The sequence below is a fragment of the Dasypus novemcinctus genome, chromosome 31 (assembly GCF_030445035.2).
Source record: "Dasypus novemcinctus isolate mDasNov1 chromosome 31, mDasNov1.1.hap2, whole genome shotgun sequence".
NCBI lineage: Eukaryota > Metazoa > Chordata > Mammalia > Cingulata > Dasypodidae > Dasypus > Dasypus novemcinctus.
In genome coordinates, this window is record NC_080703.1 from 12,688,067 (window position 1) to 12,760,155 (window position 72,089).

Sequence of the window (72,089 nt, forward strand, 5' to 3'; positions counted from 1 at the left end):
TTACCTTCTCCCAATGTGGGACATGCCTCCCAGAGATGAGACTCCATGGCACAAAGGGATCACTACCAAGCACCAGCTAGTGATGCAGTTAGAAAAAAAAACGTTGAATAAAAGGGAGAGATGGTAAATTAAAATGAGTTTGTATGGCTAAGAGACTTCAAAATGAGACAGGAACTCATCAGAGGGATCACTCTTATGCACACATCAGCAGGGTCTCAGAGACTGTCAAAGTAGATACAACTCCAGGTAGTGGTGCTCCTGAGGGCTAAGGAGACACCCAGGCCCTACATTCAGGACAGATTGCTCTGGCATCCAGTGCCTTGCCAGTGGGCTCTACTTTGGAATTAGTACTCTTGATTGTGATGAAGTGGGACTAAGTGACCTCTCTATGCATACCTCTTCTGGAACTTTTACTGAACCTGTGTTTGGCAGTGTGGTTGGTGTATGCTCAGGAAACTTTGGACTATCTATGTGCCAACAGGGCTCTAAGCCTCAGGAGAGTTGCAACACCTACTCTCCAGATCATTGGAATTACTCAGGTCAGATAACAGGGAGGTGAGGATGGTCAACCACCTCACCAGGGAACTGAGAGAGTCTACAGCTGCAAGCAGGAGAATTCCATCTATCAGCCATTTGACATCTAAACCCCTTCTTGATTTAGAGGTGGAGTGGACATCACCATCCCAGTTTCTTCAGGATGGAGGAATAAAATATGGATTAGAGTGGACTTACTCTTATTCTACAATAGAAATATTGTGATTTTTGCAATGTCAGAAATTATATCATTGATGTGGAGACAGTAGCCATGGGAGTTGCTGAAGGCAGGGAGAGGGAAAGAGAGGTGTGATGTTAGGGTATTTTCTGGAATACAAGTTGTCCTCAATGGTATTGCAGATACAGATGGAGGACACTATATATCCTACTATAACACACTTAATGGACTGGGAGAGAGGGTAAACTACAACATAAGCTATTATCCATGCTGTGTAGCAATGCTCCAAAAGTAACTCATCAAATGCCATGAATGTATCACACTAATGAAAGAAGTTGTTGATGTGGAAGGAGTGGGGGTAGTGGGGAGTTGAGTATATGGGAACCTCATATTTTTTAATGTATCATTTTGTGCCATCCATGTATCTTTAAAAAAAGATAATAAAAATTTTCAAATTAAAAAAAATGTTGTATTTATTCAAATGCCTTTCTGCATCAATTTAGAGGATCATATCATTTTTTTCATCAATTTATTAATGTGGTTTAGCATACTGATTTTCTTGTGTTGCATACTTGGTTTAAAACTCACCTGTCTGTGGTGTATCATTTTCATATTGCTTTTGGATTCTGTTTGCAAATATTTTATTGAGGATTTTTGCATCTATATTCATTAGAGTTATTTGTCTGGAAATTCTTTTTTTTTGTAGTATCTTTATCTGGTTTTAGTATTAGGGTGACTTTGGCTTCATAAAATGAGGGTTTGTTTTTGTTATTTCCCCTTGAATTTTTTAAAATAGTCCTGAACAAGATTTGCATTAGGTCTTCTTTGAATGATTGGTAGAATTCAACTGTGAAACCATCTGTTTCTGTGCCTTTAATCTTTGCAAGGTTTCTGATGACTGGTTCACTCTCTTCACTTGTGATTGGTTTGTTGAGATCTCTTATTATAGGGTCCAGTTAATTTGTTCGTGTTTTTAAGTAATTTGCTCATCTTGTTAACAATATCTATTTTTGTGTATGTATAAATTTGTTCAGAGTATCATCATATGATTGCTTTTATCTCTTTGGGGTCAGTGGTGATGCTCCCCTACCATTTATAATTTTATTTGTATTTTCTCTCTTTTCTGTCATTCTATTTCGTTGATCTCTATGTTCCAACTATTGTTTTCATTGATTCTTTCCATTGATTTTTGGTTGCAATTTCATTTATTTCTGCTCTGATCTTTAATATTTCTGTCCTTCAGCTTTGTGTGGGATTAGTTTGCTATTTTTTTTAAGTTCCTCCAGCAGTACACCTAGATCTTCAATTTTAGCTCCTCTTTTTTTATGTAAAAATAGAGGGCTATAAACTTCACCCTCAGCACTGCTCTTGCAGTTTCCCATGTGTTTTGATATGTTGTATTCTCATTTTCATTCATCTTTAGATATTTATGGAATTCTCTTGTAATTTCTTCTTCGACCCACAGATTATTTAAAAATGTTTTGTTTAATCTCCATACATTTTTGCATTTTCCATTTTTCCTTCCATTAATGATTTCCAGCTTCATTCTGTTATGATCAGATAAAGTGTTTTGTATAATTTCAATTTTTAAAACTGTCTACCCTGGAGAAAGTTCTATGCCTACACCGCTATTTTGGGGTGTAATGTGCTGTAATTATCTGTTAGATCTATTTCATTTACATATTATTCAAGCTCTCTGTTTATTTATCATCTGTCCATATGTTCCATTCAATATTGATAGTGTTTTATTTAAGTTTCCAACTATTATTTCAGACATATCTATTTCTCCTTTCACTTTTGTGAATGTGTACATCATGTATCATGGGGCACCCAGGTTAGGTACATAAGTATATATTATTGTTTTTTCTTGAGGAATTGCCCCACTTATTAATATATAATGACCGTCTTCATCCCTTATAATAGTTTTGCATTTAAAATTGATTTTGTCTGATATTAGCATTGCTACTCCAACACTTTTTAAGTTACTATTTGCATGGAATTTTTTTCTGATCCTTCCTTATGTCTGAGGTGAGTCTCTTGTAGATAAAATATGGATGGCTCATATTTAGTTATCCATTCTATTAGTCTACAAATTTTTGATTGGCAAGTTTAAGCCATTAATATTCAATGTTATTACCTTAAAAGCTTTACTTACTTCCTCCAGTTTTTTCCCTTTGGTTTTCCACTGTCATTACTTACATTCTTTCCAACCTTTAATTTACCCTTTCTAATAAACTCCAATTATACTTTCTTCTCCAAATCTCTCTCCCTTGTTTTTTCCTTTCATTTAAGGCTGAAGCAATCCTTTTAGAATCTCTTGTAATTACCATCTTTGGTAACATACTCTCAGTTTTTGTTTCTCTGTAAAGACTTTAAACTCAACCTCATTTTTGAAGGACAGTTCTTCCAGATACAGAATTCTTGGCTAGCAGTTTTTCACTTTCAGTACCTTAAATACATCATATCACTTTCTTCTTGCTTACATGGTTTCTGATGATGTCCACACTTAAACTTACTGATTTCACCTTTATGTGATGCTTTACTTTTGTCTTGCTTCTTTCAGAATCCTCTCTTTATCCATGATAGTTGTCATTCTATATAGTAGGAATCCTTCAGTAGGTTTAGTGGGACTTACTGTGTTTGTGGAACATTGTCCTTCTTGGATATTGATATTTATGTCTTCCTTAAAGTTTGACAAGTTTTCAGTCACTATTTCCTCAAATATTCTTTCTGCCTCTTATCCATTCTATTCTCCTTCTGCAACACTTATAACAAATATGTTTGTGCATTTCACATTGTCACTCATTCCCCGGAGACCCTTTCCCATTTTTTTTCCCATTCTTTTCTCTTTCTGTTCTCCTATTTTACCCAGTTCAGATGCTCTTTCTTCAAAATCACCAATTCTGTCCTCCATAGTTTCAATTATGCTGTGTGCCCCTACATTATTTTTAATCTCTTCTATACTGTCTTTTATTCCCATAATGTCTGTTACTTTTCTTTGCAGGCATTCAAATTGTTCTTTATACTAACCCAATGTCTTCTTAATATCTTTTAACTCTTTAATCATATTTTCCTTCAATTCTTTGAATTGCTTTAGGAGATTTATATTATTGTCATTGATTAGAGGTGTGTCAAATCTTTTATCTCTTCAGGATATTTGGTTTATTTCTTTGGATGGGCCATCTCTTTCTATTTCCTCCTGTGGCTTGAAATATTTTGCTGATGTCTAGGCATTTATATTTTGATGAATTTACTCTGATGGTCAAATTACCTTCCTTGCCTAGTGTATTTTTCACAATTCTTTTTGAGTTTTTGTTCATCTTATTCTGTTTTGAAAACTGCCCAACTTAAGTTATCAAAATTGAGCCATTAATCACTAATGTTAAATAGATTGTTTGTTCAGTGGTGGCACTAAAGAAAGAACTAAAAGCAGCTTTTCTTCTTTCAATTTCCTGGTGGACTAGCAGATGGTGGTCATCACCAAGTCTTTCTACAGAGGTCTTTCTTTCTACTTCTTCTTTCAGGCCAAAATTCATAGCCATCTCTGCTACATGAAATCACTGAAGAGAAGCCCTCTGACCCTTCCTTTCTCTTCTCTTGTAACAGTTGATAGGAAGGAAAAAGTTTCTTCCCCTCTCAGCTACAGTGAGCCAGAAAATTTCCCAGGATTTATGTCTTGAGGTTGGACAATGGGAATATGTCCCTGTGGTGTGGGGATTTAGTAACTAATGTTTTTTGTTTCAGGTTCCTCACCGCTCTGACCCTCTCCCTCCTATGAGTTGCACTGAACTCTCATTGTCTGCTGATTCTCAAAGCAGGTCCCTTGGACAGCTTTTGGCACTGTTGTTTTTGTGTGAGAGTTGAGCCCAGTATGCCTACTCCAAAGTCATCTTCCCAGAACACCTCCCCAGGTACCCAATGTAATTTTTAATAGATTTAATGGTATCATCAATTACTGAAAATTGAAAATAAAAGGATATATTTCAGGGAATGGAGGAATATAGATACATTTCATACTTTTACTAGGATTATTTATTTTTTAACTTTTTTATTTTGAAATACTTTCAAAGTTGCAGGACAGTTAACATAAATAATATCAAACCCATGCAAAGAACTCCAACTGCCCATCCCTATAAATACACACATCTACTAATATTAACATTTAACTATTTTTATCATGCCACATTTGCCATATCATTTTATGTATCCATCAGTCTATAAATTTCTCTATCTCTAGTAACTGTCTATCCATCTAAAAATCCATTTTATTCACATATGAGTTTAGGTTGTATACCTCATACTCATTAAAATGTATACAGTCATGGGCATTTCCTAAGAACCAGGATACTCACTTATGTAACCACAATATGAATAGTTAATTATTTCAATGTATTTATCATTGATAGAAAGATTGCAAACTATATCTAAAATTTTTTCATATTATCTGGAATGTCCTTTTTTGGCCCTGTCTTCTTCCTTATTATATCCTATCAGTAATCATAAATTATGGTTAATTATCATTGTTTCTTTATGTGCTCAGACTTTGTAAAAATTTCTGTGAATATATATATATAAATATATACACACACACACATACACACACACAGACACACAAAATAAACTTTCCCGTATCAACCACTCCTAAGCACAGTGAGATGTCCAATATTTATTGTTTTTTACCTTTACCACCTTCCATTACCAAAACTTTACAATTCCCATAACAGAATTTTCAGAGCCACTATTTATTAATTATCCACACACTTAACCTCCTCCAGTTTGCTGGCTGTATTCTAACATCTATTCCTGTAAACTTGCATATTCTCTCTTATGTTCTGTGTAGTTAAGTTGGAGGTTAAATTTAGCATCCTAAGTCTATAACAATCTTGTTTGCTTAGATGCCAAATTAATTTCAATGACATACATAAACCATATTCGTGTATCCCTGTGCCCCCACCTATATGTAGTTCTTTTCAACAATTACTTATTACATATTATGAATCAAAAACACTGCTTTAATCATTGTATCTTGTGAATTTTCCTTTTCAATCATTCAGGAAGCAAAAAGTGGAGTTACATAACAAAAGAAAATGGTACTAATATTTATAGTGACCCATGTTGTTATCCTTGCTGGTGATCCTTTTTTCTTCATGTTGCATCACTGTATTTTCTAGCATCATTTTTCTCATTCTGAGAAACTTTCTTTACCACTGCTTACAGGGCAGGTCTAGTAGTTACAAGCTCCCTTAGATATTGTGTATTTGGGAATGTATTATCAACCTCTCCTCAGTTATGAATGATGGCCTCACCAGATATAATATTCTTAGTAGGTAATTATTGTCTTTCAGCATTTTAAGTATTTCCTCCCAGGGCCTTAGAACCCCCATGGTTTCTGTTGAAAAATTGACAATTAAGAATATTGAGGTTCACTTTTATATGATGTGTTGATTCTCTACTGTGGCTTTAAAGTTATCTCTTTATCTTTAGCATTCAAAAGTTTGATTATAAAATTCTGTAGTTTGGGTCTATTTGGGATTTTCCCACTTGTTGTTTGTTAGACCTCTTTCATGTGTACATCATTTCTTTCATTAAGTTTCAGAAGTTTTCACCCATTGTTTCATTGACAATTATCTTTTTCCTTTCTCAGTTTCTTCTCCTTCTGTAACTACAATAATGCATATATTGTTTTGCTTAACCATGCATCACAGGTTCCTCAAGTTTTCTTAGTTTTAGTTTTTTGGTTTCCTATATCTCCTTCTGACTGTAGACAGAATGATGTCAATTGCCCCATCATCAAGTTGCTTGATTCTTTCTTCCTCCATCTCCAATCTTCTGCTTAACATCTCTAAGGAATTTTTAATTTATTTTATGATGTTCTTTTACTCTTTTCAAAATTTTCATCTCTCCATTGATATTCTTTTTGAATTCATGTGTATTTTCCTGTTTTCCTTTACTTTTTTTTTTCATTTCCCTTTAACTGAGCATATCTAGGACCAGTTTTTCAAGAATTTCCCTGATGTGTTAAGGAAGGGTAATGTTAAATGAAAATAAGCTATCAAAGGCTGAAACTTTTCTAGATAATGATGCTAAAGTAAAAAAACAGTCTTTATGAGATTTAATACTGTGGTATAAAGAGATTAATTACTTTATTATCAGGAGGCTGGCTTGTTCTGAGGATCAGAAAATTAAAACATTTTATTTATTTATTTATTTTTAAAACAGAATGCACTTCCATTTATTTAAGTCTCTTTGGTTTCTTTCAGCAGGGTTTTATAGTTTTCTTTTTAAAATATTTTTAAAATTTTTCTTAATGTTACATTCAAAAGATATGAGGTCCTCACATACCTGCCACCCCTGTCCCCTCCCCTCCTCCCCCCATAACGAAAACCTCCTCCATCATCATGAGACCTTCATTGCATTTGGTGAATACATCTCTGAGCACTGCTGCACCTCATGGTCAATGGTCCACACCATAGCCCAAACTCTCCCACAGTCCACCCAGTGAGCCACGGGAGGACATACAATGTCCGGTAACTGTCCCTGCAGCACCACCCAGGACAACTCCAAGTGCCAAAAATGCACCCACATTACATCTTTTCCTCCCACTCCCTACACCCAACAGCCACCATGGCCACTTTCTCCACAACAATGCCACATTTTCTTCGATTACTAATCACAATAGTTCATGAATAGAATATCAGTAAGTCCACCCTAATCCATACTCTATTCCTCCATCCTGTCTACAATTTTTGATATTTGTTTTGGTGGGGATAATTCATCATATACTATAAGAAATACGATATTGTGCAAGCAAAATACAGTTCTACTTGCTGCTACAGCTCACATCACTTTGTAATACTTTTTCTTCACCATGCAGAAAGATTAAATGAATCAGCAACTCAGCTAGATTGGAGGAAGGAAGAAATATCTTCTAAAAGATAAGCTCTGTTGAGGGACATGTTCTTATAGTCTACATTTTAATGAGGGAAGGAACTATAATGATATCCTTGTGCTATATCCTTACTTTGCCTTTAATTCTGAAGTCTCTCACTACTAATTATTACAATATTTCATCCAGACAGTTGTAGAAAGGTAAATACAAAGAGAGCAATTTAAATTGAATTCTCTAATGTAAAACTTTCAATATTGACTTCTAGGTTAACAGTATCCTGTACCTTGAATTTCCGTCACATGCATAGGCACCTGTTTTGGTACTCATTCAGTGGCTTCAACAAATGGTATCATTCTTTGTTTTTAGTGTAAATCATCCTAGCATCATTCAAAGTAATTTTTAAAATGTGAGAAATATTTTCCTGGTAAATCATTGACTTACAAAAAGAATGGAGTTGAAAAATTCGGATGCTAACGTATAGGTCACTGCCACATATGCTAACAACAAAATAACATATAGTGAAAAAAAACTCTTGATATATAATAGGGAGAGATTCAAATTTAAGAACATATATGAAATAAAACATTGTTAGGCATTTCAAAATATCTGTGGATCATTCTGCGTAGAGCAATCTTAATTTCTCTGTTCCGCAGGCTATAGAGGATGGGATTTATGAATGGAGGCACTATGGTGTAGAACAGAGCCATGAGGAGATTACTAAGAGATGTGTCATTTGCAGTGGAACCAAAGACAGAAATCAACCCAGAAACTACAAACAAAATCAAAATTGCCAACTGTGGGGTACAGGTGGATAGGGCTTTGTTGCGGGCTTCCACAGAATGCATCCTAAGGACCATTGAAAATATGTAAATATAAGACTTAAACATAAAAGCTGAACATACTAATAAAATACAAGAACTTAGAACTAAGGCCATAGACTCATGAAACTGAACACTTGAAGAGGAGATCCTCAGAATTTGTGGCACATCACAGAAATATTGATGGATCACATTGGACTTTGTGAAGGGAAGCCTGAACATGATACCTGTGTGGATAGAAGAATAGACCAACCCACATGCCCATGAAGCACCAGCTGCCTGTGTGCACAGGCGTGGGGTGACAGTCAGTCCATAGTGCAGAGGGTGGCAAATGGCTACATAGCAATCATAGGACATCACAACCAGGAAGAAAAACTCTGCGGATCCAAACATGATAAACAGGAAAATTTGAGTAGCACATGCTGGGAGGGAAATTAGTTTATGGTTTGACAGTGAATTCACAATCACTTTTGGAACAATAACTGAAATGCCGCAAAGGTCTATGAGGGACAAATTGCCTAGAAAGAAGTACATTGGAGTGTGCAGGTGTGGGTCATTTATAATTACAATAACAGTTAGAAAATTCCCAATCACAGCCCCCAAATACATAATTAAGAACATCACACCTTGGAGGACTTGCAGGTCTCGGGTAGTTGTAATATCCTTAAGGAGGAATTCTGTGAAAATAGTAAGATTGTCCATTTTTCCTAATATACTGCTGTTTCCCTGTAGTCAAAATAGAAAATAAGAATATACTAAAGACAAAATGGAGATAATCCAATCAATTTACAAATATAATACCATGATTATTAACCTCACAAAGAATTAAACTTAGTGGAAATGGACAAAATGCAGTACTCTGTAGATAACGCTTTTATATATTTCCCTTTTTACTCTCTTTGTTAACTCTGTTCTATTTTTTAAATTTTGATATTAATAAGATCCCAAATGCTAAAATATCAAATGATATAATATTAAATCAAAGTCATTAACCCTTCATTTGTTTAGTCATATTTACATTATTTCAGTAAAATATCATTTCAAACTCTTCTAGGAAACACTAAACAGCAATTTTCTCATGTACCAGCTGATTTAGATGTTGCTAAAATAGTCTAATGTTTGGTCACCTGAATAAATATTGGTTTCTGTATCACAATTAATGAAAAATTTTGAGATTTTTCTTAAAAAATTTTTAATCCAAAGGAGACCAGATGGATTATGCCTCATTACACATTCATTTCATTTGTTCTAAAAGATATGCATGGGAGCCTTTTCTTTCCTCCTTTGCAGCACTTTCCAAAGAAAACAAAATAATTATCATCAGATTCCGATGGCCTACAATTTTCTGTTGCAGGTATACAAGTTTCCCTTTTTGTTTGTTTAGCTTACTCTCTCACTTTCAAACATTATCTAAGAAAATTGTCCCACCTGACATTTCTCCTCCTCAAAGCATCCTTCCTTCTATCATGCATGAGATCCAATATTTGGTGAAGGACTAATTCTCTGTCCAGATATATTGCTCATGTTCTTTTCTAGATTTTGCTAGATCCTCTTATTCAAAATAGCCATTGAAATCAAAACTCTCTTACTTCTGGTTGTCTTGATCATGCCAAACCTTAAAGAAATCATGTTTTAGTCTTAAATATATTCAAATTCAAAAATATTATAAACCATGAGGGATATAATTTCAGAACTACATATTTCTATATGTGGAGAAATAATGGGGGAGTAATTACTGAAAATGTTAGAATTTGTAATTTCATTATTGATAATTGTATGTATAATCTATTTATAATTACAAATTAGTATACAATTTGACTAGTATTTTACATGACAATGAGCTAATAAAACTGTTTATTTTATTGATTATATTCATATGATTATTTTTGCGTTTCTGAAGAATTATTTTACAAATTATTTTTCTATGATTTCTATTATGCATATTTTTTATTTCACCCCCAATTTTATGAGGAAGAAAAAGTCCCTTAGCATTTTATTAAACATCCAAAAAAATACTCTTTTGATATTACTTATCTAAGTGTTTATTGTTGGGCAGAACTAAAACTCCAAGTGATTTTTAAATTTCCTTTTTCAAATCACACAATTTTGCTTATCTGAATAACTCTCATTCCTATCCTCCATCACTTAAGATTGCATTTTTGCAATCAGTATGCTGAATTCTCAAGTTTCTCTGGGCTGAATATACTATATATGTTCTAATTCAGAGTGCATCATTATATTTAAATGCAAGCCTTTAGTGATACAGGGAGAAAGAGAGAGTTCATGATTTGTCCCTGCTCCTTATTAGTTTAGGGATATTTAGCAATTACTTCACAATTTTACAAAAAGGAAAAAAACCAGAGTGGGCTACCAATTCCTCATCAATTGTTAGATATATGACGTACAAATGCATATTATCAATCTTTATAGAGAGTAGTTATTTCCTAACACCTTGCAAATAAATATAAGAGATTGTTCATGGTAAAAAATCCATTGGATATCTTGACCTATATGTTCATATTTTAAGGGCTATTTTTGCTTATAAGGATTGGTTTCCATGAAATTCTTTGGTCACTCACAGTTGCCTTTGAATTTCTTATTTGTCCTTTACAATCTTCAAGTAATATTTAATTCATCGTGCTTATGCTACCTCAATTTCTTGGTAATTTCTTTATCATTATATTTTCAAAATTGGAATATAGTCAATGGATTGCATTCATAACATCAAGTACCATTTTTAAAACTAATCACCTATAATAAAATCAAAACTTTCAGACTCTCTATAATTATCAGTTTATAATATGGCATAGAAACAGTTAAATGTACTAAAAGTCTTCAGAACTATAACTGTTATGTCAGTGATTTTTCATTAGTACTTTTTAAGAAACACAATTCAAAGTATAAAAAAGTACCTGAAATATTAGTAAACATGTATATCTGCTGAAAGTATTTCTTTTGCATAATTATAAACATTTTACAAAATCTATGCTTCTGCTTCACACTTCAAGGAGTCACTTTTCCAGGAAATGTATGTTTACTCATAATCATAGCTACAATTGTGATTCCATATTCTTTATAAATATTGTTATTCTTTAGAGGGAGCATGTACGGTCATACTTCTCAGGAGCCCCAGGGAAAAAGTAATTACTTTTGAGAGGCTAGTTTTCTTCCAACTCCTGAACGATAAGGATTCTTTGAGTGTACTCTTGAGATTAGTTAAATTTGTAATAGTGTTATTAGCAATAAGATTACCAAAGGAGTTTTTGTTGAACCTAAAAAAAGAGAAGTATTCAAAATATTACATAGTCACTGTTTATTCAATATATTTTCAATTTTATGTCTAATTATAAATATAATTTATTCACATTAGAGTAAATCCATAAAATCAGGCAACCCACACAAAATTTTATTTTTAAGAGTTTAGAGTAAAAGTATGATATGAAGGAAAATCATGTAATATAAAATGTTAGCAAGAAAAATAAACAAATTGGCTGGTAGTTACTAAATTCAATAAAAAATAGGATTCATTTTAGAATGTATTATAGAGCAAAAGCAAGGAAAAACAAAAGTGTGGTATATAGTAGGACTCGTACCCAAAGAGCGTTGAAGTGATCTTGAATGTGGTAGAGAACAATGATTTAAGTAAATCTTGGATTGTGAATTACTACCCTTACAAGCAGGTCAGAGGAAAGTTACCTATTTATCATTATTCATAAAATATTTATTAACTATTGCCAGTCAACAGAGTATCAGAACTTGGCAGAGGCTAAGAAGAAATAAATAACCTTGATTCTACACTTTGGATAGATTATATGGTATGTGACTATATCTTAATAAAATGCTTAAAGAATAAACAATTGTGCAAGAATAACCAGAAATAGCAGCTATGTACAGCAGAGAAAGCATAGAGAGGTTGACAGGTGAAGAATTTTCTTGCTTGTCTGTTTTATTGCTATTATTATTGAAATAATGAAAATTCTCTAATGATGATTGAAGTGATGAATGCACAACTACGTGATTTTACCAAATACTATTGATTGCACATTTTGGATGAATTGTCTGTTTTATTAAAATGTATCAATAAAATGGATTTGCTTAAAAAAGAATGTCTTAGAAATGAATGCTCAAAAATACAAGTCTGGGGAGTGGATGTGACTCAAGCAGTTGTGCACCTGCTTCCCACATTGGAGGTCCCCAGTTTGGTTCCAGTGCCTCCTAAAAGCAAAGACAAACAACTAGCAAACAAATGGAAAAATCAATGAAGGTGAAATGTGGCTCAGTGTTTGAACTCTATCTTCCCACTTACAAGGTCTATGTTTCTTTACCCAACTCTGTTATCTCAAAAAAACAAAAAAAAAGTCTCCACATACAGCTACAGGTTATCATTACAGTTACAAAAATTGGTAGAGGAAGTTTGGTGAGTAGAGGTAAAATGCCAAATCTGTGAAAGCAAAAATCTCCCTTGACAGTATAGGAATTTTTTTCCTTCATCAGAAACACTCAGAAAAGGTTTCAAAAGCCACAAGCACATTTTGACCAGCTTTCATAATCACTCCATGTTCTCAGTCTTTATATGTGAATTTTTGGCAAAAAAACAAATTTATGAACGATTGCTCAGCTTAACAGAGGCTACAGAAAATGTCCTGATATGGCAAAGATATTCAATGTGAAACAAAATGAAGCAAAACAGATGTTTTGCTTTCTGGAGATCACTGAGGAAAAGTGATAACTGGCATCAAATTAAGCAATAGTACTATTTTCATGAAATATAGCACTCAAAAAAGAGTTATTATAGAAAAATACACACAAAAGTATATTATCTGAGCTTACTTGAAATTTATCAGAATGTAATTTAATTAAATTTACATAATCATCTGGTCTTATGTTTTTTGTTTTGTTTTTTGTTTCAGGGAGGCTTTGTACTATAAAAATTATTAAAAACCTAAATAATTTTAAAGTATGTAACATATATCCATGGAGAATTTCCATCTTAGGAATTAAAATATGCATACATAGATATATTGAAATTATTTTTAAAATAAATAATAAATATTTTAATGCTATAATACAATTCAAATATATGCTAATTTGCAAATGAAATGATTTTTTTTGAGATGGAAGAGATTATTTCATCCTTTTGAAAATCTATTTTATTTGGGCTTACTGTGAAATAGCTGAATTCTCACATCTGCTTTTTCATTCATTCTTTTGCTATATGCTGGCTTGATTGCAGAATATAAAGAAAGTATGGTTTCACACAGATATATGGTTTGAAAAGAGAAAGTATTTAATAAAAGCTTTAAGATAAGCATTAATATTCTTCTTTAATAATAATATTCTGCAGTAAAAATCCACAAATTCTGGTTTCTTAAAAAACAGGTTAAATTTGGAATCTAAAAACTTATTAAGAAACATTTTCTTATCTGCTGGATTTGGATCCATTATTTATTTTGCAATGGAAATGTGTTTTGCCCTTGCATAATGTTTTAACATCAAAAGGTGTTTATCTGGAAAATATAGGTTCATGGAATTATGCAAATACAACATAATTCATGCTACATTTCCAAAATAAATAAAGTGTATTAAATCACCAACAATCCTACCAAATACATGTTGGGAAACTCAAACTCATTTTTTAAATTAAAAATTTTAAAGTACTTTTTAAAACTATTTGTTACTTGGAATGCAAATTTTAATATTAGCAACTAATTTTAGTAGTTGTTTACATTATATTCATGTTATTATTAGGGCAGTTGTTGGTTTACATATAGTAAATAGTTCTCATATACCCCAATATGCCATTCTCCCTACTGTTAGAATTTTACATTAGTTTATTATTTGTCCTCTATTTCTCTAGTGACCTCAGTCTTGAAGTTCTATCAATTACTGAAAATGTCTTGTTAATGTCTCCTACTATTACTGTATAACCATCTATCTGTCCCTTCAATTCTGCCAATATCTGCTTCTCAGATATTGAGAATACTCAGATACTCTGCTGTCAGATACACATATAATTATAATTTCTGTATTCTTATTTAATTGACTATTTAGCAGTGTATATTGTTGTTATTAGTCACAGTGACCAGTTTTACTTTTAATTAGAGCAGTTATGGTTTACAGAAAAATCATTCAGGAATAAGAGTTCCCTTATAATCACTTCACCCATAATAATTTACTCAGTATTAATGTTATGAATAAGCAGAGTAAATTTGTTGAAATTTTGACAATGTTATAAATATAGTTTTGCAATGTTTTTATTTTTAAAAGTCTTTAGATTACATAAATGTTAGATAAAAAAAATATATAGCTGGTTCCCATATCCTTTACCCCTTCTATTTCTACACTTTCCACATTAAAATCATTCATTAGTGTGGTACATTTGTTACAATTGATGAACATATATTGAAGCAATGCTACTAATCATGGACTACTGTTTATAGTTTACATTCTGCCCTGTACAATTTTATAGGTTATGACAAAATGTATAATGGCCTGTATTTGCTATTGTTATGTCATGCAGGACAATTCCAAAGTTCCAGAAATGACCCATGTTGCACATATTATTCCCTCTCCCTCCCCTCAGAACCTCTGGTGGCCACTGCTTTTATATCACTGATAAAAGCTCTTCCATTGCTAGAATAATACATCTATAATGGAATAACAGTAAGCCTACTTTTGTCCATTGTTCATTCCCCAATCTTGAGGATTTGGGAATGGCGATGCTCACTGTGTTTCTAATTGAGAAGGGCTTAGATCCCATGGAGCAGGTGGAGGGAACTATCTTGCCTACAGTTGAAGATTCCTTCCGTTCCTTGGGATGGGCTTTGTCCATCATCATCTCCTTGTTTGCTGACATGAGTGGGTCCAATAAACAGGAGAGTAGGTGTTGCAACTCGGCTGAGAATCAGGGCTTAACCAGCACATGAATAAACCAAAGATTTAAGTCTTTGGAACATATATTTAATAAGTAGAGTATAAATTATAGGTTCAAATAGAAGGGTCATAAGAGCCATATGTTGGAAATTATAAAAGAGTCTAACTCTGTTACACTTGGAAGCATAAATTCCAAAGTATGGCCCACTGATAGGGTGCTGAATTCCTTAACTCATCTGCCCTCTATAGTGTCTAGATGCCTCTAATGCCCTCAGAAGCCTAGCTGTTTGAGGCACTGTTTACTGTGGCAGGCAATGATATCCTGCTGAGAGGTGCATAAGCCTAACCTCTGGAATGACTTCCACTCACTTGGCAATCTCTTAGCCATAAAAACTGAAGTGTATTTAATATTTCTCAATTATACAAGCGCTGTCCTTATACATTTCACCTGCATTTGTGTCATACTTGCTACATATTGTGTCTTCATACATTGAATATCCAAAACAATAGATTTGTCATTACTTTTTATTTACTCAAATTTTAGACTTGTAAGTTGTAAAAAGTGGAGTTAAATACCAAGAATACCATATAATTTTACTGGTATTTACAATTACACAAAGAGTTACTCTTACTGGAAAACTTAATATTTCGTATGCCAATTTGAACCACTGTACTTTCCTCGCAGTCTAAAGAACTCACTTTACAATTGTATGGCAAGTTTTGTACTGACCAACTCCTCCCTTAGCATTAAAAAAACAAACACACCTGGGAATGTCATATTAATCTTTCCGTTCTTTTTGAAAGACTCTTACCAGGCACATTATTAGTAGTGTTATGATTCTTAATAACGAGGGTTATCTTTTAGCACTGTAAATAGTTCATGCCTGTTTTTTCACTTCCATGATTTCTGATGAGTGTCACTTTTTTCTTATTTGAACTTGCTTGTATGAAACATGGCTTTAATCTTGCAGCTTTCAGAACTCATTCCTTATCTTTGCCATTTGATGGTATGATCACCATGTGTCTGGTCACATTCCTGTATGATTTTAACTTGAATTGGGTTCTTTGAGCTCCTTGAAGGTGTATATACATATTGTTGATTAATTTTGGGAGTTTCCTTGCCATTATTTCTTTGAATATTCCTCCTGCCCATTTCTCTTAATTTTCCCTCTGTAAACACTGTGTGTTTTTTGATATGCTTGCTATCAGTGTGTTTGTAACTCTCATGGACTCTCTTCAGTTCTTTTTCATTAATTTTTTCCTGCTCTTTAGCCTAAACATTTCATTTGTCTTACATTCCAGCTCATTCGTTCTTTATTCTGTCAGTTCTAATCTGCTGTTGATACAGTCTGGAGATGTTTTATTTCTGTTATTTTGGTATTCAACTACAGTTTTCTATTTGCATCCTTCTCATTTGGTTCATCATATTGTGAAAACTTGTAGTTTTTTTTTCCCTCAATATTTTAAATATTTTGAAGCCTACTTTTTCTTTTTTGAAGTCTTTGCATGGTACTTTCAAAGATTAGTTTTCTTTGTTGCTTTGTTGATTATTTTCTAAGTTTTATCTTTTTCTTTGGATGGAATATTTCCTTTTAAGCATAATTTGAGCTTTTATTGTATACTGGACATTTTCTTATTTCATCTTGTTACTTCTTGGATGCATTCCTTCAGAGTCTATCTATCCTCCTTACCAAGAAGGTCAGCCTTAGATAAAGCATTGGCACCTCTCAGTCTTTCTGAGTCTGTTTCTCATCCTTGGCATATGCTCATGGCCTTAAGAATTTCCTGTACACTGAAAACTCTCATTAACTTCATTTTTGACAGAATGTCTGTCAAGCATGTAAATTTCAGTAGCATTACTCTTTTTGTCAGTAAAAATTTTTAAATTCTTGATATTGCAAAATTTTTTTGAATCATTTTTTAAGATTTATTTTATTTATTTATCTCACCCCTTGCCATTTGATTGCTATCTGATCCCTGTGTCCATTCACTGTGTGTTCTTCTGTGTCTGCTTGTCTTCCTTTGTTGCATCATCTTGCTGTACCAGCTCTCTGCAGGCATGAGCCATCAGCACTCTGCAAGTGTGGGTTGTGAGCTCTCCACGGGCACAAGCTATCAGCTCTCTGAAGTCATGGGCCATCAGCTCTCTTGGGTACAAGCCAGCTTGCCTTCACAAGGCAGCCCTGGGAAGCAGACCCAGTACCTTCCACGTGGTAGATGGGAGCTCAATGGTTGAGCCACATCTGCTTCCCTGATATTGGAAATTTTAAATTATCCTCTATTATTGATAAAAATAGGTTGGAGTTAACATTTTGATATTCTAAGAAAACTTTGCTTCATCACTTTATTCCTTTTGCTTTTCTATTTTCTCTATCTCCATTTTCTGCTCTTTATTATTGACTTATTTTATATAGCTGGGCATTGCTTTGCTCTTATTTTCCTGACTCCTTCTGTTGGAAATCTAAGAATGTAGGTCATTTTTCTTTACAGTTTTCTTATTTTCAATATAAACACTTACTGTCTTAAACTTCTCTCAATGCTATACTTTATTCTAATCCATCATAGTCATTCACTATCATGCAAATCAAATATTTTTAAATTGTCTGTCAAATTCTTTTTCATTCTGATTGTTTAAAAAAGCATTGTTTAATTTCAAAAATTTGTTGTTGCTGGTATCTCATTTATTTACATTGTGGTTAGAGAACATGCATTAAATATTTTCTAAATTATGGAGCCTAGATTCACATTTTAGTATACCACCCCTGTTGGAATATTCTCAAGGAAAATGACAACTAAAACTACAATGCTTGCTACTATATGCCTCCAGAATTTTAAAATGAACAATTCTGAGATTTTTGATCAACCTAAGCTCTCATATATTTTGTTATTAGTGTGATATTTTAAGTGTTTTGCAAATGATAAGCTTTTTCTCATAAGAAAAAAAAAACACCTATCCTGTGTTCAAATCATCAATTTCAGCCTTCATTATTTATCCAGAAATTAGAGCTTATGTCCAAAAGAATATGTACCAGATTGTTCATAGCAGTTTTATTCTTAAAAACTAAAATGTGGATAAATCACAGGTATCCATCAAAGGAAAATTTATAAACAAGTAGTGAAATATTTAAAATACCTTACTCACAATTTACAATAAAATAACCTTACTCACAATTTAAAACAAAAACAAAAACAAAATACTTGTAGATTCAGTAACATTGATAACAAGAAACATTTCATGTTTGAAAAAAGAACCTTGTTCAGAAGATTGACCATTTCATTACATAAATCATATAAAGGCTTAGAGCAGGAAAATTAAACCTACCTTAAAATAAATGAATAAATGGATATATTAGTAGGAGTTTATTAGAAAGGGAGTACAGTGGCAATTTATTAAGAATACTCTGTTGTTATAGAGATATGCGATATATTATAAAATTTGCATTATAGGAGTTTAATACTTGAAAAATTTGTTGAATAGAATTAATTAAATTTTATGTTTCTTACATTAAATGTAAAAAAAATAAAAGAACCATACTAAAATAATTTATTCATCAGCCTGAAGTAGTTAGAGATGTATTTTTTTTCCCAAATTACATCAAAATGTAAAGTTTAGAAAGGAAAAGAAAATATTTTTGGATTGATGTAAAGAAGGATGGATGTTGAATATATATACAATAGAATGGATAGAATAAAATGTACATAGCACATGAGCTAAATTCATTTGTATATGTGTGTTCATTATAATTCTTTCATCTTTAATATGTGCAAATATTTCTTCTTGAAGTTAGCTCTCAAATAGGAAAAAATTAACTTTCTACACAAATATGAGAAGAGCACAAATATTTTTTAGAAGTTTTTTATTAATTTTCAAAGTTATGAACAGCACATTGTTTTTATGCCATATTGAGGTATCAACAATACTAATTCTATCTAAAACACAATTGAGAAATATATTGAATTTCTCTTTGGAAGACTGTAACATTTTAAAATTACAGACATACAAAAATATATGTAGAGAAAGAAAAGCATGCAATGAGAAGAAAATAAAGAGAAAAAATACTCAGATTTACAAATATGATATTTGAAATATATCAAATGCAGGAGAGGAAATTATTGTGTGCGGTCACCCCTCGGGCTGAAGTGTGGTTTGCTGGCCTGGTGAGGGGCAGCGGCCGCGGTAGGCCTATTCCAAACCACTGCCCCCATAATAGGGTGGCTGGTCGGGCCCACCGCCACCCCTGAAAGAAGCTCTGCATGGGCACAGAGTGCCCTCGGGTCTCCCCTTCTCGGCAGCCATGCTTCCGCATCCGCCCCTTCTCCTGGATGGCGCCAAATGATGCCTTGTGGGATGGCACCCTTCTTCTTCTTTCTCCCTGCGCAGGCGCAGGGCAGAAAAATCCAGTCTGCCCTTTTCCCACCCCCCGACAGCAGCAACAGCCAGGCGTGGGCGGGAAACTCAAGTCTGCCCTCTATCCCAGCAACAGCAGCCACCAATCACTAAACCCTGCCCCTTCCCCCAGCAACAGCGACAGCCAATCCCTAATCACCACCCCTCCCCCATCCAGTACCTCCCACTGACCTTTCTCCGGCAACCAATCAGAACAGGGCGTGGCTTCGACCAATCAGCCTTCCCCAGCCCCTATAAAACTGTTGCCTCTCCCTCAATAAAGTTGGACTTGCGTGTTTACCTTGTCTCCGCAGTAGTTCTTCTGCCGTGCGCCCTCCAGTCCTGAGAGCCCCCGACAAGGGCCTTGCCTCCCTTGTCCCCAGGTCGTCGCCTGCTTCTCCGGGCGACCCCATCAGCTGAACCACGCAACCCCTGTGAGACCGACCCTTCGTCTGCTGCCGGACCGACCCCTCGTCCCAAGTGGGACCGACCCCTCGTCCTAAGCTGGACCGACCCCTCATCCACAGCCAGACCCCACCTCTACCGACTGAGCAAGCCACCGCAATTGTGGAAAATATTTGCAGAATTAAAGATAATAAAAGGTAACCAGTAGGAAAATGGAAGAGAGCAGTGATTTACTATAACACTGAAATAGGATTGCCAGTATCTGAAAACAGGAAGAAAATGGAGAAAATGGGGAGAATATTGCAAATAAATATCAAAATAGTATATTTATAAGAAAGACATATTCTTCCATTTGAATTCACATACAGAAAAAAACAATGAAGTATAATTACCTACACAAGTAATTATTATAATACATGCAGGAAAAGATTAAAATATGTTAAAGGGTAGATCTCAGATAGGAAATAGATACGAGGACCTACAGTTTCCAAAATGTCAAGTATTCAGCTCCCTAATTCCCACTTACATGTCCTTTCTATATTATATGAGTGAAGTAACTAGGAAGGTCTATTTTAAATGAATATTTAGGGAAAGAATTAGCCTGATAGATATACATAAATGATATAATGTAACAATTCTATCCTCCTAGAAGAGGAGGATAGAAAAGTTTGGGAGGCAATTTGGTAGAAAAATGGAACTTAATACAAAAGAAGAGGATATGTGAAAGAAATTAGCTATTTCAACAATATATAGGCATGTTTGTAAGCATTCTATAAAAATACCTGAGTGATGAAAAATACAATATATCATGACCAAGGTATATTTATCTCATTAATATAAGTAGTTTAACATTAGAAAATTAAACATATTAATTTCTCAAGATTGAGGCATGAACAAACATAAATGAGGAGTGTAACCATAGACCAAAGTAATTTATTGTAATTGTAGTTATTATCTTGTGTTAGCAGTGTAACAGATATTATTGACAGAAAGACACTGGTTTCCAGAGGTTCAGAGGTGAGAAGAAAGGATGTAAAGGTGGAACACAGTATTTAGGGCAGTGAATGTATTCTGTATCATACTGTAATGAAGGATCCATAACATTATACATTTGTCAAAACCTATAAAACTGCACAGCCAAAGCCTACAACATAGTAAAAAATTATAGACTTTTTGGTTAGTTAAAAAGAAAGAAAATTAAACATGCCAATTCAAAACAACAAGAGAGCTTTAAATTTAAATATTGCATGACAATTCCTCTTTGCAAATTGATTTCTATTTCAATAAAACATTTATTCATTATGAAGTCTATTATCAAAGATTTGGAAGGAAAATTCTTACTTTGAAAAAGGTAATTATTGAAAACTCATTCAAACATCATAGAACTTAAAACATTCATAATGATTTCATCCTTTTATAGACAACAAAAGAAATACAATTTCAGAAAGGAAATTATGTGTATAAGAATCAGAAAAGATGCATCATTTGCATTAGCACTGGATTACTTCTGAATGTGAAGGTTAACGAGAACCAAGGATAACATTTGTATATGATGTCAGAAGGCAATTGGGTGAAAAAATTCAATAAAGAGAGATCAATCACCTATAAAATAGTAACAAAATGTAAAATGGATTCTAAATGAAATATAGGAAATATGTAACATGGATATACAAGAAAATTTTAATTTAGAGAAATTAAATAAAAAGAAAAATAATGGAGAAATTGACCACATTTATTGTTTGGAAGGCATGATATTATAAATTTGTTAAATGATAGCCATTCATAAAATAACACCAGAATTTTAAAAAAGACATATTAAATTTTCTTAAGAATTTGACAAATTGGCCCTGAAATTCCTGTTATTATCAATTCCAAATATTGTATTTATTCATAATGAAAAAAATACCATAGTATTTAAACATTGTGACTTAGGAAGAGAGCAGACAAGTAATCAGTGCAACAGTATAAAGGATACATATAGAAGACTCAACAAATTACAGATGCAAATTTACTGTGGGGAAATTTTATGTCTATTTCAATAAATGGTGCCAGGAATAAGGCAAAATATTTGACAAATGAAATTGCATTTATATTTCTGAACATATACAAATCAATTATAAGTGGTATAAGAAAAATTAGGAAGAACTATATCATCATATTATGAACATATCTTCACAACTATAAATAGAAAAATGATTTTTATGAGGAGAGGGAAGATAAAAAGATATAAAAATAAACAAAATGAAAATATGTTTGTGAAATTGATTACAATTAAATGAAGAATTCTTGTGTCTAGCCCTGGCACAAGAGCACAAATATGCCGACCATGAAGTGAGCAAATTAAATGTAACACATAATACTTAAAAAAGAGTTTCTAAAAAGGAGAAGCATAAACATTTCACTTATACATGACAGCTTATACTGCACCATTAGAACTAAAAAAAATTAAAAAAAAAAAAACAGTATATCCAAAATGAGATATTGGCACAAATTCAGTAGATTAAAGAAAATAAATCTGGAAGCATCAGTTATTGGAGTGGATGTGAAGAAAAGAATATGTTTTTATGTTACTGCTATGTGTGCTTAAGTCATACAGTTGCTTTGAAAAAGTATTTGATTTCCTAGCTCACTTGCTCATAAATGAATGTAATTTTGTTTAAAGTTAGTAAGGGAGAATGTACTCTTAAGGAAATCAAGTTTTATCCTCTACCACATCAGAGTTCCCTTACAGCAGTTACCAACAAGACAGCAATGGCCGAGAATGAAGAGCAATGGCTGCAGCAGAGGTGACCCCATATGAGTGTAGCCAGGTCCTGCAGTCCATACAGATGTGCACTCTAAGCACTGTACTATATGAGGTGGGGATGTTGAATTTCTTTGGGTTTAGACACCCAAAGTTACCAGAAACCCCTGCCTCCAAGATTAAAGAGCACAGAGAGAGATGAGCTGCCTAAAACTGACTCCATCTGATTAAGAAACTCTCCAGGAAGGAGAGGTGACCATGCCACCTGGTTGCAGCTTTGTAGAAGCCTATGTCTCCATCTAGAGGAGAGTAGAACGCACCTCGGGAGCCTGAGCTGGAAAACAGCTGTTCTGCCTTCACACAAACTGGTGTGGTCCTCACCATGTTGGCTCCTGTGACTGACATGAGGGTGGTGTTTCCCTGTGACCCTTCATATAAACCTTGGGATGGGTCAGAAGGCACAACAGTATTTTTACCTGGACTTCCTCTCCAGAGGTCTCTCTATCTCCAGGGGTGCAAAGGCACTATGTTAAGGTTACAGGTCAATGGGAGAGTGGGGGGAAATTTTTCATTCTTAGATACCTGTGTACTGTAGATCTAACTCCTGACAGCAAGATAAGGATAAAATAGATAATGCTCTTTGATTTTAGTATGAGAACACCATCACTGAGTCCGTTGCCAAGCCCAATTATGGAGGGTCCCTGATGGCCCCAGCAAACATCCACTGTTATGATACCAATTACTGATTTACTAAATTCACTCTTGGTATTGATCTATTCCATGTGCACCCTAGCTAAACTTCACACCCAAACTCAGATGGGAATTGAAGTAGTTAAGGACATTCTGGTGGGGGCAGAGAATAACTATTAAATTCACTGACTCATTGACTTGGCCATTATGTCTGGTCACTGGAAAGCCTCGGACAAGCATAAAATATAGGGTTCCCTATGGGGATGTTACATTCAGATAAGAGTCAGCTCTTCTTCTAATACACTTCTAGCTACTCATGTGAGAGTCCCCCAGGAAGGCCCCTTATTGAATAGGGTTACCACAACCTCAAGCAAATCTTGAATGTCAGTTGTGGAAACTAAGTAGTTCAGAGCAAGCAGATTTTTGGCCAAATACCTCATGGATATAAAATAACACAGTATGTGGAAATTCAGACACCGTTCTAGACTGAATTGTCATGGTCATCAGAAAACAACTGAACAAAATGAAAAAGCTCTCCCACCTGCCAAAACTTAATGATATAAAACTTAAGGATATAAAACTAAGGATATAAAAACTGCCTGGAAAATTTCCTGAGCCAAAAAGCCAGGAGGATCTGAGCAGGTAGATATTTAGGTCTGTCATCCTATCCAGAGTGTACCGTGGGATCCTGGCCATAGAGGATGCTTTCTCCAGGTTGGGTGTAGCCATTTCCATTTGTTCTTCTGACTCAGGACACACTGTTCATGCTCATCATTAGCACTTTTGTTTCCTGTTTGATTTTCCTAGCTATATCACATCTGATAATGGCCCAGATTTGACACAAGCTGCTCATTGGTGACCTAAACATGGAACATCCAATGGACATTCTATTCTCTATATCACCTTCAAGCCACAGGGTGATTGAACAATTTCATGAACACTTAAATGATTGGCTTAAGTAATTGACAGATGGGGACAATTTAACACAAGTCTGAATTACACATTGCAGGTGATCAGTCTGGGATTTCAATGCAGCAATTCCCCAAATGTTGCATTTTTCATTTGCATTATATGTTTGTTCAGACTTTCAGATCCTTCCTTCAATTGTACACTTTTCTTTCTGGTTTTTGAAAATTATTTCCTGTGAGGTGCCCTAAAAAGGACTTCCATCCCATCTAAATCATACAAAAGAATTAGATTGGAGATTCAATAAATATTAAATGGCAAGGGGAGGACATTTTAAAATCTATTGAATATTTTTTAAAACAGGGTTTTGCATTTCTGGGAAGATGGCATCTTATCATCTGATTAGGTAGTCAAGGTTCAGTTCTTCCACAAAAATGATAGAGTAATGGCAAAAAGCTGTCTGAAGGAGCTATTTTGGGGAGCTGTAGACCAGGAGAGTGCTACACACATCCAGTGGGAGAGGGGCAGAGAGACCAAGAGGCCAGATGAAAACTGGGAGTTACCCCGGTGCCTGGGAACATCATATATACCCCATGCCCAAGGTGAAGAGCCTTAGCAGAGCCCTTGGCTCACTGTAGTCAACTGAGTAGGGGGAAGAACATTCCTGGTGGAAGAGGGGTCTGGTGGAGAGCAGAGAATGGTTTCTCTTCAATGCATTGGCCAGCTGAGCCACCTTGCAATCTTACAAAGCCCAAATCCATCATTGAAGAGGCCCCAGGGAGGGGGGGATGGTGATCTGATCAGGCAGGCTTTCAAACTCAACCACCTTGGGAGAGAGAAACAGGACCTAGGTGAGTGAGGGGTAGGCAGAGATAATTACCTACCCAGCCTGGGAAAGAAGGAAGCCAGGAGAGATAGAAGCCCAACTTGCCTGAGGGAAGCTGCTGGATAAAGTTTCAATAGCTTACCTAACCAACAGAGTGGTCATAGCTCAATGTGGGAACACGTGTCCTGCATAAACTAGTTCTCTGGCTCAATTCCTGGTACCTCCAAAGATAAAGGAACCAGAGAGGGAGCCACCAGTTTGTCAGGCACCCAGCTGGCACCTTGTGAAAGGGAACTTAGAAAATGAAGTGTTCATTTTGTTTTGTTTTGTTTTTTATAGGTTTTTCAATCTGCTACTTTGTGTTTTAGTATAATTTAATTTTTAATTTTTATTCTTTATTTCCTAAAACTGTGGAAGAAAGGCTCCAGGGTGATTGATTGAAGAACCCCACAGTTTGAGACAATTCAAAGGGGCCAAAAAGGGGAGTCTTTTTATCTTGGGTTGTTTTTTGTTTATTGTTTGTTGTTTTTTCTCTTTATTTCCTTTCTTATTTTCCTCATTTTTTAGAATCAGTTTATTTCTTTTTTTTCTATTTTTCCCTCTTTTATTACTTTCCTTTCTTTCTACCTTCTCTAGTTTGGCCTTCATTTTTTTGTTTGTTTTGTTTTTTTCTTATTCTTTCCTCATTTTTCTGGTCTTTTATTTTATTCTATTTTTGTTCTTGTTTCATTTTTTTATTCTTATTCCTATGTATTTTTTAATGATTCTTCACTGTTACTACTAATTTTTTCCTGACTTTTTTATAGTTCCTTTTCTACAGTCTTCATTATTATTACTATTATGCATTTTCTCTTCTTCTGTCTTTCTTTTTCTATGGTCTTAATATTTTTTAAGGGGACATAGACAACTACAAGGATAAAAAATAAATGAAACCACGTGATAAAGAGGAACTTTAACAAAAAATCCAAACAAAATAATTCCCTAGAAAAAGAAGAGAAGCTAACCATCTGAATAAGCCCATCAAGATAAACAGATGTTTGGGAAGCTGATGTGGCTAAAGTGATTGGAATTCTGCCTACCATATTTGAGCACTTAGGTTGATCCCTAGGGCATCCTGGGAAAGGTGTGCCTGCATGGTGAGCCAGTGCCTGCATGACAAGACAAGTTTCTGCATGGTAAGCCAGTGCCCATTCAGTGAGCCAGTGCCTGTGCAAGTGAGTCATGCAGCAAGATGAAGCTACAACAAATGAGAGACAAAGTAGAGAGTCAAGGTGAGTTGTAACAGAAATCAGGAACTGAGGAGATGCAAGTGACAGGGAACCTTTCTCCATATCAGAGGTCCCCAGGATAGAATCCCAGTGAATCACAGAGAAAAAAAAAAAAAGAGAAGTCAAAAAAAGAAATAGACACAGAAGATCACACAGTAAGTGGACACAGACAAAACAACATCAGGAAGGAGGGAAAAAGATAAACAGATGCCTTGAAACTGATAAAATTACAAGCCATACTAAGAAACAAGAAGACAGGACCTAGTCTAATGAACAAAAACAGGAGGAAATGCAGAAAGTAGAATACCTAATCAAGAATGTCCAGAGAAATATCATAAATCAACTTAATGAAGTGAAGGTGGAGATAAAGGATATTAAGAAGACACTGTTGAAACATACAGAATAAATTGTAAACATATATAAAAGATAATGTATATAATGGTGATGAATGGCACAATTAAAGAAGCAAAAAATATGCTGGCAATACATAACAACAGATTTGAACAAGCAGAGGAAACAATTAGCTCTTTCTTGTTTTTAATGTAGGCATTTATGGTTATAAATTTCCCTCTTAAGTCTGCTTTGCTGCATCCATAAGCTTCGATATTTTGTCTTCTGATTTTCATTTGTTTCAAGGGTATTATATTAATATCTTTTGCAATTTTCTCCTTGACCTACTGATTACCTAAGTGTGTGTTGTTTAACTTAGGGTTCATTGTTTGTGTAGTATAGTTTCATAGATATTTTTATTTTTTTTTTAAATTTATTACCCTATAAACAAATTAAAATGTATTTTAATCCACATTTGCATATTTAAGTCAGTGTTGTTAATGATATTGACAATGTGCTACAATCACCACTATCCATTAACAAACTTTACAATCAATCAAATAGAAACTCTGTACAACTTAAGTATTATATCTCATTCCTTTTCTCCTAGTCCTTGGTAACTTATATTTTAGTTTCTGATTCTATGAGTTTCCTTCTAATTTTTTCATATCAATGCGGTTATACAATATTGGTCTTTTGTGCCTATATTACTTCACTCAAGATATCTTCAAGGTTCATCCATGTTTTTGCATGGATCCGAATTTCATTCATTTTTATTGCTGAATAATTATCCATTCTCTGCATATAACATATTTTGTTCATCCATTCATTGATTCATAGATACTAGAGTTGTTTCATATTTTTGTAAATGCAAATAATGTTGCTGTGAATATTGGTAGGCAAAAATCTGTTCAAGTCCCTGCTTTCTAATCTTTGAGTATATAACTTGAAGTGAGAATGTAGGGTCATATGTTAATTTTATATTTAGATTTGGAGGAACTGCCAAACTGTCTTCCACAGTGATTGCATCATATTATATTCCTACCAACAGGAATAAATATTCCTATTTCTCCACATCCTCTCTAATATTTCTTAATTTTTCCAAACTGCCTGGGCAAATGTGGGAGAAGAATCTTTAAGTCAGTAACCTTTCCCCAAACTATGAAGAAGAGTTAAAAGGGGAAGCAGACTTGGCCCAATGGATAGGGCAGCCACCTACCACATGGGAGGTCTGTGGTTCAAACACCGGGGCTCCTTGACCCATGTGGAGCTGGCCCATGCACAGCGCTGATGCATACAAGGAGTGCCATGCCATGCAGGGGTGTCCCCCGCATAGGGGAGCCCCACATGCAAGGAGTATGCCCCATAAGGAGAGCCATCCAGCATGAAAGAAAATACAGCCTGCCCAAGAATGGCGCTGCACACACGGAGAGCTGACACAGGATGACGCAAAGAAAGAAACACAGATTGCCGGTGCCGCTGATAAGGATAGAAAGCAATTACGAAGAACACACAGGGAATGGGCACAGAGAGCAGAAAACTAGGGGGGAGGGTAAGGGGAGAAAAAGAAATAAATCTTAAAAAAGAGTAAAGGAATGTGTAAATGGCAAATTCTGAAATGAGATAACAAAGCTTAAAAATTCCTTATCTTTTAATGCAACATTTATTTAATCTAAAGTCTTCCTTAAAAATTAAAAAAACTAATTATAAAATGAAACAAAACAGCCTTAGAATTCTCCCTGGTACCCTTGCTGCTCATCCTCCACCCCTTTACAAGAAAGGCTGTAATGTGCTGTGCTGAGTCCAGCTCAGCAGTAGGTTTGCATGAAGGGAAGGCAACACAGAACTGAAGAAATAAAAGGCCAGAAAGAAAGACACAAGAGAGGAAATAAAGATGGGACCAGGGGACTCACAGCTTCTGAAACTGAGAGCCTCAAACCTAGTTTCCACATTGTATTTATTTAGGAACTAACAGGCAGCTGTTTTTTATTTACTGTACTAAAGGACAGGTACAACATATACAATAATAAGTTACAGGTCATACAAAGCTCAAATGCCTCCTCATGCAAACATTTTTTCATGCTGACTAGATGGTGTTCCATCTAGTCAAGGCCAGGTGTTCCTAAGCTCACACTTTTTGTCTGTGTTATGGAAATATTTCAACTTCAAACCATGTTCCTTACTATTTTCCCACAACAATTTCCCCTCTTTGTTTTTGCAAAGCAGTGATGACAAATTTGGTGAATTCTGGCTGCTTCATACCCTGGTGGGTTTGTTGCATGCATCTGAGGAGGTTGCTCTCACTATGGTGAGCATAGCTACCAGCAAATTAGGAGAAGTAACTGGAAATTTCTCCTTTCCCAACTGTTATTCAGCTCCTTGACTCAGATATTTAATTTGCCCTTGTCGGGGGGTGAAGCTGCTCTGGTCTTCAGAATGGGACCCAGCCATGTAGTTTCCAGCATCAATCTCTCCATCTTTCATTATCTTTTGGCATTCATGATCTGGTTTTATTTGATGAGCTGCTACCCATACAGGATGGTTCTCCATCTCCTGGGGAAACATAAACATACCTTCATCCCCAAGTTAACAGCTTCTCTGTTGACCATTCATTAGTCAGTGGATCATTCCACCAAATTAAAGGTTTTTCAAACAGAGTTTGGGTTTGAGTTTTCAAATTACTTTGGAAATGCCTTTCAGATGTTGTCCTTTCCTGGGTGGTTCCACAGTTAAGAATATTAAGAGTGAATAGTGCTTTATGTAACTGCATCTGTGGTGTCTCCTTGTTTCCCCATTTTTGTTTTTGTAACATGAGTTTAAGGGTTTGATTTGCCCACTCCACAATAGCTTGCCCTTAGGAGTTATACAGAAGTCCTGTAATATGTGAAATACTCCAAGTATCTAGAAATCTTTTAAGGGAAACACTGGTATAAACAGGAGCATTATCTGTTTTGAGAGACTGGGGAAGTCCCATTACAGCAAAGCAAGCTATGAACTACAAAATTTTGACATATGGTGGGGCTATTAAGTATTCCTTGAAGAAGATATTTCCACTGAAACCATTTCATATATTCTTTGCTATTGAAAGAAGGCACTGAGAATGCAAATTTCTCACAGTCTTGGGAGCCAAATGTATTGTAAAGAAAAAATCCATAGCAACAAGCGGCCAGCTATGAGGGATCAGAGCTGGTGTGGGCAAACCTGGCTGCAGTCCACCCATAGGTTGAATGACTGCATTTACTGCTCAGAGGTCTGTTAAAAGCCTCCACTTGCCTGATTTTTTTCTGAATAGGAAACACTGGAGAGTTCCAAGGACTAAAAAATTATTCAGTATGTGCCTTATCTAACTTTTCCTTAACTAATTTATAGAGTGCCTCCATTTTTTCTTAGGTTAATGGCCACAGTTCAACCCAAACTGGAGAGGTCATAGTCCATTTAAGAGGAATGGGTTTGGGTGGTTCAGGAAGCTAGACAGATCAGTGGCCCTTATGGAAAAGATGAATATCCTAATCCTTTATGATTACCATGAGCTGTGGGATCTATTGGTTTAACAGTTCCCTGGTGGTGCTTACCCAATCCTAGCCCTGGAACATGCCCCTGTTTCCTTATTAATTTTTTACTTTGCTTAATCTATTGGATAACCTGGGGAATATAAATTTCAGCCTGCCATTGATCTAATAGAGCATGCCCCCAGAGATTAAAAAGCAAGTCTGCAACATCAGCTGCAGGGTGGCATATTGTCCATCAGGCCCCAGACAATGAAAAATTTGCACACTGTTTTAAACCTGTGAGAGCGCCAAGTCCCACAACAGAAATAGATGCATCTTGTAATGGCCAAGCAGAGGGCCAATGGTTAGAACTAATGTTAGAAACATCAGCTCCAGTATCAATAAGTCCTTTAAACCATTCGTTCAGAATGGTTACTTCACAAATGGGATGAGGTTCTAAAATTTTTTTCAGTTAAGAATACTCCTGTTATTCCTGTACTTCCAAAACCATTTTTCCCTTGGACTTTCTCACTAGCTCCTACTGGAACATAAGGGAGCAACAACAATTGTGCTATGTGCTCTCCAATATCAGCTTTTAGGTAGACAGAATAACCTGAATCTCTCCTTGATAGTCACAATGTGACTCACATACAGTTACTCCTGTATGCACCCTAACTCCCTGGGAGGTGAGACTGCTCCTCCTGAGGAGAATTCTGACCATACCAATTGGTAAATGTTCCCTTATTCCCATTTTTACACAGGTGGGGGTATCCCCTGGAAGCAAGATAACAGCTTTCACTGTAGGGATATCTATGGCTGCGCTTCCTGCCTTGGTGGGGGATAAGTCAAGGGCACTGTGGAGTGTGAGGATTGCTAGGCTGAACTGGGAAAGCTCCCTTTTGGAATAGGGCAAGGAGCAGGCCCCACTGGAAGTTTCCCAACAAGAGAGTGCCTTTCTTATGATAATATGATAATTAGACTGACATTGGCTAACCCAATGATTTCCTTTACCACAATGGGGGCATGGCTCAAATGGTTTCTGAGCAGAAAAATTCTGTTTGGGCAGCATTGCTTTTCACTCACACTTTTTCCAACAATCTTCTCATGTGACCAATTTGTCCACAATTGAAACATTTTCCAGAGAACCTCTTATTGATTTCAATAGTCATATTGCCATAGTCTGAGCCAGCATAATAGCACGGTGGCCCTCTCTCCTTACATCCTGGCACAATTTAATATATCCAGTCAAATCCACTTTACATTTCATAATCCCAATAGCTTTCTGACAATCCTGATTAACATTTTCATAAGCCATTTGCTGCAAAATAGCATCAGCAGCTTCTAAATTATTGACCTGTTTTTTGATAGTCTCCTGCAACCAAATGGTAAAGGCAGGGTAAAGTGCTTTAGGTCCTTGTAATCTTTTTTGAAATGACACTGAAGGTTGGCCTTTGACCTCATTTTTTTCCCAGGCCCTTAAACAACAGCAACGGGCCTCTGTGATGGCTTGAGCATTCATTGTTAATTGCTGAGCTACTCCCACCCAATTCCCCACCCCTACTAACTAATCCAAGGAATTGGGGATATTATGGGCTTTACTGTGAGTGGCCTGAGTATCTCCATGATCTCTCCACCAGGTTTTGAATGGTGAAAACTCTCCAGACCCCAGGGTGATGCATGCTAATGCAGACCAATCAGCTGGGATCAGCCAAGAGCCTTCAGTGAGCCCCTGCACTGTACCATAGGTAAAAGGAGAATTTGGACCATATTGTTGCACTGCTACTGTTAACTCTTTCAAATTTTTAAATGGGAAGCCTTCATGAGTGAACTCATAAACTCTATTTGGATTTTGAGGATCCACTCCAGGAACTACTCTTTCTCACATGGTAATCAGAAAGGCCACTTGAAGTGCCTCTGAGTCACCCTCCCTTCTAGCCTATAAAATGCCTTGTTATAAAGCTGACAACTTTGGCTGAGTGTTTCTGGGCATAGGAGGGGGAGGAGGTGTCAGTAGAGGGGAAAGTGGCACTACAGTCAGTTAATGAAGACAAAATAACTCAAAAAATTCAGTGGGAGGAACTTCCTCACTTCTCTATTTTCATTTTCCTCTTCCTCATCTTCTGTTTGCCAAGGTTCCAAAACAGATTTAATAATTATACAAGTAGACCAAATAGTAACAGGGACTGGAACACCTTGTACATGTAGTTTTTCTAACTCTTTTCCTGCTCTTTCCCAGTCTTCTAATTCTACACATTCTACTGCTGGGAACAATGAGCAATATTTTTCTAAAATCCATAAAATTTCTAAAATATGAGACTTGCTGGCCTCAGCTCCTCCTGCCTTGAGTTGTTTGAGGAGACAGACACATGGGTGATATTGTGCTGAACGGTCTCTGTTTCCCACTGTATCCCTGCTAGAATACTCTAGAGTATTACTCAATGAGGACTTGGAAGGCCTCCTAAACCACTCAGAGGTCTATGCCATGACAACACCTTTAGTTTCAATTGAAGTGATTCTTCTTCCCTTCATGCCCAATGTTGGGCACCAGTTGCTGAAACCAGCTCAGCAACAGGTTTGCATGAAGGGAAGGTGATGCAAAACTAAAGAAATAAAAGGACAGAAAGAAAGACATGAGAGAGGAAATAAAAATGAGACCAGGGGACACACAGCTTCTGAAACTGGGAGCCTCAACCATAGTTTCCACATCATATTTATTTAGGAACTAACAAGCAGCTATTTGTTATTTACTATAATAAGGGACTGGAGCAACATTTATGATAATAAGTTACAGCATCCAGGTGGAATCTGAGCCTCCTCTTGACATAGAGGTGCAATGGACACAACCAATCCAATGTCCACATAGAAGAGGTGGCATTGGATTGGGAAAAGTGGACATAATGGACAAAGGGTATGGGGAAAGGCAGGAAGAGATGAGAGGTGGAGGCGTCTTCGGGACATGGAGCTGCCCTGGATGGTGCTTCAGAGGTAATCACCGGACATTGTAAATCCTCACAGGGCCCACTTGATGGAATAGAGGAGAATATGGGCCATGATGTGAACCAATGTATATGAGGTGCAGAGGTGCCCAAAGATGTACTTACCAAATCCAATGGATGTGTCATGATGATGGGAATGAGTGTTGTTGGGGGGGGGGGAGAGGGGGGTTGGGGGGGTGGGGTTGAATGGGACCTCACATATATATTTTTAATGTAATATTATTACAAAGTCAATAAAAAAAAAAGTTCAAATGGCTCCTCACACAAAGATTTTTTCATGCTGACCAGATTGTGTTCCATCTAGTCAAGGCCAGGTGATCCTAAGCCTGCACTTTTTGTCTGTGTTATGGAAATGTTTCAACTTCAAACTCTGTTCTTACTATTTTCCCACAACAGTGCTGGGTTTCTCATGTGGGTTCTTTTGGTCCAGAGGCAGCAATGTGGCCCCTGTGAGCATGCTGGGGTGCTTGTAGGACAGTGCCAAACTATCATTCAGAAGTCCAAGAGACTGAGCAGGGGAACATTATCTCATATCTCAGGTTCACCTTCACATACTCCCTGAGAGCAGGGAAACTGCTTGCAGACAACTACAGACTAGGGTACTGTGGGAGACAATTAAAGTAAGATAAATTAGATTCTTGGGTAGAGGCTTTGCAAACAACTTTGGTGTCATAGCATAGCTATAGCTAACACAAAGAATATTAATGACTTAAAACTTAGCCTTCACAGGACATGATTGCTCACTCAAGCATAACATACACTAAATATGATGCAATCCCACAGTATTTTCAAGGTAGGTTGCATCATTTAATACTCATATGAGCAATATGTGAGAATTGTCTTTGTTCACATTACACATTAACATTTTACATTGTTAGGTATTTAAATATTTTCTGGTGTGTTGAGTGCATAGATTCATACATGTATATATATATATACACACACACACATATCCAGTTGATAGTGATTTTATGCTTTACTATAGCGGTACTATGGATATACTCTTCTGTTAAATTCCTGTCTACATTATATATGACAGGTACATTCGTTCAGTTTGTTACACAGAAATTTGTTCCTTCTATATCCTTTGAAAAAGAGAAATTTACAATTCTAAGATAATGAAATCTATCAACTTCTGTGTATTAGTCAGCCAAAGGGGCTGTGAGGCAAAATATCAGAAATTGGTTGGTTTTATTTAAAGGATATTTAATTGAGGCAGAAGCTTACAGTCACCAGGCCATAAAGAATGAGTTACTTCCCTCACCAAAGTCTGTCACCACATTTTGGAGCAAGATGGCTGCTGAAGTCTGTAAGGGTCAGGCTTCCTGGGTGCCTCTCTCCACAGTGCTTCTTTCTCTCTGCGCTCAGCTGTTCTGCTTTATCCGCAAGGCTAGCTGTAGACTATCAGGCAAATAGTTCATCTCTCTTCCTGGGACCTCTCCTGTGCCTCATCCTGCCTTCTCTCTGCTCCTCTGTGTCCTTACTTCCTAAGCTCCAGCATCCAAAACTCTAAACTTCCTTCTCTGATGTGTGGTTTCTCTGTGAGGCCCTGCCCACCAAGGCAGTGGGAGCTCAAGATCCTACTGACATGGACCAATCAAAACCTCAGTCATTATTTAATCAAGTAAAATTGAAACCTTTGAATCCAATACATTTAATATGCCCAGGGGAAGGAAAAAAACAAAACAAAACAGTTTACCAACATAATCCAATATTTCATTTTGGAATTCATCAATAATATAAAACTGCTAAGATCTGACACATTCTGAAGCCTTTTTATGTCTTTTAAAATAACTATACCTTTGAGTTTCCTTTCTGTTCACTTAGTCTACATCAATTATGTATGGGGTTAGGTAGGTGTGAAACTTTGTTTTATCCAATATTACCCAATTGCAGAAGTGTGATTTTCTGAAAAGTACATAATACTGTTAATCTATTTTCACACATTACCTCTGCCATATATCAAATGCCTGCAGCCATGCCCTTTATTCCATTGCTGTGTCTCCTTGTTTATTTCTACAGTCACAACACATCAATTCAAATGAATTAAAATTGTTTTTTAATTTAGGGAAATTTTATTTTTGAGAGTTTTAAGAGCTGAGCTGAGCTGTGGTGCCAGGTGTCAAGGCAGCTAATCAAAACAAAGCAAAAAAGTGAGTAAATAGGGAAGACTTTATATCTTTACTGTGATAATTTATGCAAGATTTTATCTCAGGAAACATGCTGATTCACCCCTGTTTAATTTCTTCATGAAATGACACTACCATATGAGGGTCATATAAATCAGACTTGGGGATCATCTCACTATTGAGGGTCTGTCTCCAAACAAAGAATTCCTGTAGTTTTATAGACCCAAAGTCTAGGACAGATGGGGTATCTAAATGAGCAAAACTACTTAGTCTTTATGGAAGAAGTATTCTCAAAGTCTGCAGCTCCCATCCTTCCAAATAAGGCATTGTCTAGTAAATCACCAAGGAAGGCCTTGTTATGAGCCCTTGATAGAGAGGTCTCCCAATGGAGGCATCTGTCCTAGGAATGCAGCTATGAACATCAACATGACTAGCCAAGGGGGTCTAAGTTTTTTACTACACTTTTGTTCAAAGATTTCAGTTCACTGACTGTGAAACAAGTCTGTGTGGTATAGTATGGGGGCATTTGGGAGATACTAGAATTGTCCTAAATGAAGTTGCAATGACAGATAGAGGCCATTATACAACATGTCATAACTTAAAATTTTAAACCATAATTTAAACTACAACAACATAGTGACAATGTGTTCATCAATTGTAACAAATGTACCACACCAATGTTGCTAATGTTGGAAAGTGTGGGGAGGGTAGGGGATGGCGCTTATTGGAATCCACTATGTATTTTATATAACATTGGTGGGATCTATGTACCTTTTAACAATTATTTTTAAATACATTTTTTATATTTGAATACTTTTTTACATTTAAAAATTTATTGATTCTTATAACTCATATATAAACATACATAAACAATAAGTGTATAGTAAAAATTGTGAACTTACAAAACAAACGTGCATAACATTATACAGAGCTCTCATATCTCATGCCAACCCCAATACCTTCCATTGCTGTGAAATACCTTCTTAAAATGATGAAAGAGTACCCTCAAAATATTACTGCAAACCAAAGTATCTTGCATTTGGTGTATTGTTTCCCAAAGCCACCCTATTTTAATATCATTCTTACATGGACATACATAAACAGTAAGTGTATGGTAAAAGTTATGAACTTACAAAACAATCATGAACATGTGTAGAATTCCCATATAATACCCCTTATTAATTTGCCACCATGTTGTGTAACCTTTGTTACAGATAATATCATCAGATTATTACCACCAACCATGGTCCATAGCATACATTTAGCACACTGTTTCCATACTCCCCCATTATCAACACAGTACATCTTTGGCATAGATGCATGAATAGTACAGTATTCTTATTAACCACAGTCCATTGGTCACCTCAGTTGTATTTTCCATACTTCTTCACATTCCTTACACACAGCAATATTGATGGACAGCTGCTTTAGCTGATAGGACACACTTGCATTTTTTATTTTTAAAAGATACTTAGATTACATAAAATGTTACATAAAAAAAAATATAGGGGATTCCCATATGTTCCACTCCCCACACCTCCCACTTTTCCCTACAATAGCAACTTCTTTCACTAGTGTAGCACATTCATTGTAATTGAGGAACACATTTTGGAGAATTTCCACACAACACGGATTATAGTTTACGTTGTAATTTACACTCTCTTCCACTCCATTCTGTAGACTATGAAAGGATATATAATATCCTGTATCTGTCTTTGTAATGTCATTCAAGAAAATTCCAAGTCCAATAAAGGCCCTCATATTACACCTCTTTTTCTCACTCCCTGCCTTCAGCAACCCCAGTGGCCACTGTCTCCACCTCAATGATATAATTTCTTCCATTGTTAAAATCACAGTAAGTCTATAGTAGAATTCCAGTAAGTCCATCTAGTCCATATTTTATTCACCAACCCTGAGGATTCTGGGATGGTGATGCCCACTCCACCTCTTATTGAGACGGGACTTTAATCCCATATGGCTGGCAGATAAGAATCTCTTGCTTGCAGTTGTAGACTCTCTCAGTTCCTTGAGGTGGTGCTAGTCCACCTTCACTTCCTTGTTGGTTGTCCTGGGTGAGTCCAATGACCTGGAGAGTAGGTATTGCAGCTCTGCTGAGGCTCAGGGTCCAGTTGGTACATGGACGACTAGCTGTTTCTGCTCTCAGTCTCCATGTATTACTCTCTCCCAGCCCGCTTCTCTCACTCTCAGAGCAGAACAGGGGCTGAATAGGTGAGATGGTCCTGCAGGCCTCAGAACAACAGTACCTAGAAACCAGTGACTTTGAGAGGGTCTCATCTCCAGGAAATTCTGGGGCCAGTGCCAGTGGTTCCCACAATCCTTGGGTAGTCTTCAGGGACTGCAGAGGGTTAGTTCCCTGACTTTCTGCTGAAAGCAATGCAGGGTAGGAAGGAGAATAGGCTAGTGCCCTGCCTCCTTCCCATGGCAGAGTTAGGTCTTCTGAGCAGGTAAGAGCATCCACAGGTTTGAAGAGGGCATCACCACTGCATCAATCCTCTATTCTTTATTGCTTGGCCTGCAACAAACCAGAAATATCAATCCTGGACACCCCCAAACCATGCCACTGGCATCAGTGGATGCCTCCCTCTGGTTGTAACACAGGCCTGTCTCCACCTAACTCTTGGCCCTACCTTTATATTAACCTCTAAACACAGAGTGACTGCCACAGCACCACCTGGTCAATACTAAGCCACATAGGGGCCTCAACCTTGGCTGCATCATTCTCACTTCCTGCTAACAAATTGACCCAAGAATACTTGATGGTGAACTTTAGCCTCCAGGAAAACTCTTGAACCTACAAATGGCACACTGTCCCTGCCTATCCAGAAGGACACAGGGTGAATGTGAAGCTTGCCAAAAACCAAAAGCCTGACTCCAAACCTCGAGGAGCCTGGGCCCTCCTGCCACTTACCTGGAAGCTTAGGCCTGTTCCCAAACTGGACATCCTTGATGGCCCTGGCACGTCTTACTCTGACCTCTGGAGGAGGAATCCTTGGAACCACTGATAGTTAGCAAATAAGCTGCAGACCTGCTCAACCTTAAAACTAATCTCCAGTGCCAAGTGCTCCTGCCCAGGACAAGACATCAAGCCAGTCCATCTCTACAAGGGTAGCCACAGCAGCACATGGGGGAGCTGGAGGGCTGCCCACCTACACATTCACAAGTTTTCTACCAAGTTCCCATCTGGACAAGGTGAGAGATGTAGCCCCTGTTGCATGGAGCTGACACCCAAGGGGAGCGTCTTTGGGAACAGCCCCTGCTGCCCATGTGCCACCCCCCAGATGGCACCCAGAGGTCATTTGAAAAGCCCCAATGTCATGGGGCTAGCAGAGGGACTCCCCTGTGGAGGGTACAAACCATCCCCGGTGGGGCACACCTCCATGTATGGTTTTCCCCAGGTGTGGCCAAGCCCCCAGGCCCTCTGGACCTAACCTGGTGATTTTTGTATCTATGGTGGAAGAACCAAACATCAGAGAATAGCAAGGATGATATGAGGCCTCCTACTCTAGTGCAGGCTGCCTGCCCCTCTGGCTCTCTCCTTTCCCCTGCATGGTGGTCCCTGATGGGCAGGACCCCCAACTGCAGTGCTCACATCTCCTCATGGACTTCTCTCCCTGGTGATCCCTTGTTTGGTCTCCTTCCCCCCAAGTTGTAAGTGCTCAGGGCCTAAACACAGGAGATGCTTAAGGTGCATGGGCTGAAGCCAGATGACTGGTGATGTTTTGGCTAAATGTGGCAAAACAAAGTCTCTGCTTATGCAGACTCCTATCAGGGCTGGAATGTCTATCAGACAAGAGTCCCTGTCCTGGGACCACCAGCGCACAGTAGTTGGAGAACTCTCAGGAGACTAGAGGAAGTCTCTGGAGTGGAGACACCTGGAAAGAGACCCCTGGGAAGAACAGTCTGTGGGAAGCATGCTAAGAAGAGCATTCTGGAGGAGATGCAGTTTGAGGGAACTTCCTGGGGTTCAGACTGTCAGTATGGAGCTCAACAGGAAAGGACAGCATAATGGAGAAGCACTCTGGGGGAGGAGTGTCCTGGGGGGTTCATCTCATGAGGGAACACTTTGAGGGGGAGAAGCTTGTGGGGCTGTAGTCTAGGTGGAAGCTTTCTAGGGAGGCATCCTGGGGAGAAGCATCCCAGGGAGGGTATAGCCTGGGGGAAACAGCCCCAACTTTCACTCTCATCCTTTTGGCCTTGTTGGGCCTGTGCCCACACCCAAGGCAAAATCCTGCATCTTCTGGTAAAATGCTCTTGGATATTCCAGCTCTTTAGATCCTCTGGACACAGAGAGGAGGGCAATGGGTGCCTGGAAAAAGACAACAAGGAGAAAGGTCATGAGAACAGGAGCTTCCAATTCTGCTCCCTCCTCAAGGCCCCCAAGGAGGCAACTCTCGAGCTACCCTCTCTCCCCTCACCTCTCTGTCCTCAGTCTGGGGAGAAGGTGGGACCAGCTGCCTCCAATAGACTCAGAGGTGCATAGACAGAGGTGCTGGCCCACCTGCAGACCCTAGGGGAGGGCCACAGGTTCAGGGCCACAACAGGGCTCCTGATTCCAACAGGGTGCACTCCTGAGCCTGGCCCCCTCATGGGGTCCTTAGACCCTGCCCACCCCCTATACATGAGCTTGGCACTCAGCTCTGTCCTGTGGAAGAGGGACAGTCTAGTGGGCTGTGTGGCCAAAGGATCAGCTCTCAATAATTCAGCCTCTGCTCCCCCATGAGTCCCCAAAGGTTGGGCCAGAAAGGGCAGGACCTGAGTGGACAGGACCCAGATTGGAGGAACCTGGAGTGAGAAGAATACAGAAGGAGTGAGACACAGAGTGGGGGGGACCTGGAATGGAGAGACCCAGAGTGAGGGGGACCTGAAGTAGGGGTACCTGGAGTGGGGTGACCCATTGTGTGGATACCTGGAGTGGGGGACACTAAGTGGGTAGCCTATTCTGCCTACTCATTGGCTCCTGGGATTCTCCACATTGGGCTGAGCTGTGTTCTGCAGCTGAACTCCCTGTCACTTTCCAGGACCAGCGCCCTGAGGTGATGGCCTCCATCAGCCCCTTCTCTCACCTGTCGCTTGCTGGAAGAAGTACCTGCTCACATGCCACCCTCTTCCCTTTTCCTCTCAGGCCCTGATCTGGCTGCAGTAGTGCTGCAGTTGTGGGTTGCAGCATCACTCTGAACCAGAGCATTCTACCTCCCCTGGCCATCTCAGCTACTTCCCCCTGTCACCTCCCTGTTGCCCTCCTGGGTCCCTGGGGATCCTGGTTGGGGCCTCACCCTAGGGTCTCTCTGCCATGTAAATGAATCTCAGATGGTTCATTCATGCAGGTTCCCTATCCTTGTCCCACACCCTCCTCATTACCTGGAACCAGTGGGCAGTGACTGGTGCACCCACCCCCACACCAGTCCTGCTCCCTTTCACCCACTTGCAGGGCCAGGAAACAGGCCTCAAGGCCAGTGACTGCAACCCCCACCCCCACACCAGACCTGCTCCCTGTCACCCACTCTTGGTGGGTTCCCATGCATCCGCAAGTACTGGAGGGCCTGGGCCTTGGGCCCTGAGATCTGAAACCAACTCTCTCCTTACCCCACTTCACACAGACCCCAGGCCTCAGGGAGTCCATCCCCCATCACATGGAATCCTGTACCCTGCTCCCTTGTCACAACCCTGAGCTGGTCACGTTCACTTATGCTACCCACTCCCAAGCAAGGAAGGCACAGCATCATAGAATCATGGCCCACCTCACCAGCCACACCATAGAATCATGGCCCAGCTCACCAGTCATCTCCATCTGACATCCCTCCTGGACTGATCTCAACTGCTTGGCTTCCAGAACACCACACCTTCTGACGTCCTCTTATCTCACCCACCATGACCTCTCAGTCCCTCTCTGCTGACACCTCCATACCCATCTCTGCCTGGAAAGTTCCAGGTATGAGTCCCTGGAGGTCAGAGAGGCAGGGTCTCGGCCCTTAGCCCTCCTCCCCCCTCTCTCATTGTACCAGGGTTGAGCAAAACCTGACACAACAACACCAGCTAATAGTTGACAGTCATTGAAGCAAGATGACAGTTTCCATTGGTATTTTCTCTACTTCTGTATACAATGGAAATTTCCATAAGAAAAACTGATGTACAAATAGTGAAGTTAAAGTGGAGGGGGAGATGGACAACAACATTTTTCACATATGTGGCCACAATGCATTCCAAAGGGCAGCAAGAACCTACAAGTCCATAAAGGGCAGATGGCTGGGCCTGTCTGTCAAGTCAACCCAGTGGTTTGTTCTGTCATTCTCATTCTCTCCATCCTGGCTGATCTTTGGCAGTTGCCCTTGTAATTGCCAGGCTGGTTCTTGCAAGCCCCAGCTGCTGTTCCTCCTTCCCTCTGCATATTACATCACAGGAAGACTCCCTTTAGTCTCTGGATGTGGGGTCCCCGACCATGACTTGCACCTTCCCCCAATGACCCAGGGGTGACGCTGCAGTTCTGCACACCTCACCCACTGCAGGAGGCTCTGGGTTTCAGAAAAGGGGCAGAAGACCCTGGACCCCCCCCCCCTTAAAAGAGCAGCATTCAGGGACTTCCATTGGGGAAATGAAGCAGGCTAGTAAGATAGGGAGTTAATAGGTGTATCTGGAACCTGGCAGAGAGTCCACGTGGACATTAGAATCCCCCAAGATGGCTGCTAGAAGACCCCCCACCCCCAGGATTCTGGTATCCAGAACAAAGACTTCTTTTGGATGCAAAGAAAAGCCCCGGATGTTCCCTAGGGACTTTATTATGGGGTCCTCACTAAGGGATTGATGGGTGGGGTAATCAATCCAAAAGGTAAACAGCTGGAACCCCTCCCCTGCCATTAGCAAAGGGGTGGAATAATTCGTAGTTTATAAAGCAAACCATGAGGGCTGAGTGCCCTCTCGCCCTGCTCTCTTGTCTCTGGACCCATTCCTGTCTTCTGTGTGCCACTCTCACCATTTTTTCTCTGCCATGTGGCCACACAATTAACCCTGGGGATTTATAATCTACAATGGGGAAATGCAGCTTGTAAATCAGCCCTCTTTATCCCTTTTCACCCCCTTCCTCTCTACTGGGACTCCTGCTCTGTTATTTTCTCCCATTTCTCTTCCCTCCCTACCTGAATGAATTACTAATCTAACTCACCTGGGGTGCTCTTAAAATTCATTTCTGCAGCATAGCCAAGAATCTAGATAAAATCCGGTAACAGAAGGGCTCCTTTCACCACTCACATTTGCTTCAGCACGCTTCCCCACGGGACTCTTGGGAGAGGTGGGGAGAAAGAGGTGGGGAATGGGGAGGGGAAGCTGGAGGCAAGACTTCCACCGTGCACGTGAGCCCTCTGACCCTAAAGACAGGAATTTAAGACCTACATGGATTCATTCCTGGAGGCCATTCTAGGCATGGGTATTTCAGGGGGAAATGGAGTAGAGGAAACCTCCTGGGCATCTGCCCTGCAGGAGAACCCACCTGCCCAGCACCTGGATGTCTATCAGGGCAGGCACACCGCACTGTGTGGAAAGGCCTATGCAGGTCCAGCCGCATCCTGCTGTGCAGGTCCCACTTCACAGCGCTGATGGGCTTCCCTTCGGTCCCTGCCTCTGCAAGTTTCCCCAGCAATCCCCACCATTCTAGGCTATTCTGCTCTCCACCACCATTTCCACAGTCGGGGAAGGCCCGTGGGCCAGCGCAGCACTGCCAACCACAGCCCGATCTTGCCTGGTATTCGGAGCTGGAAAGGTGGTGCGGCGCCCGGGGCACCAATCCTGCCCCTGGAGGTTGCCCCTCCCCTCGACCCGAATCTGCACTGTTTGCTGTGCTTGGGACCTGGGGGCACCCTTGGCAGTTTGCAAAGCCCCGCGGAATTGCATTTTCTCCGGAAAGGGGCTGGACATTTCCTACTGGAGCTTCTGGACTCCGCAGTGAAGTGACCTAGACCAGATCACACCCCACTGCCCTCCTGCACCCTCCGCCTATCTGCACCCCTATCCTGCTCATTCGCAGTGACCTCCCAGGCTGGTGTCTTACTGGTGGGAGGTCTGTCCTCAGGGCCCTGAAAGCACACTATTGGAACTCGGGTTCCTGGGAGTGAATGCTAGAGGGCAGGTGGGGGCAGAATAGCACACAACCCAGTAGGCTGTGAGGAAGCCAGGGGCCCCTGAGATCCCACCCCTTCATTGGGAAGTGGGTGGAGGAGTATGAACTACTTTGAACAACCCCCACTCCCTTGACTCCAAGATACTCTGCAGTGGCAAGGTTGGTTTTGGAGATGCTAGTTACAGAAGGGCCTGCGATAGGAAATCCCTTGGTCCGTAGCTCCATGGCACCAGCACCCCTTGCTGACTGTGGACAGCACCATCCCCTCTGGCTCCCAAGGACCCGCACAGGAGGAAGACCACACCTATGCAAACCCAGACCCCAAGGAGGCAGGGGGACAGGCCTGAGCAGAGGCTCCAGTGGAAGATGCTGGTTCTTCAACCTGGGGATTAGCATAGGGATCCATGATGGAAAAGATGGAGTGGGGACTTCTGGAGCAGGACTCTGCAGTATGAACTTGGAGCCTTGGAGCCTTTGAACTTTGCCCTGACCCCCTTAAGGACAGACAAGTCCCTGACCCTGGACATAGAGGGTCAACTGCTCAATGGAGAGAAGGAGTGAGGATGTCCTGGGGACCTTAAGGGTTCTCCATGACCTGGTCAAGTAACTGTTGGATAATTACTAAACTGCTAAAATCCTGGCTTGAGGCAATTTCCAGGGAATAAATGAATGGTGAATACCAGCCTATCTTGTGGACCTTGCTATTTTAAGGAGCAAATTAAAGGTCAAGTTTTAGGCCTCCACAAGCAGGGAAGACCTTCTCAAAGTGAGAGATGGAAGCTTGCCACTGGCTTTTAAATTGGGGCCAGCGCTACCTGCAAACAAAGATTTCTGACTTCATGGCTTTGTGTATGCAAAAGAATTAGGTAGGAAGGTAAACTTTCAACATTAGCTCAAGTGAAAATCTAGGAGCACTCCATGGTCCTGTGGCATATTGCTACATAAACCATGGTGTGTGAAGAGTGGACCTGGAGTCAGAGGAAGACCACTTCATGGCATGAAAGGTGATCATTACACATTGTACAATAACAGTGGTGTCCTAGAAAAGAACTTTCAAGAAAGGAGCCCACCTGAAGAACACAGAAGTAGAATGATATGTGCCAAGATATTAAACTTGGTTGCTCCTGGAGGGATGCATAAGGAATATTCATTTTCTCCTTTTCTCCTTTTGTTTATCAATCTTTTCTAATTTTTATAAAATGATAATGTCATGGTTTTCTATTTTTAGGTAGTGGTAAGGCAAAGAAAGGGTATTAGCAGGTTTGGGTCAGAGCTATCATGACCAACTGTACGAGGCTCAAGCACTGGGACAAGGTGGAAAGTGGATGGAAATGAGAGGATTTCAGTCTGCATTTGAGTATCTCTTTTGCTGCAGCAAATTAACCACTTACAGTGCAACTTTCTGCAAATGTGGTCATAATGTCTTTCACTAGGACACAGTAGATGTTCAGTGAAGGAATTTCTCATCACCTATACATCACTAATGAATTTCAACCAGCAATGTTCCCTGCCCAAATGTCAAATAAAGTACTGTGCACTATTAAATTACATTTAAAAACAATTACATAAATTCTGTGAATCTAATTTTCATTGTTTGAAAAGCAGTTACTTTTTTTGGTTGCTGTGAACTCAGTAAGTTCCAGGTAAGATGTTTCTGTTTATGAACAGTCACTTACTTGACATTTTGAGCTAGGCTAACTATTCTCTGTTTACCATCAAGAAACAGGTCCAGTAAATTTTAAAACACTTTCCAAAACACCTCTGCCAGTAAGTGGCAGCTCAGATTTTGAACCCATGATGTCAAACTCTAAAGCCCACTTCCTAAACTCAGCATTTCAAAACAAATTCTTTATAAACGTCATATCAAACAGAGCTTGGTATACCAGCAAAAGGCTGTACCAACATGTTTTTAACCAATGTCCAATGCAAACCTAGGCTTTCTTTCTCCTTCTCTGTGCTCTCTAATGTGAAATGTAATTATTAGCACATCTTGAACATACTTGCCCAGTATTTCTCAATCTTTTATTCTCACCTGAACTCAGATTAGATTGGGGTGGATTCGCAAGTCAATTTCTTAGGAGCTGTGTGTCTTTGGGCATCTTACTGTATCCCTGTAAACTAGGGATATTGGTAGGATGTATTTCATCAAATTGAGAACATTGGAATCATGAAAATCATCACCATTTGTTTCCTGTATGAAATGTTGATTCTTAACACATTGAGCATCTGGTAGGGCAAGTCCTCCCTTATTACTTTTCCTCTTCAGAAAATTTCTGGCAGTTGCTATTCATTCTTCCATCAGAGCTGAACATATTTGTTTTAACTCCTGATGACTGAAGGCTGAACAGTCTCCTAATGAGCCCACCTCTCCAGTCTACAGAATTAAGTTCTTTAGTGTCTTTCCCTGAGGAAACCCCTGACCAGGCTGCCCACCTTGAAGCCTTCCCAATGGTCCTGGGGTAAAACCACTTTGTTTCCTGTATACAGTGCTTATTCTTAACAGTTTATCCAATATCTGATACGGTATGTTCCCCCTTATTCCTTTCCCCCTTCATAAATAATCTGACCCCACCTACCAGGCATCCCAATTCCTTTTGGGGCCTGAGAGTTGCTCTGCACAGAAAGTCCCTTTGAACTTCCTGCTGCATCCTGCCTGGGTGGTCCTGCTTCACTGAGCTGTGGTGGCTCACCCTGGGCCCTCACCTGCCCACATCCCAGATGCCCCCAAAAGAACTCACCTGGGGCTCTAGGCAACACCACTCCCTGCTAATAAATCTGCCATCAGGGCTGAGCAGTGCTCCAGGCACTTCCTTCTGCTCCCAAAGTGGGAGGCCCAGGCACTAAGGTGGTGCCACAGCCAGAGCAAGCTGGGTGGGCTACAAAGTGTGGGCTGCGCAGGTGCACCAATCCCCCCCTGGGAGGGGCTACCGTGCTCCTCCAACTGGGCTTCCATGTTTCCTGCATGGGGCTCAAAGGATAGAGGAGAGGGGGTGCATTTGGTAGTTTGACAAGACCTGCAGAGTTGGGTTGCCCCCAGAAGGATCCAAGTGGTTCCCCCTGCAACCCCATAGCCCCATGCCCACTCTCTGCCTCCTACCTTGTGCATTCACATGATGGCATGCCATTCAGACATATAGAAGAATAAGGTTCTGATATATTAATTGAAATCATTATTGTGTGACATAAACATGGCACATAAGGAAATAAAATATATGATTCCAGGTTATGACATACCTAGAATAGAAAATTCACAGACAGAAAGTAGGTGTGCAGTTACCAGGAGGTGATGGGGAGAGGGAGGAACATGCAGTTGTTTGGTGGGTACAGTTTATGTAAGTTTTAGAAATTTTGAAAACAAATAATAAAACAAAATCTAAACCCAGCTAAACTACTGACTAGATTGACTTAACCTCCCATACCAATGGCCTAGAAAAGGAGGTATGAGCCTCACGGAACATAAATACTATTCATTTCACTTTTACTGTCATATAGAATATGGCTGACTTTTGCCCAAATATTACAATAATAATTAAGAGAAAAAAAATAGTGTCAGTAGAGAATGACCTCAACAAAACTGAACTCAGATAAACTCAAATTTTGGAACTATCCAACAGGGAATTTTATTCTTTTTATTCATAAATATTTATTTCCAATAAGGAATTTTAAATAACTATAAATTGTTTTAAAGTCTCTAGTGGAAAAGTTGGATTACAAGCATGAACAGTTTGAAATTTTAGCAGAGATGGAAACAACAATAATCAAGTAGAAAGGTAGGAAAAAATACAATTCCCCTCTCCCCATCAACATGACAGAGATGAAAGATGCTTTCTAAGTATGGGCCCATCACTAAACTCAGCTCTACCAATGAAAGAATCATTGAGGACAGTTCAATACAGGCCAAAAGAAGCTATACAAACAGAAATGGAAAGAGAAACCTGCCAAATGAAACAGAACAGGGCATCTAAGAGCTGTAGGACCATACCAAATGACCTAGCAATTGTCTAATTGGGATCCCAGAAAAAGAGCAAGAAAACAACAGAATAGTTGAAAATAACTTGAAATTTTCTAAAAGAAATAAAAGTCATCAGACTACAGAGTAAGGAAACTAGGAGCATATCAAGCAGGATAAATATCAAATATACACACACACAAGCACAAAGCTACTAAACATGTAATTAAACTGCTGAAAATATGACAAACAGGGAAAAAATAAGGAATAGAATAGACTTTTGTCAGAAACTATGCAAATTGGAGGATGATCTTTAAATTCACTTAAAGGAAAGCCACTTTAACCAATCAAAAATACTTTTCAAATATGAAAGAAGATTAGGAATTTTAATAAAGACAAAACCTTTTAAAACTGAAAGGTTGCAAATCATGCAAGATATGCTAAAATAATTCTTCAGACAAAGAAATTACACCAGTCTAAAAATTGGTTCCACAAAAGAAATGAAGAGCATGGAAATGGTGAAAATGAAAATGAAAGTATTACATAGACTTAGTCACTTTTAACCACTCTGGAAGAAATCTGATTGTCTAAAGAAAAACTTGGTGGTGTCTGGTGTGTTATGGCATAAGTGAAAGTCAAAAGTGTGACAGTAAAAGCTCAGGGTGGATGGCCCAGTGGTTAGGGCATCCGTCTACCGCATGGGAGGTCCGCGGTTCAAACCTCGGGCACGCAAGGAGTGTGCCCCTTAAGGAGAGCTGCCCAGCGTGAAAGAAAGTGCAGCCTGCCCAGGAATGGCACTGCACACACGGAGAGCTGACAGAGCAAGATGACGCAACAAAAGAAACACAGATTCCTGGTGATGCTGAAAAGGATAGAACCGGTCACAGGAGAACACACAGAGAATGGACACAGAGAGCAGACAACTGGGGGGGGGGAAGGGGAGAGAAATAAATTTAAAAAATAAATCTTAAAAAAAAAAGCACAGGGGATGACAGGGAGGAAGTGGACATGGGCTGTTTTTTAAGTTCTTACACTACTCATGGGTTGGTATAATGTTCTTGAAGATGGACTGAGTGTGTATCATAAACCATGTGGTAATCACTAGAAAATGAAAAACTAAATAGTGGTGTAATGCCTGTGCCCTTATGTAGATTAGGTAGCCTGAGTAAGGCGTCCAGTACTTATACCCCATAAAAGAACCTGGACTCTAAGCTGCGTGACCCCCTCCCTACATCTGACTTAGAATGTGAGGAAAAGAAGAATTACAGCCAAAGAAAAAAATCAGTGATGCTGACCTGCCTGTATTTAACATTTTTATAATTTTGTCATCATGGGTTCTTTGGCATTAAGTTCAATTTTTTAGAATATTGCATCAAGACATTACTTATCTTGGTAACTCAGTTATTTGATGCCTCACTCACTTCACCCTGCTCCAAGGCCTGTTTGGAAGAAAAAACGTATTTAGGGAAGCCTGGTCTGGCTCTATTAACCCAGGCTGCAGGGAGGGTGGACTCCCACCTGCTACATCCTTGCTCCAAGGATTGAGGCTGGAGCCTAGTATGACAGAGGAGGCACTTCATGGGGTGCAACCCTTGTGACTCTTCGAGCAAGGTTGTAAGTGTGAATTATTTCTGTTACAGCAAGAAAAAAGGCCATTCCTAATTATCTGTTTAGTGTTCCAGCTCCTGTAAATTGAGGCTACACCTTTCCCATTCCCTGCCCCAACCCAGTCTGCATTCTAAGGACACTGTCCAGCCCCCCAGAAAGGAAGGGCTCAATTACTCCCTCAGACTCCATCTATGTTCCCTCTGGCCTCCATGAACTACTACCCTGGATATCAGGCACCCTCTCTCCTATGTGGAAGGTGTCTATGTCACACAGAGCTACCCGAAAGCCTGGGTCCTGGGGATTTTGTTCCAGCAAAGGGATCAGAAGGACTGTGCCCCACAAAATTGATACATATTAATAAGTCATACAAATCATCCAAAGTGTGCAATCTATGGTATTTGGTATAATCACATGGTTGTGCACTTAATCATTATTAGAACATTTTCATTTTTTTTAAAGTTTTTATTCATTTTTTAAAAAGTATTACATTCAAAAAATATGAAGTCCCATTCAACCCCACCGCCCCCACCCTCCACTCCCCCCACAGCAACACTCTCTCCCATCATCATGACACATCCATTGCACCTGGTAAGTACATCTCTGGGCATCGCTGCACCCCATAGTCAATGGTCCACATCATAGCCCACACTCTCCCATGTTCCATCCAGTGGGCCCTGGGGGGATCTACAGTGTGTAATAATAATAATAATAAAGAAAAAACAGGTAACCAAGCAAGAAAAGTCATCACCTCTCAATTTCTCTATACTTTTTCTTCTATATACAGATGCTATTTCTGGCTATTGCAAAATTTTTTAAAAAAATTGTGTACTCATTACCAAAAAATATTAGATCAATTTCATTACTCCAAAAAGAAAAACTCCAAATCCCTTAGCAGTACTTCCCCATCCTTACATAACTACTAATCTAATTTTATCTTTATAGATTGATTTATATTTGTATTTTATGTGAAAGCAATCATACAATATGTAGTATTTTCTGACTGGTTCCTTTCATTAGCATAATATATTTTGTGTTTTTTTAGTCTGATATGAACATCTTGTAGTATTAACATATTTGTTCAACTTCAAAGAAAAATAATCTTAAATAGGCAATTTTACCCATATTCATATGTCACATGTGGAGAAACTATGCTGTACAGTTTCATATTAAATTTTTTAGCTTTTCCTTTTTACTTTTTTTTGCTAAATTGTCTTTTCTTTTTAAGATAAATAGATCATAAAAAGGTTACAGTAAAAATGCAAGAGTTTTGCACATACCACACACCTCACACTCCCACTCCTCCCACATCAACAACTTCTTTCATCATTGTGGCACATTCATTGCAATTAGTGAATATATTTTGGAGCACTGCTGCACTGTATGGATTATAGTTTACATTGTAGTTTACACTCTTCCCCAGTTCATTCAGTGGATTATGGCAAGATATATAATATCCAGCATCTGTCCCTGCAATATCATTTAGGACAACTCCAAGTCCCCAAAATGCTGACACATTGCCTCTCTTCTTCCCTCTCCCTGACCTCAGAAACTACCATGTCTACTTTCTCCAAATCAAAGCTACTGTAGCTTCCATTAATAGATACAATAGTTCTATAGTAGAATACCAGTAATTTCACTCTAATCCATATTTTATTCCTCCATCCTGTGGACCCTGAGTTGGTGATGTCCACTCCACCTCTATATCAAGAAGGGGCTTAGGTCCCACATGGTTGATGAATGCAATTCTCTTGCTTGGAATTGTAGGCACTCTTGGTTGCCTGTTGTGGTGGTTGATCATCTTCACCTCCCTGTAAGCCAACCTGTGGCTAACCTGTGTAAGTTCAACAAATAAGAGAGTAGGAGTTGCAACTCTGCTGAGGCTCAGATCCCATCTGGTACATGGCCAGTCCAGAGATTGAAATCTCCTGGGTATACACCAAACCCAGCACCAACCACAGGTTCTGTAAAAGTGACAGAAGGGGTCTGCACAGAAAGGCCACATCTGAGTCCAACTCCATCACACTCTGGAACACAAATTATAAAGTGGGGCCCACTCACAAGGCACTGAACTCAAGACCCAACTGCCATGACCACAGAACATGTGTGTCTCCATAGCCCTCAGAAGCACCAGTACCAGGGGTTGTATCTACTTTGACTGTCTCTGGAATCCTGCTAAGGTGTGATTAAGCATGACCCCTTTGAAGCCTCCCTGACTCTTTTTAGAAGACTCTTAGCTATATAAACTCATTTGTCTTTTCCATTTCCCCCTTTTATTCAAGGTCTTTTTTATTTGAATCACCAGTTAGTGATTGGTAGTAATCCCTCAGTGCCAGGTAGGCTCATCCCTGGGAGTCATATCCCATGGTGGGGAGAAGGTAATGCATTTACATGCTGAGTTTGGCTTATAGAGTGGACACATTTCAGCTCTCAGGAGAAAACTCTTAGGCACCCTGCAGCTCTAGGCCTAGTTCAAATTTCAGGCACACAGGCTCAAAAGCATAGTCATCGGTATCAAGGGCTCATCACTGGAACATCCTTCTTCATTGGGGGATTGTTGCTTTTCCATTGGTGAATATGACAGAGCTCCCTTGGCCAGGAACTCAGTACTCCTTCAGTTGTCATTTGTAACTCTAACTACTATGAAAACACCCAACATATATCTGATCATTTTTATGTACTCTATATACATGCCCTGGAGAACTCTGTCCCAACCATGTATCTCCCATCAATAATACCCCACACCAGCATCCCTTCCCTGCCATAGTGGAACCCCTCTGTGGTCCAAAACTTCTTAAAAAGTGAAGCCTAATATATGGCCAAATTCAATTAAGAGGAAAATGAAATAGTAGTGATAGGTTTAAATATTAGAAATAGAATACAGACTAATCTAGAAGTATGAAAATAAAATAAAAATAAATTGGGGTATTAAAAAATGAAAAATATCATGCAACTTTTTTTTTGACATTTGGCTTTTGATCAATCTAACAGGTGTTGCCCTGAATGTACAGTGACAAGGCAAATTATTTCATTTCTTCCTCAGTGTCTACATCCTTTCTTCTTTTTTTCCCTAATTTTTAATTTTGTCTTCAAAATAGTTCTTGGTCACAGTAAAGGCACATATACAATATAGGGGACTCCCATATATCCAACATCAAACCCTTTTCCCCCTTCCCCAGTAATGATCTTTTTACATGTTCATGTTATATTTGCTGAAACTGATGTACAGATATTAAAACACAGCTGTCAAACAAGTTTCCATTTTGGTTTATATTTTAGACTGTATAATTTTCTAAATTTTTAGTTACTTTATATTTTACATTATGGTTTCCATTTTAGCATATAGACTTCCCTTTTAATAATATACATGGTGTGATAGTTAGGGTAATGTGTCAACTCATCCAGGTAATTCTGCCCAGTTGTTTAGTCAAGCAAGCACTAGGCTAACTGTAATACAAGGATTTATTTGGACTTTAGACCCCATTGACCTTATTGTAGTAAGTAATCACCTGATTACAATTACATCAAGCAGGGAAAGTGCCATCAGCAAGGAGTGACACCTGAACATTTGAATACCATAAAAGGCGAAGTGAGTTCAGTATTGAGTGAGAATTTCCCAGTTTATCTTTGGACAGCCAATGTCTCCCAGAACTGATGAAGAACCTTCATTGGACTTTCATTGGAGCCCCTGGTTGCAGCCTGCCTGCAGAACCTGGACTTGTGCATCCCAATGGTAACATGAGAAACTCATAAAATTTCATACTACTGACATATCTCTTGTTGATTTTGTTTCCCTAGAGAACCCTGACTAATGGAGTTTGGTACCATGAGTGGTTCTTGAGGAACAGAGTCTTAAACATGGAGTGTCTGAGGTGGTTCTGGAAGTTTTGCAATTGACTGCCTACTTTAATTGGATTCAAGGTTACTGACAACACCCTTTCCAATAATGAAGAGGCTGTTAACAGCCCATGGTGAGAGTTGGCAATCAAGATACCCAAAATATCATCACTTGATTCCCCTACTTCCTTGCTTATAAGAAACAAGGATCTGGATGAGAGTGTTTAAAACACCTTAACTGAGTTTTGTGAAGCGAAATGGTATAGTGATGTTGGCTGGCTCCTGCTAGATACTGTGGATACTGCTGCAAAATTAAGAGATGAGTTAAAGGCATCAAATTTGAAAATTAAATGCTGCATGAATGATGGGAAAGTTTCTATGTATGCTCTGAGTGAAAATCTTGTCTCCTGTAGCCACAGGCTCAAAATATCTGAGAACCAAACTCAGACTCTCATTGTATGAGTAGCAGAGTTACAGAAGAACCTAAAATCTCAACCTCACAGGGTTTGTGCATTGATTGGAAAAGAGTAGAATCCAGATAGTTGGGATGGAGACCTATGGGATGAGGATAATATTGGTGGTGACATTGTGAAGCAGGCTAGTAAGATAGGGAATTGATAGATGGATCTGGAACCTGGTAGAAAGTCCACATGGACATCAGCAACCCCAAGATGGCTTCTGGAAGACCTTCTCCCAAGATTTTGCCACTCAAATGAAGACTTCCTCTGGAACCAGGAGTAGCTCTGGATATTCCACCAAGGACTTTGTCATTGGGCCCTCCTAGGAGATTGATGGGGGAAATAAGCAATCAAAGTGGTGAACAGCTGGAACTCCTCCCCTGCCATTAATGAAGGGGTACAATAATTAGCAGTTTAAAAAGTGGTGCTGGGCCTGCATTATCTCTCTTGTGCCTTCTTGCCTCTGGACCAGGGCTCCAGCTGCTTCTCTCCTCCTTGGATCACCACGTAAGTAAAACCTGGGCATTTATAACCTATAATGGGGAATTGTATCCTATAAATCAGCCCTCTTTATCACTTTTCAGCCCCTTTCTCTCTACCTGGGACCCCTGCTCTGCTATTTTCTCATAATTCTCTTCTCTCCCTACATGAATAAATGATTGGCCTAACTCACCAGATGTGCTCTTGAAATTCATTTCTCCAGCATAGTCAAAGAACCTAAATGAAATCTGGTAGCAATTGGAACCCTGAATTTTGCTGAAATTATTGCAGATACGGCTATGACGGCCTGCCCTGTCCAGACCACACCTTATCAAGCTTGTATCATCCAGCCTTCAGTCTGACCCAGGGAGTCTGAAACAACTTCTAGACCTGAGGTGGGTACCAGCCAAACTGATACCTTCCCTGCCAGCATCTGGCCTGCCCCAGGGAGTCTGAACGTCCTCCCAGCCCTGAGGTATGTACCAGCCTAACTCTAGCATGCGCCACTGAGCTTACAGTCTGTCCTGAGGAAACTGCCTTCAAACCCCTGCCTGAAGAATTTAATCCTGTCTCACCAGAAGAAAATGTAAATGAATGCCCTGAGGTCAGTAGCTTGCAAGGTATTTCTAATATTTCTCCTTATGCACCCCCACCATCTCCCTTGTCATGGAGACCTATCATTACTAGACTAAAATCACAACAAGGTCCAAAGGTGAAATACAAAGTGTTATGCATGAGGAAGTAAGGTATATTCAGAAAGAACTGCTTACCTATGTAGATCAATTTATTGGATATTGGCATAATAACATGTTAGATTGTCCAATCCACGAATGCATTATTTTCTATTGATTTAGACATTCTTTGATTTCTTCCACAAATGTTTCCAATTTGAGTATATATGTCAACATGTTTTTTGTTTTTGTTTTTAGATTTAAACTGAAGTATGGTCTACCCTTAGAGTCATGTAAATATGTAAATATCCATAATTGTATGTGTAAATATATTTTTAATTTTGATTTCAAATTTCACAGTGTACATTACTAATATAGAAATATGATTGATTTTGATGTGTTGACTTTGTGCCCTGCATTTTTCCTCAACTCATTAATTCTAAAAGTTATTTTATTTTAATTTTTGCCTTTATTTCAATTCATTTTCATATTCTATATTGGCATTCATGTTGTATTCAAATAAAGTGCATTTTATATTTCCTTTTTACGATCTAGTTGTATGCTTCTATTGCTTGTTACACGTACTTGGACTTCCTTTGGTCATTCTATTCCTATTTTGCTGAGGGATTTTATTATAAGTTATGAAATTTATCAAATGCATTATTTTTATCAATTTATATGTCTATTCCATTGATCCTCTTTAGAATAAAATATGTTAAAATATTTTGGATTAGTTTGATAGATTTTGAGTTATCTTTAGGGCAGAAAAACAATTATTTGTATTATTTTTTACCCTTAGCAGGGTTTCTTACTATCTCCTGGATTAACTGAGAATCAACTAGCACTTTGAAAGCAATTTATTCAAATTTTTGTGAATACCACAACTGGATTTTCCTTTAAGGGTTCCTCCTTCCCTTTCCAGAAAATGCAATAACTTCAGGATATATCCTTTTGGTATTCAAGTTACAAAATTATTTGGTGTGTGGGACTTTTGTTGCTCCACAGAGTGTAATTTTAAAACTTTTCTCAGGCTAAGTGATGCAAAATTTGGAAATTCAACCTATGACATTCTCTTCTTCCTTGTATTCACCCTTGCATGCATATATTAGTTTTTGTCTAGAATGGCTAGATAGGCATTTATTTGTTCTAGGTTTTATTGTCATTTTATGTGTGAAAGTTGGCCCTCTGGAAGTGGAAATTCTGATTATTTGTGAATAATTATTATCATTTTTTAAAAGGTTGTCTTTACTTTAATTTACTTAATATACTTCTGCATAACCCAAGGTCCTGTAGATGCCTCCTATGTTTTCTTCTGGAGTATTAAGGTTCTGATCATTATATTTAGGTCTTCAATCCATTTTGAGTTTATTTTTGTATGTGGTGTGTGATGACAGTCCACCTTCATTCTTTTGAATATGCAGACTCAGTTTTCTGAGCAACATTTGGTGAAAAGACTATTTCTCAATTTATTGGACTTGACAACCTTGTCAAAAAAATTTGGCCACATATTTAAGAGTTGACATCTTGCCTCTCAATTTGATTAAAATCTTTTATAAATATGACCTTCTGACAGTACCATGCCATTTTGATTTTGCAGTTTGCACTTATTAACCTTATCCATATACTAATGAAACTAAATCTAACTATAATTAATGCCTAAAAGTTAACTCCTGAAAACCTCTTTATTACTCAAATGTGGCCACTCTAAGCCAAACTCTACAAAAACCTCACCATATTCCATACAACATGGGACATGATTCCTGGGGATGAACCTTGATGGCACTGAGTTTAAGATTGGGAAGTGTGGGTCTTCCAAGGCTTTTCATATTTTTCAAGATGACTTTGGATATTCAAGGTTATTTACTCTTCCATAAAATGTGATAGCTTTTGTTGTTGTTTTTTTTTTACTTTTGCAAAGCAAGCTGTTGGAATTTTGATTGGGAATGTGATGAATCTGTAACTCACTTGGTTACAATTGGCATTTTAACAATATTTAGACTTCCAATTCATGAGCACAGATTGTACTTAGATTTTCTTTTATTTCTTTAGCAATTTTTTAAATGGTATAAGTTCTTTACAGCCTTAGTTAGATTTTTTCCTAGATATCTGATAATTTGTAAATTGAATATTTTCTAAAATTCCTCCACAGATTGATCATTACTCGTGTATAGAAAAATTACTGATTTGGGGACATTATTTTTTCACCTCACCAATTTCCTGAACTCATTTATTAGCTCTTAGAGTTTTGTTGCATATAATTTAGAAATTTCAGTATATTTTATCTTGTCATCAGCAAGTCCATTTGATTATGGTAAATAATTCTTTTTGTACGCTGTTGGATACCATTTGCTAGTATTACATTGAGGACTTTTGCCAGTATGTTAGTAAAATTATTGATTTATACTTTTCTTTTCTTGTAGTATGTTTATCTGGCTTTGGTATGAGGGTTATGTTGGCCTCATAGAATGAGTTAGGGAGTGTTTACTCATCTTCAAATTACTGGAACATTTATAAAAGGATTGGTAGTAGTTCTTGGAATGGTTGATAAAATTCCTTTGTGAAGCCCAGAAGTCCATGTATTTTTGTTGTTGGGAGATTTTAATTCCTGATTCTGTCCCTTCATTAGTTACTGGTTTACTATGATGTAATTCTTGATACACTGTAGTTCATGTGCATCTAGGAATTTTTCTATTTCATCTAGGTTAGTGTAAGAAAGAAATCTTCTGGAAGAAATAAGGCTCACCTACCTGATTGAGGAGAAGAAAAAAATTATTCTCAATCTTGTAAGAAGGGGCGCACAAACAGAAAATGTGGCTGGCACCCCAAACAAAGAAGAATGACACAATTTATACCCCTAAGCCTAGCATGCAAGCCCTTCCTCTGTTTCTCTATAGATTGGATACTTCAGAGGTTGCAACCTATCTGAGAAGATATGACTTTCCCCAGAAAAGTTTGTGATTAACTGCTTCCCCCATTACATTCCAACCATATTAGTTTTTACCTGTTTCCCTTTGTCAAATAAGTAATGGAAATTAGTGCTGAATTGGTATTGACTTAGCTCTTTCCTGGGCATCTTTTTTACTGCCTATAGGACTGGCTTAAGCTGGTTTCCTTTGTTCCTGTTTAACCTGAGAGTGGGAGACTGAGGCAATAGGCTGCTAGGTTACAGTAATTAATATTTTCTTTCTTTATGTGAAGACTAAACTAATCTTCATTTCTTACAATTGCCCCTCTTTCATTTAAACTCTTTTTAGTTTTCACATTTCCAGTCTTCAAATTTTCTAAGCACTATCTCACACTATTCATCATAGGGATCTCCTTCTTTAAGGGGGTAGAAATTGTTTTGCCTATACTGTATGGGCATTTGTTTGGTTAGGGTGCTTTCAGTGAGTCTTTGAACTAGCCCTTGGGAACATGGAGTAATACAGCATCTGACTGTGGTAAGCATCCCAGCTGAGATAATGAAGGAAGTGAAGATGGACAGTGCAACCCCTTTCCATTTTCCAAGCTAATTTTCAAGTCATCCTGTGATTGAATTGCTAATGCCAGAATTTTCAGCTAATTCCTCAGATAAGGCTGTTAGGCCTTATAAAGCTTTAGTGGTAGTTCCATCAGAGACAGTGTTATTGGGGATGAATGTACAGCAACTACCTCCAATCATAACACAGACTCCCCCTTTCTCAGCTAGCATCATATCTAAGGCCATTCTATTTTCCCATGTCATTCTGCTAGTAGCATTTAATTGCTCTGCAATTCCTTTAACTGCATTCCTGGTATGATTAATAAATCTCTGTTGATTATAATAAATATAATTAATCCAATGTAAATTTTTATTAATCGTTACCCACCAGAACAAGAATGACTCAAACCCAACTGCTACCTGATTTCTAGCCTTAAATTCATCTGGACTCCTCAGAGAACTCCTATATTGTCTAGATAGATTTGCTCATCAAAAGAATCAAGTAAATTTCTCTACTCTCTCCCTCTTTGGGATGTTATTTTCACTTCTTTTCAAATGCCAAGGTAAATGAGATAGCCAATTGGACCAGAGTACAGCTTCTGCCCCACCTCCCAGGCAGTATTGGTAGGAGAACACCGTTTCCACAGTACCACCACAGATCCGCTCCAGGTCTGACCAAACTGGAGAAATTGTCAATATGATCACTGCTCGCATTCCACACTTGTGTACATGAGGCCATAGCTCCAAGGTCCTGGAATACTTTCCCCTGTCAAGAGAGACAAGCAGAGTGATTCCCTAGGCCCAGATGGTATGCAGGTATGACCTTGATGTTTCCATTTTTAACCAGTGGGAAGAGATAGGACAACGTACTATAATTTTCACCAGGAGTAGCATTTTGGAAGAGGAGTATCATGTATGTAAACTCCTTTTCATGCTTTTCCATACCTAGTGGAAAGGGTACAATATGAACTATGGGTCAGCCTGTTGCACAAGCATAACAGTTGCTTTTGTTTAGACTCTGGACTGTATATTTTATCCATTCTACCCAGGCATTAGTTTCCCCATATCCTGTCTCTATTTCTTTGGTTTGTTTTAAATCTTCTGCCTTAAGTATCCTGACTGCTTTGGGATCATTTTGAATTGGGGAACTGGCTTTTGGTTGTTTTTCCTGTGGTATTTCTGAAGGGTTAGCTGGAGAAGGTGTTATCAATGTCATATCTACAGGGGAAGGAAGGACTTGGATACAGAACTGCCCCAGAGGATCTTTACCTGTAAATTCTGCTCCCATTCCATAGACTCTATCGACTACTTGGTCCCTGGTGCTGCTCCTAGTTTCTAATTTGTCTGCTTTCTTAATAGTTATTATTACTGGATTGCACTGATGACTTTTGCAGTCTGGCAGGGTATTATATTTATAAAAGATTATCTTACCCTTTAATGGCCTCAAACTTGGTAAGACCCATCCCATATTCATGGTCCATCCCTTATACTGGGTATTCCACCATACATCATCCCAGGAGGGGCAGGGGGGTGGGGCTCGACTGTAACCATTCCCAACTGGCTCTGGGCATAGGTATTTATTTTCCCCACTCAGACATCGGTGGTGCTCTAAATTCCCACAGTCTATTACTTGGCAGGCGTCAAACTGCACCATCTGGGACTCCAGACCTTCAGTCACATTTATAACTAATTTGATGGGGCTAGTTGCTTCTCAGGTTTGAAACATCATGGCTAGTAAAATTATTTTCACCTCTAACTTAAGGTCTGAATTTCTCCTTTGGTATTGTGGTAGGACTAGGGCCATTGTTGACTAGGATGATACAGCTCAATCCCTTCCCCCTCCCCCATTAATTGTTTTTCCAGAGTGATCTTTAAGGGACCTGCAGTTGAAATTATTTTCCAAGACTCAAATGAAGCTGTTGGGTACTTATCGTCCAGTTCAGGTACTGATCCTTTTACTTGAGTATAATGTGTCCAACCCTTTTCTGCCGTCCAGCCTGCTGTTTCAGTTGTCAGTAAGACTTGATAAGGTCATTCCCATGTCAGTTGGAGTTTGGACTCTTTCCTCAACTTGATTAGGACCCAGCTGCCAGGTCGGTGTTGGTGGGCTGCAAATTCAAGAGGCGGAGTCTGAGCCAGCAAACCCCGATGGCTGAGGGATGACAAGGTAGAAGACAAGGCTAGTACATAATTTTGAAGAAAAAGATCCTTCAACTCAAAGAAGGGGAATTCTCCATACTTCACAGGGAAGGGCAGACCAAAGAGCATTTGGTAAGGAGAAATTCCCAGTTCCACCCTAGGGGCAGTTAGGATTCTTAACAGAGCTGTAGGTAAACATTTAACCCATGGTAATTTGGTTTCTAAGACCAATTTAGAGAGTTTTTTTTAAGGTTTGGTTCATTCTTTTCACTTTCCCTGAGGATGATGGACACCAGGGTGTATGGAAGTTCCATATGACACCTAGACCCTGCATAATATTTTACAACACTCTGGATGTAAAGTGACTACCACTGTCTGAATCTATATTTTCTACTAACCCATATCAAGGAATGATTTAAGGATAATTTTGAAGTCCCTGATGCTGTAGCTGAAGCAAGAGAGTATGTTTCTACCCACCCTTTTGGGTGATCCACAATAACCAGCACATACTTTAGTCAACCTACAGGGGGCATTTCAGTATAATCAACCTGAGTGCTCTGGAATGGTCTGAGGCCAGGCTCCCTCCCCCCTGGCACTTGCTTTCTTAAAACTTTTTTATTACCTTTGTTTGACTATAGTATAAAGAAAGGCCCACACACCCAAAATACTTGAGGACCAGGTCACACATGGCCTGTATTCCCCAGTGACTCTATTGGTGCAATACTGCTAGTACTTCCCTCATTATTTGCTTATTCAATATCTGCTGGCCATCTGAGAGGAGCAACTTCCATTGGCTATCTAAGGTTGCCCCCAATTATTCTAGTTTTTTTACTTCCTTTTAGGAGAATAAAGGAACTCCAGTTTCTTTGGGGATGGAGGATCATCATTTCCAGAGGGGAACAAAGTGAAGCCTCTTTGGCCTTCTCATCAGCCAATCTGTTACCTTTTGCTTCAGAAGTATGATATTTCTGGTGCCCATTTATATGTATCATGGATATTTCCCTTGGTAAGAGCAGACTGGGTAACATTTGTTTTACCAGTTCCACATGGACTAATTCCTTCCCTCAGCTACTGATCAATCCCCTTTGTTCCCAAATTTTTTCAAAGATGTGGACCACACCAAAGACATATTTATAATCTGTGTAGACTGTAATTTGTTTTTCCTCTAACAATTTAAGGGCTTGATTTAATGCATACAGCTCACAAGTTTGAGCTGACCAATCATTGGGCAATCGGCCAGCTTCTTTCACTTCACAAGTTAGCCCATGAACAACAGTATAGCCATTGTGCCTTTTTCCTTCTAGGACCCTAGAAGACCCATTTATAAACAATTTTTCCCCCAATGTAAGGGAAGGTCCCCTAGGTCAGGCTAGACTCGGTTTTGGTATTCAATTGAGTCTAAACAATCATGTTCAGGAGTTTCTACCTGGTAGGGACCTTTCCAAAGGAAAGAAGCTGGGTTCAAACTATGATCAATTATCAGTATTAAATCATCTTTTTCCATTAGAATTTTCCATTGCCTCATATTTCAGAATTTTGGAATCCATTAACCACCTTCTTGCTTTTTGAGACAAAATAGTTCTGACCTGATGAGGGGTGCTAACAACTACGGCCCCTCTAAAGGTCAGTTTCCTGCTTTCTTCTACTAAGAGAGCAGTTGCTGCCATGGGCTGAACACACCCTCACCACGCCCTGGAGATGGGGTCCAGGATTCTGGAAAGGAGGGCCACAGGCTTCCTTTGGCCTCCCCAGATCTGGGTTAGGATACCCAAGGCTGTCCCCTTATTTACTGTAACAAACAGATGGAAAGGTTTCTTATGGGAGGGGAGGGCTAGAACAGGGGCTTGCACCAATGCCTGTTTGAACCCCTCTAAGGCCTTTACTTCCTCCTCCTTCCACTCTAAATTGTCAGGCTCCTCCTCCAACAGTTCTTGGTATAACCCTTTGGTTTGGGATGCATAAGAACCTGTCCATAATCTACAATATCCCACCAATCCCAAAAATCTTCTTAACTCTCTTTTTGTCTGGGGTAGAGGTAATTCAGTAATGGCCTGAATTCTTTCTGGATTATCTTCCTCCTGCCCTCATGAATGAGATAACCTAGGTATTTGATTTCCTTTTCTACAAATTGTTGCTTACTTTTTGACACTCTTAGTCCTTGATCTCCCAGGAAATTCAATAAGCTCTTTGTAATTTGGACCACTATCTGCCTTTCTTCACCTGATAATAGCATATCATCTACATATTGTAAAAGGGAAGTTTCAGATGGGACTACAACTTTCTCCAATACTTTTCCCAGTTTCTGCCCAAAGAGGTTGGGGGATTCTGTAAAGCCTTGAGGTAAAACTGTCCACCTATATTGCTGTTTTCTTCCTGTAGAGGGATCCTCCCACTTAAATGCAAACAAGTCTCTCCTCTCTAGATCAAGTGGACAGGCCCAAAAGGCATCCTTTAGATATATTACACTAAACCATTTATGATGGCAGGGGATCTTACTAAGGAGAGTGTATGGATTTGGGACTATTGGCTGTTGAACCTGAATGATTTGATTAATGACCCTTAGATCCTGTACTATCCTCCAACTACCATCCTATTTCTGAATGGGCAAGATAGAATTGAAGGGGGACATGCAGGGCTCCAAGAGTCCATCAAAGGAGGCCTTCAATGATGGGTTGAAGTTTCTGCCTCCTGTTAGGGGGAATGGGATATTGTCATTGATAAATAATTTCCCCTTCCTTTTTCAATTTGATTTTAATAGGGGGTACCTGCAAACCCCCTCTATTCCCTTCTCTTACCCACACTTCTTCTCTGATATCTTTTTCATCTTCTTCAGTGAGCATGGCTAAACTACTTCTATCTGCCCATCCCTTACTTCCAAAACCAAACCATGAATACTATTAAGTCTCTTCCCAACAAATTACTCCTGGCTTCTGGGATGTACAACAAAGGGCTTACAATTTGATTGTCTGCCCAACAAATATTAGTGGGAAAAAGAATGGGGACCTCAAATCCTTCACCTTTTACCCCTGAGACTGTACAGGAACTTCCAGAGAATTTGGTTCCTCTGGGGAGATGAGTCACAGAGGATCAGGCTGTGCCAATGTCCACTAGAAATGTAATTTCTTCACTAGAAATGTAATTTCTTCCTGATACGGACCCACCCTTATATTTAGTAAAGGCTCCCGGTGGGCTTTAGAAGTGAGGAGCCTCTATCATCTTACTCCCATAAGATTGGCAGCTATGAAAAAAACAGAATACAAATGCTGGAGAGGATGTGAAGAAAGGGGAACACTCATCCACTGCTGTGAATGCAGAAGGATCCAACCATTCTGGAGGACAGTTTGGCGGTTTCTCAAAGAACTAACCATAGATTTGCCATATGACTCAGCAATACTATTGCTGGGTATATACCCAGCAGAACTGAAAAAAAAAGACACAAAACAATATATGTACACCAATGTTCATAGCAGCATTGTTCACTATCGCCAAAACTTGGAATCAACCCAAATGCCCATCAACAGATGAGTGGATCAATAAAATGTGGTATATACATGCAATGTAACACTACTCGGCTGTAAGAACAAATACACTACAAACACATGTGATAACATGGATGAATCTTGAGATCCTTATGTTGAGTGAAGCAACCCAGGCATTGAAGGACAAATACTACATGACCTCAATGATATGAAAGAAGCAAGCTGCCTCAGAGAGCTAGAGACTGGAAGATAGGCTTACAGGAAATCAGGGGGTGGAGGAAGGATGTGAGTCAACGTCTACAGGGGTGGAATTTATGATGAACTGGCGGTAAGTATGAACACAAAGAAGAGATAAAATGGGGGTAAGGGGTTGCGTTTGGGAGGGGCTTTGTGGGTTTGAGGGGGGCTGGGGATGGGCGGATGGGTAATATTGCCCAAAAAGTGGGGGGAGGGAGGGGCAACATACAAACATAGGAGAGTGTCAGGTGTTGGTTGAGAGTAAAATGCTGAGAAAATCGTATCAAGATATAATTAGGAGGGTTACCTGTTTAGGATGCTCGGAGGGGATGGTCTGATGCGGGACGGGCTCCTGGGGAATATCTGAATGCTCATTTTGCCAGGGTGGGTTGTACCATTGGGTAGAGACCCAAGTAGTGAGAGTGGGGGTGGGCCCACACCCTGGGGAGGACTAATGCCATCAAATAGAGGGAACTGTATCTCTCGAGAGAAAGGGTGGCTCGCAGGGCATTAGGGCACTTGAGCAAGTTAGGCCCGGAACTGGATGTGGCTCCTCAGGAAATGGAGGTTGACTGTCACTGTGGGCCCCAAGGGGAGGGGAAAATGGATGTTAAATGTGTGGAACCAAGGTAAATGTGGGGTAAGAGAGGAGTTTCGCGAGAATACACAAGGATGGATATAAAACATGTAATATTACACCATAAACAAATAGGGGATGACAGGCTAATAATGTAAACTATAATGTAAAACATAGGATAACTAAAAATTTAGAAAACTGTATATCCTAAAGTATGGACCACAATGTAAGCACAGATGTCACCTTGTTTGAAAGCTATTGTCTCAGAGTCTATAATCCATTTAAGTAAATATGATATGAATAAGTTATAAGAATATCGCTGTGGAAGGGAAAAGGTTTTATGGTAGATGTGTGGGAGTACTGTATATTGTATATATGAATTACTGTGATCTAGGACTCTTGTGAAGAGAAGCTCAATAATTAGGAAAAAAGAAAAGAAAAGGATAGGATGTAGAATTTTTCCAAATCAACACGTATTCTATATCTAACCTTTAAACCCATCGCTATATTCCATTTTACTAGTATGGGATCGTGACATTATATTGGGCTTCTCTTTTCAGGAAGTTTTGGATCACAGAGTGGTTCAACAATGGCAGTGGAGGAATACTGGTATAGGATACTATTGACAGGTGATATATGGCTGACAGGGAGCTATACAGTGCATATGTCCAGGGTGCATGGTAATGTTTGGATACACCCATAGTGGCAACAATTAAAAACTACAGTTGGGGGGGTACTGGGTTCGGGGCCGGGTGTGCTCTGTTGTGGTCCCTAGGGGAGCAGCGGCAGTCCCCCAGGAGCAAAGGTAAGGACCAAGAAGGAATGAGGGTCCAACAGTGAGACCATGAAACTAATGACTATGCTTGTGAGCCTATATGCCTGAAATAAGAACAAGGCCTAGAGCAGCACTGTGCCTAGGAATTTCCTCCTGACAGCGGTCATGTTACTCAAATGTGGCCAGTCTCAAAGCCAAACTCAGCATGCAAATGCAATGCCTTCCCCCCAGTGTGGGACATGACACCCGGGGATGAGCCTCCCTGGCACCGAGGGATCACTACCAAGTACCAATTGATGATGCAACTAGAAAATGACATTAAATTAAAGGTTCAATGCGGATCAGCAGAATATCCCTGTCTACATATAACAACATGATTTTAAAATGCTGTTTGACCTAAGGTAAGGGGGAAATGGAAAGGACAAATGAGTTTCTATGGCTACGAGTCTCTAAAAAAGAGTCTGGAGGTTGTCAGAAGGATTGCCCTTATGCACAACTGAGCAGAGTCTAAAAGACAGATAAAGTAGATACAACCCCAAGTATTGGTTCCTTTGAAGACTAAAGAGACCCACGGGTTCTATGGTCATGGCAGATGGGGTTCACTGCCATGTCAGATGGCCCTTCTTTGGAGCTGGTGTTTCTGCATGATGAAACTGGACTCAGATGGGATCTCTTTTCACAAGACTTTCATGCTACTTTATTGGAATTGTAGTTAGTGTTGGGGTTTAAGATATATTTAGGGGATTTGAATCTCTGGACTAACAATATGATAGCCAGGCCCTGAGCCTCAACAGACATCAGTTCCTACACTCTGATTAATTGGACTCACCTCACTCCGCTAAGATGGATTTGAAGAAGGACAACCACCACACCATGGAGCCTAGAGTGCCTACAACTGAAAGCAGGAGGATTGCATCCAGTATCCATGTGGAATCTGAGCCTCCTCTTGACATGGAGGTACAACGGACACAACCCATCCAAGGTCCACAGAGAGAAGGTGGCATTGGTGTGGGAAAAGTGGCCATGGTGGCTGATGGGTTTGCAGAATGGCAGGAAGATATGAGATGTGGAGGCGTTTTTGGGACTTGGAGTTGCCCTGGATGGTGCTTCAGGGGCAATCACTGGACATTGTAAATCCTCCCAGGACCCACTGGATGGAACGTGGGAGAGTATGGGCTATGATGTGGACCATTGACCATGAGGTGCAGAGATTCCCAGAGATGTACTTACCAAATGCAATGGATGTGTCATGATGATGGGAGTGAGTGTTGCTGGGGGGGGGGGGAGTGGTGGGGTGGGGGTGGTGGGGTTGAATGGGACCTCATATTTTTTGAATGTAATATTTTTACAAAATGAATAAAATTTAAAAAAAAAGAAGTGAGGAGCCTCAGACCTCCCTAATCCTCAAAATTCATGAGGAGGATTACCAGACTCTTTTTCTAACTTGGTCATTCACTTTTGAAATGACCAGACCTCCCACAATGATAGCACCTGGCCGAGACTTGCATTCTCCTTGCCCCCTTATTTAAATAAGCCCATTTTGCATTATTGTCTTTTCTCTGCCTGTTCCCTCCCTGACTCATCACCAATCTTTTCCAAGCCATTTGGTCAACAGTGCTTATCATACCTTTGCTTTCTGTTTCTGCTTTTTCTCCTCTCTCCTTACAAACACTTTCTGGGACTCTCTGTCAATGGCTTTTCCATCCATCCTTCTTTTTTCTGAATCTTCTTCTGAATGTCAGGCCAAGACACTTTTTTTTTTATATTGCAGGCTTAATTTTAATGTATCCACGCAAATAGATTCTAGAAATTGGTCATGCTAAAAATAATTTAAAATATAACAGAAGGAAATATATTCACAGTTATTACCAGTAATAAAATAGTAAATTAACAAACACCTATGTTAATTTTACTCTTTGTATAGTTCACTTTCTATGGACTAATTTTTGAAACTAAACAATAATAGTCAAATCAATTTATACATAATTAAATATTTCAAGGTATTTCAAGATAAACATAAAAGTAATGAAAACAGATGGAATTCTTATATATGGAGTTATGCCTAACTCTGCCTAAATACTTATATCCAAAGTAGCCATAGCCTTGTACTGAGCCTTCATGAGTGAAATTGCCAGTGCTAGGAACTTAAAGGGGTTCAGTAAATGGTAACCCTCAGCCCCACCTGAATTTAGAAAAATTTGAAGATAGACAAGGAGTAAGTAGGGCAGATAGAAAACAAAAAAAATCACACATTTTACTGAAATGGAAGAGGTCACTTATATCTTTCAGATAGTGGACTTTCCTAATCTGAATCCCAGAGTTAAGGCCAAGACACTTTTGCATAGCTGACTTTTAACATTCCTTGAGCCACAGAATCATCAGGGTCCATTCTTGAATATTTCCTCACTTGGTTCCTCAATCATTGCAGGTAAGCAGAAGGAGTTTCATCTTTCTCCTGGGCTACTTCAAAGACCTTATTCCAGTTTTGAGATTTGAGTATGGCCAGTTCGATCCCCTATATAATGAGGTCTCTAAGATCTTTCATTTGTTCTCTGTCTCCGAGGTCATTATTATCCCACTTAGGGTCTTGTGTTTGAGAACTTCTGTTCTGCTGCCATTACCCCTGTCCAGGTGGATGCTGCCTTTCCCACTCTCATCACTGCCCTCCCCACCATTCCTCTTTCTTCTCTGATAAAGAGGATATTCAGTATGAACATAAGTTCAGGTCATGTGTATAAACTAGGACCTAGGAATTGATCTACTTGTTCAGCCAGGGCTACTGGATCTTTTATTAGTGATTTCAACTCCTTTTTGAAGTTTCTTACTTAAGTACTTGTCAGTGGGGCATTTACATAGCCAATCTCCCCTGGCCCCATTGGTACTTCTCTCAATGGATACAAAGACTCAGTGGAATTTTGTTCTTTCACTCTCTTCTCAGATGCTCTGGGGAATGGAAAATTTTGTATATCTTTCTTACACTGTTCCAATTCTTTTCTCAGATGTTTGGGGGTTGTAACCCATGGGGCTGTTGGCCCTGCTTGATTCTCTCATTCCCCAGGGTTTACAGTGGGTTCTATTGGGCCCTCCAAGTCTAAAGGCCCTTCTTCTGGGAGGGGAGGGGTAAGTTAAGGAGTAGGGAGATTAGACAGGGGTCCCAGGGTTTAGTTTCTACAGCTTTTGCTTTTGCAGCCTTAGTTTCTATAAGCCTAGTCTCAGGTCTAGATTTTCAGCTTTCATTGGATAGAAAGTGGCCCCCTTTCCCTTTAACCATCACATGGCACAGTCAGACTCTTCTTTGGAGAAGGGTGTTTTTCCATTAACATACAGTACAAGGTCAGCACAAAGCCAATCCTCATTTGCCCAGTATTTTGGCCAGAATATGTCAGGTGGTAAAATACTTTCCTTGGTCCAGATACAATATCAGTATTCAATCATTTTCTTCTTGTCTTTTCCCTTGATCTCATCATTGTCAGTCCAATGCCTTAACATCCTCCCTAATGGACTATCTGAAGGAATGTCTCCATCTTCCCTAATGGACTATATGGAGGAATGTCCCTTTACCCTTTTTCCCAGTCAACTGACTCCCTCTATTTCCCATTCTGAATCTTGTCTGGGTCTCTTTTTCTTGAATCTTTTGCTTTGTCTATCTCTGGCCTTTTCCCTCATGGGAGAAGGAAAATGTGAACTGGGACTCTGCACTCACTTCACATCATATGTCAGGTGTCTCATGCATGCACAGTTAACCTCAGACTTATCAGAATTCCTGACCACCAAGGTAATACTTAATAGCTTTTGTTCTTACTTTGATCCATGCATGGAGTCATCTGGTCAACAAGAGGCAGATTTTCCCTTCACTTTTTCTCATCCATAATCAGCAGATCTAAGCATCTGTTCTTGGGTCTCTTGGCTGTCAGAGGCAAGGCCCCAGCCAATGGAGTCCAAAACCGCTTAAACAGTGGGGCATGCCTCCCTATCTTCCACCCCTGAAGCTTCAGAATCCTGGGTGAGCCCCAAAGCTGTAAGAAAGGAATCTTCTGGAAGAAAATAAGGCTCACCCAAATGTGGGGAAGAAAAAAATTTATTCTCAATCTTGTAAGAAGGGGTGCACAACCAGAAAACATGACTGGCACCTGGAACAAAGAAGAATGACACAATTTATACCTGAAAGCCTAGCAGGCAAGACCTTCTTCTGTTTCTCCATAGACTGGATACTTCAGAGGTTACAACGTATCTGAGAAGATCTAACTTTCCCGTGCAAAAGTTTGTGATTAACCACTTCCCCCATTACATTCCAACCATTTTAGTTTTTACCTGCTTCCCTTTTCCAAATAAGGAATGGAATTTAGTCCTGAATTAGTGTTGACTTAGCTCTTTCTTGGGCATCTTTTGGACTGCCTATAGGACTGGCTTAAGCTGGTTTCCTTTATTCCTATTTAACCTGGGAGTGGGAGACTGAGACAGTAGGCTGCCAGGTTACATTAATTAATATTTTCTTCCTTTATGTGAAAACAAGACTAACTGTTTTTTACAGTTAGCTAATCTGTTGGCATGCAGTTTTTTCTTAATATCTTCTAAGAGTCCTTATTTATTTCTGTGTTAATGGTGGTGGTGATGCCCCCCTTTTTAATTCTGATGTGAGTTATTTGTGCTTTCTGTATTTTATTCTTAATCAGTCTAGCTAAAGTTTGTCATCATTACTTAGTCTTTTCAAAGAGCAACCTTTAGTTTATATTGATTTTATCTATTTTTAAATTCTATTTCACTTATCTCTGCTCAAATCTTTGTTATTTCGTTACTTCTACTTGCTTTGTGGTTAATTTCCTATTCATTTTCTTGTTTCTCCAGTTCATTTTGTAAAAATATTGATTGATTGGTTGATTTTTGAAGATGATTTAGATTACATATTACATCAATAATACAGAGGATTCCCATATAACCTTCCCTGTAGTTCTCATACAATTTTCCCATTTACAACAGCTTTCATTAGTGTGATACATTTGTTACAATTGATTAACACATAGTAAATTATTGTTCTACCAGGTATTATAGATTACATTATGATTAACACTTTGCCCTTCATAATTTTATGGGCTTTGACAAAATGTATAATAGTCTGTATCCATCATTGCAATGTCATGCAGGGCAATTCCAATGTCCAAAAAATGCACCCATGTCACACATATTCTTCCCTCTCTCTCCCCTCAGAAACTCAGTTGGCCACTGCCTTTGGAACAATGATATCAGTTCTTCCCTTGCTAGAATAATAAATCTACTTAAGTCCATATTTCCTTCCCACCCTTATGTATGGTCATTTTTCAATCTTGAGGAATTTGGGATGTAGATGCCCTTCCTGTCTCTGACTATGAGAGCACTTAAATCCCATGGGGCAGATGGATGGAGGTATCTGGCTTGCAGTTGTAGATACTCTCTGTTTTTTCAGACAGGTATTTTCCATCATCATTCTTTTATTAGTTTTCCTGAGCAAGTCCAATGAACTGGAGAGTAGGTGTTTCTACTTTGCTGAGATTAAGAGCTCAACCAGCATATGAAGAGACTGAAGATTTAAGACTTTGTGACATGTATTTAACAAGTATAGTGCTAATTATTCCTTAGATTGTCAGCCCTGTCTATATTGTCTAGATGTTTCTAGAGTCCTCAGGAGCCCTGCTTTTTAAGACAGTGTTTATTATAGCAGTTAATCATATCCTGCTGACATGTGCATAAGCATAACCTCTGGAATTACCTCCTAACTCCCTTTGACGTCTCTTAGCCAGAAAAATTCCTTTGTATTTAATATTATTTTAGCAATACAAGAACTCCTATTACTGATATAAATGCAGTGGCCACTGGAGTATCTGAGGGCTAGGAGAGGGAAGAATAGGTGTAATATGGTGTCATTTTTGGGACATTGGAATTGTCCTGCATGACATTCTTCCATTGCTAGAAAATTAATGTCTGTAGTAGAACAATAATATCTACTTTAGTCCATTGTTCAATCCCCAATCGTGAGGATTTGGGGATGGTGATACCCACTCTGTTTCTAATTGAGAAGGAACTTAGCTCCCTTAGGGCAGATGGATGGAATTATCTTCCTTCAGTTACAGACAATGTCTGTTCTTTGGGATGGGCATTGTCCCTCATCTCCTTGTTACCCATCTTGGGTTAGTCCAAAGTTTTGTAACAAGTTTTTTATTTAAAGTCCATTTCATGTGATATGAAACGGCTACCCCAGGTGTCATTTTATTTCTACTTGCAAGGTATATATTTTTCCTCATCATTTTATTTATAGCCTCTTATATCATTGAATTTTAGGTGAGGGTTATAAACAGTATATATTTGATATATGATTTTTATACAATCTGGAAATCTGACTCCTTTGGATGCAGGGTTTAATTATTTTTGCATTCAAAGTAATGATAATGCAGGACATTCTTCTTCCATTTTGCTATTTATTCTTTGTAATTCATAATTTTTGAACTTCAAATTTCCCCTTAATGTCTAACTTTCTAGTTATTTAATTTTTGTATTATACTATATTGAATACATTTTCACTTCTTTCTGGACATATTTTTCATATATTTTCTAAGTGTTTTCTATGGAATTAAAATATAACAACTTAATTGTATCTACTTGTATTTAATAACACCTTAATTTTAATGGCATACTCATACACTCCACTTACACTCTGCTATCCCAGCACCTTTTTGGGTACTTGTTTCAAATTATATCTTTGTATCTTTTATGTACAAAAGCCTAGATTTATCATTATATTTTATAAGAATCAAGAAGTGGAGTTATATAAAACCAAACATACATACAATATTATTTGCATTT